The sequence below is a fragment of the Scomber japonicus genome, chromosome 15, assembly GCF_027409825.1.
Source record: "Scomber japonicus isolate fScoJap1 chromosome 15, fScoJap1.pri, whole genome shotgun sequence".
NCBI classification, from domain to species: domain Eukaryota; kingdom Metazoa; phylum Chordata; class Actinopteri; order Scombriformes; family Scombridae; genus Scomber; species Scomber japonicus.
The window spans coordinates 23,661,335-23,732,556 of NC_070592.1; the positions used below are offsets into that span (position 1 = coordinate 23,661,335).

At 41.0% G+C, this 71,222-nt stretch overlaps 5 protein-coding genes across 5 annotated transcripts; 2 read left to right on the forward strand and 3 right to left on the reverse strand.

Annotated features, from left to right (window-relative positions):
* The first annotated feature begins 15,699 nt into the window (after positions 1-15,699).
* On the forward strand, positions 15,700-18,405 carry marcksl1b (MARCKS-like 1b). Its single transcript, XM_053333753.1, has 2 exons — positions 15,700-15,982; positions 16,963-18,405. Exons 1-2 carry the CDS (start codon positions 15,896-15,898, stop codon positions 17,524-17,526), a joined length of 651 nt encoding a protein of 216 aa, XP_053189728.1. The 5' UTR covers positions 15,700-15,895; the 3' UTR covers positions 17,527-18,405.
* A 3,462-nt stretch (positions 18,406-21,867) lies between these two features.
* Positions 21,868-27,760, forward strand: hdac1 (histone deacetylase 1). Its single transcript, XM_053333751.1, has 12 exons — positions 21,868-21,950; positions 23,009-23,121; positions 23,414-23,531; positions 23,619-23,693; positions 23,934-24,072; positions 24,821-24,962; positions 25,050-25,142; positions 25,236-25,344; positions 25,877-26,257; positions 26,341-26,496; positions 26,583-26,628; positions 26,843-27,760. Exons 1-12 carry the CDS (start codon positions 21,902-21,904, stop codon positions 26,868-26,870), a joined length of 1,449 nt encoding a protein of 482 aa, XP_053189726.1. The 5' UTR covers positions 21,868-21,901; the 3' UTR covers positions 26,871-27,760.
* Positions 27,761-28,638: 878 nt separating this feature from the next.
* Positions 28,639-32,429, reverse strand: eif3i (eukaryotic translation initiation factor 3, subunit I). The gene is made up of 11 exons (XM_053333752.1): positions 32,317-32,429; positions 31,251-31,343; positions 31,078-31,165; positions 30,912-30,977; positions 30,660-30,809; positions 30,394-30,521; positions 30,021-30,131; positions 29,723-29,812; positions 29,536-29,609; positions 29,321-29,413; positions 28,639-29,206 (listed from the first exon to the last, which is right to left on the reverse strand). Exons 1-11 carry the CDS (start codon positions 32,317-32,319, stop codon positions 29,125-29,127), a joined length of 978 nt encoding a protein of 325 aa, XP_053189727.1. The 5' UTR covers positions 32,320-32,429; the 3' UTR covers positions 28,639-29,124.
* A 1,040-nt stretch (positions 32,430-33,469) lies between these two features.
* On the reverse strand, positions 33,470-40,142 carry txlna (taxilin alpha). Its single transcript, XM_053333750.1, has 11 exons — positions 40,090-40,142; positions 39,641-39,844; positions 38,130-38,390; positions 37,929-38,020; positions 37,613-37,783; positions 37,316-37,510; positions 37,078-37,197; positions 36,868-36,942; positions 36,674-36,766; positions 36,482-36,577; positions 33,470-35,806 (listed from the first exon to the last, which is right to left on the reverse strand). The coding sequence occupies exons 1-11, from the start codon at positions 40,118-40,120 to the stop codon at positions 35,429-35,431; spliced, it is 1,716 nt and encodes a 571-aa protein (XP_053189725.1). The 5' UTR covers positions 40,121-40,142; the 3' UTR covers positions 33,470-35,428.
* A 4,161-nt stretch (positions 40,143-44,303) lies between these two features.
* kpna6 (karyopherin alpha 6 (importin alpha 7)) lies at positions 44,304-55,160 on the reverse strand. Its single transcript, XM_053334191.1, has 14 exons — positions 55,060-55,160; positions 52,649-52,782; positions 52,346-52,438; positions 51,168-51,267; positions 50,984-51,078; positions 50,381-50,512; positions 50,179-50,267; positions 49,970-50,069; positions 49,323-49,486; positions 49,154-49,232; positions 48,668-48,793; positions 47,633-47,760; positions 47,116-47,300; positions 44,304-46,792 (listed from the first exon to the last, which is right to left on the reverse strand). Exons 1-14 carry the CDS (start codon positions 55,061-55,063, stop codon positions 46,605-46,607), a joined length of 1,617 nt encoding a protein of 538 aa, XP_053190166.1. The 5' UTR covers positions 55,064-55,160; the 3' UTR covers positions 44,304-46,604.
* Positions 55,161-71,222: the final 16,062 nt, after the last annotated feature.

Here is a 71,222-nt window from a genome sequence, read left to right on the forward strand (position 1 = left end):
AATGACTCAAAAAAAATCAATTTTTAAGAGTGAAGTTTTAGTCACACATCCCTCCTTTGTGTTCATTTAGAGCTATCCCTCCTGCTGGACTCATCCCAGCGTTAACCGTATTCTGCAAAAAAAACGTCCTGTGATTCCTGGAATATTTATCACTGAATCCTGTAACAGTTAGCATTGTGTGCTGTGTGATAATGTGGCAGAATGAATGCTAAGAGGCATTTGGGCTGCTGTGCTGTTTACCTTGCAGTCTAAAAAAAAAAAAAAAAAAGCAAGTCATTAACATTCTCCTCATTGTTTTGTGCTGCTTCTCAAACGCTGGGCTGCATCTCAATGGGCTTTTCATTGAGACAGTCAGGGAGTCAATTAGCTTATCTGTGTATTGGCAATATCTGCCTTGATGTTGTTGTCATTGTCCACATGCAGGGAGCAAAACTGCCCGCATGAACACACGTAGAGGAACGCTGGCTGCTGATAACACCCAAGCCATCTTAAAAGAGACCTCACATGCACACGCCCATGCACTCACACACACATGCGCTACCCTCCCTAGACATTCCCCTGGGCTGTAATTCAGAGCAGGGAGGCCCCCAACAGATAAACAAGACCTATTGATTCAGTGTAATTTGACTCAGTGGGTGCCATAATGACATTATAGGACAGGGCCAGTGTGCGTGTGTGTGTGTGTGTGTGTGTGTGTGTGTGTGTGTGTGTTTGCGTGTGTGTGCACAAGAGCCTGCTCCAGTGAATGATGACACATAACTCAGCTGTGCCAGGGGAATTTAGCTGATTGGAAAGTGATATGAAAGAGGTCGAGCGTGATAGGGAGACCGAAAGAGAAAGAAAGAAAGAAAAGTGAAAGAGATGAAGGGAGCAAAGTGGTAGCACAGATGAAGAGATAGTGTGTGTGTTTGTATGTGTGTGTGTGTGTGTGTGTGTGTGTGTGTGTTTTAGTTGAGGAGGTAGAGGCGTGAAAGGAAAAGTAAATCACGCTGCTCTTCTATGTGTTTTTCCATGGATACACAGCTATAAATACTATCTATCTGTGTAAAACTCCCAGGCGATCAATGAAAGTCATTCCATCCGAATAATGCTTTACTCGCTAATCAAAAAGAGGAAAGGCGAAAGTGAAAGAGAGAGAGAGGGAGAGACCACTCAATGTGTGTGTGTGTGTATGTGTGTGTGTGTGTGTGTGTGAGCAGATAAAGTCTCTTGCTGAATTCCAATCATTCCCCAATCATTCCAGGGTTTGACTACAGATTTGGAAATGCAAATCAGCCATCTGTTGATCATTGACAGCAGATCAAGGCCGTCCTTTCACTTCTGGCGGATGCACTTCCAAAACAGACACTCATTTGGAGAGCTAAAGTATTTGTTTGGTTTAACTTTGGCGCTTTATGATCTTTTGAATATGGAACAAAGGAAGACATTCTTAGCAGATCTTAGCAGGCCACACACATACGCAGAGACGCATGTTATTTATGACCAAGGGGTGTTAAATTGAAATTGCTTATTGTAGATGTTTTGTGCTTATATTCAGTATAATTAAATGTGGCAACTTTAATGCAGGACATTTACATTCAGCAGATTGTAATCTTGGCAGGTTGAAAGGCTTCTGCAGCATTTAGACAATGGCAGTGTAAAGTCCATCTTAACAATAGCAATAAAACACATTTATGGATGCTTATATTGGACGCAATTAAAATATATATATATACTCAAGCTGAGCATAGTGTCTATGCTCAGCTTGAGTTAAGATATTCCTATCCACAGCGATCAATAACACAATTTATGCCCAAAAAATGCATCAGATTCATGTCAGATGTCAGATATTTAGAGTTGTAATTCTTTGGATTTGGGGCGTGGTTGATTAAGCAACACCAGTGGTTACCGTGGGAATAGCAAGTGCAGATTGATGCCACGTTCCAGACAACTGGGAACTCAAAAATATCTGACCTCCTACTTGAAAAAAGTATATATGATGGAACGGCCCTCGAAGTCAGAGCCCTAACTTGGAAACTCAATTTCATGCTCCCTGCCGAGAAGCAGATGCTTGGATGTCACTCAATACGCCTGCATCCTCAGAAGTGAACATGGAGGTCAACACTGTGAATAGTAAAAGTAATCATCTTGAGGCCATATTGTGAACTCTCCTGCCTAAAAACACTGTAAATAAATAAAAAAAACTGATAATCTATAACCTCATTTCGACCAAAAGTTTCAGCTATGTTGGACCCAGAGGAACTAATCTCAGGAACTAAACTTGGAACTTTAAGTCCCTGTTGTGCAGTCCTGTTTGCGCTTTTTTTTTCACCACATCTGAGAAACCAGGTTGATCATGCAAATTAGACCCATATGGAATTAAAAAATCACAGCATTCACACATGAGGAAACAACAACATAGATTTGTCCTGTTCTTTGTATTTACTGCATGAGCTGGATAGAATGAATGAATGGAAAATGAGAAATACACAGTGTCTGTCTCCACAGTAAATCATTAGCTGAATGTTGGATGGGTATTTATTTGTGTTTTAGAACATAACCACTGTGAAACAATCAGAAAATGTTTTATTTGTCTGATTTGTTTTCTCTATCACTGCTCCCTCTCTTCATTCACTCTCTCTCTCTCTTTCTTGTTCATGCTCTCAGCAGGCTCCTCAGCTTTTCTCTATCTAAAAAATGAGTAGTGAAGCCAGCCAACAACAAAGTCTTACTTTGCTTTTAACATGATCAAACTCATTATGGTTGCTCCTTCTTATTCCTTCACTCTCTGCAATATTTAAAACTGATCCGCTGTCAAAACATGCTGAAAAAGCCTGTTGTCACATGTTGTAGATGTGTTTTCTATGCGCTGTGTCTCGGTCAGCGCTTACCTCTGTGACAGATATGTTTGTTATGAATGTTTGACAATAAAAGACACCCTTGTTGAGCTGATTGAATGTTTTTAATGTGAAGCAGCAGCAGAAAATGTTCGGTTAGAATTAGCAGTAACTTAATACAGCTCTGATACAGTGTTCGGAGAGTGAACAGTAAACAGTGAGTCTGATGAATGATGAATGAGATGAAATGACAAACAGTAGATCTGGATTAGATTCATACACCGAATCCTGTGAAGCTCTTATGCATGTGAAGGCAATGTGAAAACTACTGCAATGTGTATAAACCAACCATAAATAGCATCAAAAAGAGGGTTTGATTTAACAGTAAAATACACACACACACACACACACACACACAGAATCACGCTTGAGGTGTGTATTCAAGCAACACTGACCCCTCAGTGGAGGCTAAAGGGATGCTCGGCTGTCATTTTGACTTCCACTGGCGTTGCACTCCTCCAACTGACAGCCTGAGACTGAGGTAATTGGTGCCACATATGATTCTGTCAACTTGGAAGACAGGTAACAAGAGACAGACAGAGACAAATACAGAGTGGAGGAAAGATGGATATACAAGGGAGAGACAGTCATTTCAAGTGTTCCTATAGTGGCTCAAATGAAGGGGAGATTTGTATGTGTTTCCCTTTTATTATGGCAGGATTTAATAAAATCTCTGCCTTCAGCCATTTTGGTCTACATCTCTTGAAATTCAAGGATATTCCAGGAAATCCCCCCCAAAAACCTAAAATCTTAAATGCTCAATTTGTTCAACTAAATGCATGAATTTGTTTCCAATTTCTCCTTTTGCAGCACTGCCTCTCCTTCCCCCCTATCAACCAGATCCATACATTTTTAAGCAGTATGACAAATAAAACCCTTACTGAACATATGCATAGATTGCATATGTGTGTGGAGCCTGAACACACACACAAAGATATACACACACACACACACACACACACATAGACACACTCCTGGCTCAATCCCAGGCTCGTGCATTACAATATACAGTATAGCACCAACAATTCTGTCTAGCACACGAGCAGCCATTTGCACAGAATTAGGTCAACACTTCTCCACACAACACCCCTCCTTCTCTCTTTCTCTGTCTTTGCTGATTACCTCGTCTAGCTTCCTAGTTATCATTTTTCTTTACAGTAATTTTTATAATCAGCAGCCTGTAGCGCAAAACATTCCTAACCCCCACCCCAAGAAATGCTGTATACCATTCTGCCTAATGTAAATATCAAACATTAGATGTCTATTTGGTGCCATTTCAAAGGTGCACTATCTGCATTAAGGCTCGAAAATAGGGGGGAAAAAATCATCCACCAGGAATCATTTTGGGATTCGCCCCAATATGTGATGTGTGTTTCTTTGATATGGAATTTTCAAAAGCGCAGCCTGCCGCTGATTGCTGATGGTGAAGCTGCAGATGTTCTGATTTCAGCAAATGAATTATTCCACGTGGTGCGTCTAGTTTAACAGTCTGGCTCTTATACAGTCTTTCATTTAGCGGGAGGGGAGTGCTGAGCTGCCGTGCAGCCATCTTGCCATCCCCGGATCGTTCTCTCTCTTTTCAGTCTCATCCTTGGGCATGCAGCCTCCCTCCCCCCACACCGCTCCATGTGCCAGCCTAGAGGGTGTGCTGGGAGGGCAAAGTCGATGTGTGTGTGTGTGTGTTGCTGTCGATGATGCCAAGGACAGCCTTGCTACTGTAGCTTTTCAGGCTGGCTTGCCACTGCCCTTTTCTCACAGGTCTACATTCATTTTCCCCTCCAACGCTGCCTCCATCACCCATACTTGACCTCATTACCTCACCGTCATACAGACCACATGCTAAACAATTTCACCTCATACTGAGAATGATACAAATTCTCCACATTCCTTGGAAACGATGTGACCTGCCGGCGGTCTGCGCAGCCCCAGGCCGGGTTAGGCGGGGGACAGTGTGGTTTAATGTCTTGGGTTTACATAGTGGACTTTTATTCCCCCACCTAACCAGCTGACTGGGTTATTTTATGCAAGTAGCACTGTAGGCTGAAGCCTTACCAGCAGGGAACCTGTCTCACCTTCGTCTTCTGTTCATTCACACCAAATTGGACGATGAAATGTTCTGTGGTGCTCCTAACTACAAATACAAACAAAGACCCTGCATTCACCGAGTCCTCAGCGCTATGTCTGGCCTATTTTCTTTCTCTTTTTTTCAGAAAGGAGACGACATCCCACTAGTGTTCTTTTTTGTCATGGAAGGTCTCTAATGGTGATATTAAAGGGGCAGTGTCAAGCCACCCTGAAAGAGCCCACATCCAGGCAGCCTCCTCGCACCGACCTGTCACTAGCTTTCAGTCACATCACATCCTAATACTGCACAGTACACGTGTGTGATTCCTTTCTCTGTCATCATAGCTTTCTTTCTCCTGTGTGTGTGTGTATGTGTGTGTGTGTGTGTGTGTGTGTAAAACATCATCCCAGAGACAGCCTCCATCACTGGCAGCCCCGATGTCCTTGGAAGGTGTTGAGCTTTTTATTAGATCTGTATCTCGTGAACACACAGTCTCTCAGATTGAGTTAATTAGTCAACTATGCAGATCCCTTTTAAACAGTGGGACAAAGTCACCAGTGTGAATGATGGTTGGTTTGGTGCCTTTATAGCAATAATAACAATATACATAGATATAATAGAGATACGCATAAAAATGTGAGCGTCCCATGATTATCTAAATGTTGTAAAGAGATATATTACACAGTACCATTGAATCTTTGTAGTTTGTACCATTGGAATTATGAAGCACTGAAGTAAAGTTTCAGTGTCACCCCAAGAATTTCCATTTTGACTTAAAAAGAAATCAGCTGTGTTCTCATGCCTTCCTTAATAGGTCAGTTCAGAAGTTGTGAACCACTTCACCAGACTTGAATGTCAGTAATTGCACATGTACACTCTGGATTTTCCTCCAACATTTTGTTACATCCAGTAACAGTATGGTTATGGCAAAAAAAAAAAAAAAACCACTACGGTTAACGTATGGTTAGGTTTACAGTGGTTTCAGACCTAAACATACAAGAGTTTGAGCTAGGTTAAAGCGGCTAACTTGGACATTAATGTCTGTTGGAAATTGTTCCTCTGTTTATAATATGATTTGATCCAACAGCTCTATCTAATCATATTTACCCCCTTGGAAACAACCACACTATTCATTTTCTAACCGACCTCTTTAACATCTTCTTCCCTGCTTGAGGTTGAGGGTTTTGACTATAGTCCTGGTAAGATTGAAGTATAGATGTATAAAACTCCTCAATCGTCTCGACAGTTCATTATTACCATCATAACTTCTGGAAGACAGCAATCTCATTGGGCGCACACATTTAGGGTAAAATTCCAATTTTGTGTAACTTTTTCCCTGACTCACTGGAAATAAAGGCTCTGCTCTCTGTCAAACTTTCACTTTTGTGGTGATGAGACTCAAACTGCTCTACTTGGTTCTGGTGCATGAAAGTCACAGTACTTCCTGCACTGACAGTCTATTATCGATGTAACTCAAAGAATACTGGTCTGCTTTCTGTTTTTATCCCAATATGTATACATTTTTTCCCTCTACACATTATCTTTGAAGCTCCCCACTCACTCTCCATTCACTCACCCAGTGCAGCCAGTTGTTTCTGACTGTGTCCAGAATGGGACCCAGTGAGGCTGCAATGGATAAACCAGTTCCCTCCCTAGGTTCAGAATGAGAATGACAGGTAGGGAGTCCTCAAATCCAAAAAACAAATCAAAAGATGAAGCGGGGCACCAGTGTTGTTGGCTTGGATATAAAATATATATAAGAACATCTGGAGCCTGAACCTGTCCAAATGGAACAAGTGAGGAAACACATGAGTAGTTCAACTCAAACAGTACAATTTATATATCACTTTTTTTCTGCAGTACACACCAGTAATGGCACTCTCCTCTGCATGGAGATACAAGAAATATATTTAAAAAAACACATGACGTCTTCCCTATAACTTTTAATTTGTGTTTTTGGGCTCCAGATCAGGCCTACACTATACACACGTCACATTTTGGCTAAAGCTTGAGGCTATAAAAGGTTAAGGACCTTTCAAATGACTTGAACATCACATGAAGATCATCTTAAAACGACCTGAACTAAAGTCCCTCTCACCCACACTCAAGAAAAAAAGAATATATAAATAGGCATTACAATACAAAAATACACTTGACAGATTTAGAAAAAGCCAGCGGGGGCTAAAGTTGTGAAACCTGGTATGTCCTTCCTGTGCGGGCTTTACACTGCTTCCTCCGTTTCATGACCTTTAACAACCGACAAGTCAGTGATACAAACAGAAGTATACCAGCATGTGGTTTCTATGTGTAATTCAGCTGTACATATCCTACAGTAACAATAGAACCACACATGATGAACAACTAATCCTGGCTTACACTCCTTATAGAGTATGAGGAGAAAAGGTTATTTCCCCTCCTTTACCATGTAAGGGAGTTGTAAGTCCAGTTAAAAAGGCTTATTAATTAGTGTAGATGTATCAGAGTAAATGTGTGTTCTACCAGGCCAAGTGAAGCCACTGGCAATGCAGCTGCAACATTAGTGGGTCAGTGTGCCATCAACCCATTCATCAGCACTTCTCCCTCTCTTCCCTCAGCCTCCATCTCCCCTCTGACTCATCACCCATCCATCTATGCCTCGCTCTCCTGGCTCGTCGGGTCTACCTCGCACTCCCTCCCCTGCTCACTTAAGTTGGTGAAGTGTGCACAGTTCTCAATGAAGCCTTTCAGATTAAAGGTGCCATTTCAACCCAAATTATGATATTGCTCAAACCCAAAGCAAGTGTTTTTTTCCCCTTAAACCTAACCAGACCTTAGCCACAGCATCGTCACACCATTATTTTTCACCATTACTGCAGCGTATTTGAACCTATAGGTCATTGTGGAAATGTTCTTATGACTCGGTCTGTAGTGCAGGTACAATTAAACTATGTGGTCATTATGAGGACGTGTTGCAAATGAGATGTGTAAATGAAAGGAGCTAATTGGGTTCATGCAAGCAGTCAGTGCAAATGTTAACAGGTTCCCATCAGCAATTTGATTGATTAAGATGTGCAGGTAATGGAGTTGAGATTCTTCAATTTCATGTCACAAAACAGCTTTTTATACCTTTGAATTTATAATGTAATAGTAAGATTTATTAAGTCATAAAGATGCTCGAACGGACAGGGGACGCCAGCCTAAACGTAAGCATATTCACTCTGACTTCAACATGCAACAGTCAACATTTTATAATAATGAGATCTGATGGCTTAACCCTTCCTTCAAACATTGCTTGCCCAATCATAGCTTAGCAACTGTAACTAGCACATTTATTTGCTCTAACACAAGATGCTAACATTAGCATGCCCGTCTAACAAGCTTACTAACTACAGAAGTAACATTAATGTGGCCTTACTTCTAAAGCCAAAATAATGATATATATGCTAGTCAATATGCTAGCATACTAGCTAGCCTACTAACTACAGTAGTAACATTAATGAGGCATTACTTCTAAAACTAAACAATAATATATGCTAGCAGCTGCTGTCATTTCAGCTGGAAAAAATGAAATACTGAGCTCCCATATTGAATGCTAGGCTCATGTGCTACAGTCTCTTTAAAAAAAAGTGCAATGTCTCTTTTTATTTATATTTTCTCTTTCCTCGAAACTGCCTGTCCACCATGCATTCATGAGATATATATTCTAGTGATGAAACACAAAAAGACAAGACGAGTCCAAGACTCTAATACTGTTGGTCAAAATAGCATGCAAAAGCACAATTTTTTTCCCTCTTTCCCGGTCTTCCCATATTTCCCTACTTTCCTCTGACATTTTCTCTCTCTGTCAGGATGGATGGAGGAAAGCGAAGGAGAGAGGAGGAAGCAGAAGAGGAAAAAGGGAGGGGGTGGATGTGTTGTTCAGTTCTGCTGAATGCGCTCACATGTATGAAAGAAGAAGCATTTATTTTAGGACTCTCGCGTGGGTGTACACAGATTTGAAAGACACACACACACACACACACACACACACACACACACACACACACACACACACTGGGGAAGTGAGAGCTCACATGCCCAGAGATAGGCCTGACCTACCTTTATATCAATCTTGTTTTGAAAGCTGCTGGAAGGGTGCTTTTCCTCCCTACCTCTGAGACTTTTCCATATACCTGAATTTTCTAAATGCGTTACACATTACCCAACACAGACAAAAATACACACACATACACACAGAGAAAGAGAGTGAAAAATCAGGGCACATGAAGCAAAGGAAAAGGACATGAACCACAAGAAGCGGAAGAAACACACAAATGGAAGAATGGGGTAAATAAAAGGCGAATGGTTCACCTCTCAGCAACACATTGCACAATAAGCGTCCACGTTGTTGTGTCATATTGTGTCAGCATTGCCACAACGTTATTATCCTGTAGAAACTGTTGTCATGGTAATAAGGTCACTGGCATGCTCATATGTCAAAAGGGATTTATACTGGGCTGACACAATTTCCAGTGCTGCATGTGCCAAGCGTGTGTGTATATGTGCGTGTATGTGTGTGTGTGTGTACAGTATGTTAGACAAAGACCAACTGGGAAGCTGAGTCTGATCATTTCTTGGTGGTGAGCAACAACCGAGAAATTTCACATTTAAGACAAACTCGGTTGTATTTCCTATAAGTGTAGGCCGATTGCAAATTCAGGACTTACACCAATGACCCATGTCAAAAACTTGGAAATTATCACATTGTTTAAAACTACGTTACAACACTAAAAATGTCCTCTTTTATATCTACTATAGTCCTTACACAATGATACACATATGAACACCTACTCTGGAATCTCCACAGGGATTCCCCCTCTATGACTATAAATCAATGAGAGATGGAGAAAGAAGAAGTATAAAGAAAATGAATGAGCATGAATACCCATCGCTGTTAAAGGTTCAGTATATAAATGGAAAGTCCCTAACATTTCCCTGAAACTGTTTATTGCCTGTTTAGTCTTGTCACGGTTCCTCTGTCAACACTGAAACTTCTTTTGGTGTCAAACTTTCAATTGAAGTGTTGTGCTGTACAGTCAAAAGTGCTTCTTTGTCACTCCACACAAGATGTAAATGTGACCTACTTAGCCGGTATTTAACCACAAAACTCCACCTCCCCGCTTCCTTGTGCCATTGTTGGTTAGCCCCCAACTCTGACCCCCTTGACCTCCAAGTCACTGAGGCAGCTCAAAGCTAAAGTCATGATTATTTTTTTCCTGCTTTCTATTTGTCCAGCGTGGACATCTGTCAGCTCAAACGCTAAGCCATATGCTATTTATTGTCCCTCTGTGAGGTCCGGGAATCAGTGCTTATACGATTGAGCACTTAAGAGATATTGACCACAGCTAGGCTGGCCTTGATTAAAATTACTGATTATAATCTAGGGTAGTCACTGTAAGCTTTCCAAAAAATTTTTACCCATTCATCTTAACATGAAATTGATTGTTTGTGTATGATGGCAATGTCCAGAAATGGCACAAAGACGTATATGTTCATGAAGTATGTGCACTCTCTCTAATGATCAGCTCAGTTTCTGCTGATTTAATACCCATAATCCCTTGTCTTCACCCTTCACTGTCTCTATATCCACCCAGCGCTACCTCTTTGCAACCCCTCCAGCCAACTTGTGACGCTCATCCATAGGGTGACGATGCGCAGAACAATGGGGGCCCTTAGGAGACGGAGCTCGCTCACTCACAGCGTGAAAAACCCAACATCCAGGAATACATATAAAAAGCTTCATTGACTGCAAGCCAGACAAAAAAGAGTGAGGGGGTGGGGTTTGAGATCATACATTACTTAAAAAGAAATAGCTATGTCTTGGGCTGACATGAAAATAAATTACTGCCACGGGATAAGAGGAACGGGGCAGGTAAAAGTCACCCAAAGATGAAGTCAGCATTCCTACACCAAAAGGAATGCTAGTTATGATAGTTGTATTACGAGCCTCAGTAGACGACCTCCAGCTAGTGATCAAAAGGGAGTGGAGCGGGGGTAGCATGCCAGGTCAAAGGGCAGGGACAGCTCAGAGGCTATACCCCAAGGCCAAGCACTTTAGCTTGGTGTGACAAGGTGACAGCAAGCAATGAAGAAAGTGAAAGGGAATGATTGGCTCAATTAGACTTCCAATGAGGTAGCCAGTCCTTAATAATCATTTTCCAGCAGTTTGAGGGTGAAAAATGATTCTGACATCTGCCCTTTGATGCTTTAATGGAGTTATTGGCAGGTTTTTTTTTTTTTTTTTTTTAAATATACAGGAATGAAACAGAGGGTAATCAACTGAAGATTTACAGCAGAATACAATTTCCACCTATTAATATCTTGGAATATTGATAGTACATCAGTCTAAACTGTGTCTAACTGCTGTTAGGTGTGGGGATTTTTCAGTTTCCCCCACCTACTACTACTTCACCACCATCATGACATCACTCTTTAAAAGACAACACAAGCAGAAGTTAGGTGACTTCCTCTAAAGAAGGTGAAATACCCTTGACTCACCTCACCGCTTCAGATTTATGCCATATTGTTGTATACCTGAAAAAATCATAGCCGCCCATCGTCCATGAGCCAGGATTTTAATTTCAACCGCATCCTCAGCCTTAATTCTTCCTTTTACTCATCCTAATGCGTTCTTCCTTTCTTCCATTAACCCCCAGGGTCAGAATGATATGTTGCTTGCTCATATTGCCAGGGTGATCGCCCAGGTATGTCATCTAACTCTAATATGATGGATTTTTATGTCAGGAAATGTTCGGATAGTCATTTTTTTAAGGATCACGCTCACGTAAAATTGGCCTTGATACAATACAATTTAATCAGGTTCCAATCAAGTCATTCTTCTTAATCAGAGGCTCTTTCATTAAGCCAAGAATAATACTGAGGGTAATGTTGTTTTTCAGGGCATTAAACATATATATTTTACATTGACCATACATCATAGGCCTTCAAATCCCATGTCAGTTAAACCCCACTCTATCCTTAAATTTCTTCCTTTCAGTTTTCTTCTCTGCATCCCTCATGGAAGTGTGTGTATGTGTATGTGCGTGTCTGTTCGTGTGTGTGTGTGTGTAGTGGGGGGTTTTAACTGACACGTTTGACGACCTCTTATCACATCTCTCGACCACACCCAACGCTATCACCCGGCAATCAGCACATGATTCCTTGTCTTTCACATGGAACAGCATATCCAAACAATGCTCCCCTACCGCTGACTGTCGTCTTTCTTTTCCACCTTCCCTTTCTTTCCATCTAAGGCCTCGGCTCTATCATACAGATCAGAACAGAACAACCCCCCCTCGTTTTTCTCCTCCTCTCTGCATTCCAGCCCTCGGTGCATCTATATGAACTCTGTCACAGCTGATGCCCTCCTTGCTTGGTGTGTGTGTGTGTGCGTGCGCGAATGTGTGTGTGTGCGGGTGCATAATGTGTGTCTATGTGTGAAGGATTGCTTCTCTGTGCCTTTCACCCCCTGACGCTCACTGGTCCCATGACAATGCTTCCCTTATATGCACATAACACACGGACGCACATGTGCAAACACACACACACACGGACACACACACACACACACACACACACACACACACACACACACACACACACACACACACACACACATGTATAGCACAGAGCAAAGTGACGATGAGGAGTTGAGGAGATGTGCTTCAACACCGTCGTCATTACCATTACACATGGACGGGGGGTTTTCATAGAAGAAGAAGAAGTAGAAGAAGAAGAAGAAAGGGGCACTTGATGTAGTTCCATCTGCGAAAGTTAACCATGATGGCGTCTTTCTCTCACACTCCTTTTCATCCCCCCTTTTACCCCCCCAAGGCTGTGAGTTACCTCAGGCAGGCTGAAGAAGCCCATTCACAGGAGAAGATGGCTTGAGGAGACGGGAGGGCCTGCGTGCCAGGCATTCCACAGCACACAGTGGACACATTATTATGACATTTACAAGGCCAGTTAGATAGATACAGCGTGATACATGTGTGAGAAAAGGTTGTCCTCTCAGTGCAACTGCTATGAAATGAAAAGAGCGAAGGGCAAAACCAGAGTAACACGGAGTGAATGGAGCAAGAGAAGCCTCTGATGTATTGTAAGATGGCAGAGTTTATGCATATGTGTTGTAGCTTTATCACGTCTGATTGCATAGAAAAATCTAGACCTACAACCTAAGCACTTACAAACCCTCATAGAGAGCTGAGCTACTAATTTAGATCCTGAGAGATGTGAGATAATCAGACCTTTTGTGAATAATACATTTATTAATAATCAACCTCATCATCATCATCATCATCCCACCTGTTCAGCTGTCCCAAGAAGCCCACCTCCTGTAGGTTTTCTGACTCTTGTGTAAAAAATCTCTCACTCCTTGTGTGTGACTATTGCTTCCATTTTACAACAACTCTTCTTCATTTTTGCCTCAACATGACGAATTCGCACAAATTAAGTAACATTCAAGAAGTGTGAACAATTCCAACAGTACGTGGACACATCTTACGTAGACTTTTGTGCACTTCTGAGGCTGTTTTTCATGATTTGGGCTCCAGATGAGGAATATTTTAACACTTAAAACACCATAAAAAAAGATATCTAGCAAAGCCTTCTGATCATCATGACCCTTGCTCTAGATCACAGTGACTGCACATAACACAAAGAGATGAAAGAATGAAGAGAAACAGCAGTTTTCAAATGAGATGTTCAATAATCAAGTATGGGTGTGTCCACTGACTTGTGGCCATATAGTGTATACACATGGTTTAACTGGCCTATTGATGTGAATAATATCAGAGAAAGATTATTACCGTGAAATGGTTTTACTCATAGCATAAACCCATCAACGCAGTCACATGGATATAGCATTTGGAATTTTGTAAAATGGTATTTACCACATAAATAAGATGTTTGCTGCATAATACATAACTGTCTCAACTGCATTATGATCGCATTTTTAATACTTATATAATGTGGCTCAGCATGCAAGAGTCAGCTTTGTTCTGTCACACAGATTAAGATACGTCACCAAAGTGTGCGTGAACTTACATGCGGATCGAAGAGCTGATTTTGCATCAAGACGGGCTGCTGACATGCATTCCGGCGTTCCCGAGTCTTTACGAAATCAATTAGGCTGATTGGTCGCAGTGAAGATCAATTTGTAACGTGGAAAACACAAGGATCTTTTCCTCCCATAGCTGAGATTTGTAGCTTTATAACAGCTGTTGTGAGGAATGTGTGTGGGAGAAAATGATCAGGTGGAATGTGCATGATCATCACATTGACATATTTTGCTCCTGGTATGTTGTTGACAAGCGGAAGTGAACAACAAATCTAGTCATGGAGCCATGAGGAGACATCGTGACATGGTGTTAGGCCCCGACGCGCCAGTCAGATCAACCAAAAAAGAAGTGTCCTTATACCCACAATAAATGCACAACACTGAACAATAGTTTAGACCCTTATTCACCATTGTGTGACTAAACTTGGTCTATTTGACTATTCAGCTGCTCCTGCTACTGGTGAAAGACAAAAAGCAGAAACAGTAACAAGTAAACAAGTCACATCAAATCTTAAAATCCACTTTTTCTTTTCTCCTTTCCAACTGAACTTTTAACCTGTACATTTTGTCACAATTCTTGTCTTGTGTCATATCATCCGTCACTTTTTTTTTTCCGGAGGGACCGTAATCTCATGACCATGATAATTCACTTATATCCAATCATTGCCGTGCTAACTGGCTAGCAAGAGCTAATGAAAATTAGTCACACGGTGCCCTGTCTCTGCTGAGTTTTGTGTGGAGCAGATAAGAAAATCAACATGTTGGCATTTTCTCGATTTGCTAAGACTATGAAAGATATTTCCTGCTCTGTCAGCACTCTGTGACTCTCAATCACAGTGTGTAGGATAACTGTGCTTCTGACAACACCTGTTGCATTACATTTTACTGACACTCTGACTAAGTGCTGAATCAGACTGTAATTTAAGAGTCCTGTGCATCTAGGGGAATCTGTATTGATAATGAAACCAAAAGAGGCAAACTCCCAGGTTGCTTAAGAGACTGTAAAAATGAAACTGATGGCATGCAAATGAATTCATTCCAGTTACATGTTTTATAAATGTCTATACAACTATCTGTGTTAATATTAAAAGTGAAGTGGAGTGCAGGAGCTGACCACAATGTGACCCAGGCCTTCAGTTGTCCAAGCACTTGCATACACACTCACATGACACACACATACATGCTTTACAGACTTTATAGCCCCTTGGAGGCAAATTTATGGTCTTGGGCTGTGATTATAAAATTGATTGGACTTTACACCCTTATAATAATTACATATTAACTGGCACTCATTCTAGCCTTAACTCCAGCAAGATGTTGGATGGATTGTCTTTAAACACCTCATGAGAATTTATAGGTTAAATAAAACAGTCATACAGATAGAAAAAAAAATCAATGGGGTAGAAGTGAATCTTTTATTTCACTGCCATGTTTTAAGAGCATGAAAGTAAAACACTGAATTCAGCTGGATTGAATTGGATTCATTGCTGGGGGTCTACTGGCGGGGGCGGGGAGACTTTCACGGTGTGTGCGGTCATTGGTCAGAGGCGGGTAGACATTCCCTTGCTTCGGACGTTGATTGGTCACAAGCTCAGCAGGTCCCACCCAAAGGCGGTGCCTTGAACCTGCTGTATGTTGAAGCGTTGCGTTCAACCAGTGATGAGTTTAGAGGGTCTCTCTCAAGCGGGGTGACAAGTCCAACAAGAGGAGCAACCGAAGGGGACTAGCTGCCATTTGAAGAAAATTAAAAACACTTTTCGTCGCTTCACCGCAGGATAATAACTCACCCTGGGGTTGGATTAACTTGAACCCACTCTTTTTTAGTTTTTCTTTTTCATTTGCTTTAGAAGAACCCCCCCAACCAACTCACCGAAGACAATGGGTTCCCAGTCATCCAAAGGAGAGGTAGCCGCGGAGGCAAACGCAGCCGCAGCCGACGCTGCAGCTGTCAAAACCAACGGACAGGTAATGACAAACCACTGCTACTCTTCTTTTTTTTTCAAAGGTGGAGAAACGTAGAAAAGTTTATTTTCCCACATAAAAGCGTTAGTTAGTCGAATTTAGTCGACGCTGAATTGATGAAACTTGGATGTGAGGACGTTTTGGGCAGGTCAGGTGGGGCTTTGAGCATCCTGCCCGCCGCTAATGGGCTGAGCACGGAGCACCTCAAAAACAACAATAAAAACACACCTGCCATGTTTGTCTGTGTTTGTCTCCGTTCATGAGTTGAATTCAAGTTGAGTTTAAGTGAGAATATTTGTCAGACTGGGGGTCTATCCCAAAAAATCCGCACAGCGTGGTTGATAGTGCCAGGCTTAAAGGGGGAGGGGGGCAGATAGAGTGCACGTAGGCAGTCTACACCCCCCTGTATAAAACAGCTACAAGCCTGCTGGTGTGTGTCTGAGCACCTTTTTTTTCCTTTTTCTTTTTTACAAACTGGGGCTTTCCCAATTTTAATATGTGCAATATGAGTCACATTTAGTCATAAAATTGAAGTAATCTCCACAAACACAAGTGAAAAAAAAAATTCAAGGAAATTTGTGTGTTAATTTTGTCAATTGAGCGTTTAAAATGTAATTATTGCTGTTTGGGTTTTAAAAAAAAAGTCAATTGATGTGTTTTCATGCTCTCATGGATGAGCTCCAGTCTTGTCTTTGTTGAGCCGATGTCTGTCTGGTACTCTGAGCGGTCTGCGTGGCGCTACCGCCGCCTATAGTCTGATTAGGGTACTGCAAGGCGTCGCCTCTGAGCCGAGCGACACGGTGGTTAATTGATGAGCACGACGATGCTCTGAGAAGAAATTAGGAAAACGCGTCTAAAATCGCCCCTGCTCGTATTTTATTCATGTGCAGACATATTTTCATATACATAGACATGCTTTTCTTTGTCAGATGGTTTGTCTTTAGAAGCAGATTATTGATTTTGTCATATATGTTTTTTTCCAGGAGAATGGTCATGTGAAGACCAATGGTGACGTCTCCACAAAGCCTGATGGGGATGCTGCTGCTACCAACGGCTCTGCTGAGGCAGCCAAGGAGCCTGAAGCCAGCGCAGGAGGCGACACCATTGAGCCGGCGCCCGCTGCAGACGGAGAGGCCGCCAAACCTGAGGGCGAGGCCGCAGCTAAGGAGACCCCCAAGAAGAAGAAGAAGAAGTTCTCCCTGAAGAAGTCCTTCAACTTCAAGCTCAATCTGAAGAAGAGCAAGAAGAGTGAGGCCGTCAAAGAGGAAGCAGCCCCTGCCGCCGCCGCCGCTGCCACTGAGGAGAAGCCTGCAGAGAACGGAGCCGCTGCTCCTGCAGAGGAGAAGAAGGAGGAGGTGAAGGAGGAGGCTGCTGCTGCTCCTGCTGCTGCTCCTGCAACCGAGGCAGAGGCTCCAAAGGCAGAGGAGCCGGCTAAAGAGGAGGCCCCCAAGGAGGAGGCCAAGGAGGCAGCTGCTCCAGCCCCCGAGGCCACAAAACCAACAGAGGAGAGCAGCTCGACCCCTGCTCCCTCTGAAAAGAAAGAGTGATTGTACCTTTAACTCACAATGAACTGGGTGAACTGTTTTTCAAGAGAGAGAGAGAGAAAATTTAAGAGTATATATATATATTTATATATATATGTGTATATGTATACATATGTATATGGATATATGTATATGTAAATATATACACATGTATGTGAGAGACTCCTTCGACGTGCCACTTTTCGTCATGATAACAAGACGACAGACTAGATTCACTAGATCACTTCCCTGGTTACTGCTCGACATCTGGACCTGGACTGAGTTTTAGGCTGTGGGTTGGTCGCTGTGTGTGTGGAAAATGTGGATTTTAACGGCTAGAGCGCGAGCTAATGACACCGCGAAGTATAGATGAAGGATGGATGAAGAAGGATGGAGTCAGAGCATCTTTTTCCCTAAAAATCTACAGATCAAGATGCCTCTTTTCTGAAGGAAAATGAAGCTAGATAAGATACTAGGACACCACCACCACTTGAAATGACTGTTAAATAGAAAAAAAAAACAAAAAAAATGAAATCAGACAATTAAAGAGACTCGCCAACTTTTTACATTCCTATATTTTAACCCAAATTTGAAGTATTTTGTGGTGTATTATAGAGAACCATCTTAAAGATTCAGAGAAGCTATGTCTTGTTTGTTAAAAAAAATAGACAATGTTGATTTTTACCTTACTATGAGAAAAAAAAAGAACACTTAAGCTTGCTATGTTCACTGTTGCGGTTTGATATGAAGCAGAGTTGTTTATCTGTCGTGTGTGAGCCTGAATCTGCTTTGTCTCTGTAAATACATTGGATTGATTTCTGTTCTTTATTTTGCTAATGTTGACAGATGTTAACTGGTTTTATTGTAAAGTTGATAATGGTAAATAAATGTTGGTTACCTGCCCATTGACGTGTCTTTACACTTATTTACACTGTACATTACATTGTGTTATTACAAGGCTGTGTAGTTTATTGAGCCTATTCGTCATATGGGAAGTTTTTATCGAGTCTCGGCGCCAAATCACACCCACAGGCATTCATCTGGCAGCCGCTGAAGCAAGCACTCGGGATACATCATTTTCATCCAATTACTGAAAAGATCATGTTTATAGGCTGATTTGACAATAAATCCATGACCATTTTACACTGTGTTTTGGTGTCTGCATATTAGAAAGATTAAAGTGACACGATAAACTATTTTTAGTTGGGAGGACCTCGGCCTGTCACAATAATTACATTAACAACATACAGTACTGTATTTATCAGCATCATCATGTCTATATATCGACTTATCGCACAATAACGTAATTATCAATATGATGATGTCTACATATTGACTTGTATGATACATGGACATGACCTTGATCATTTTTTAACCTCAATAATGCCACACTTCACATTAGCAGATAAGAGGCTATTCATGTCACATTGACTAAGCAAGTAGTTACCTCCATTCCTCACTGTGTATGTCCTGAGTGGACTGTAGAAGCAAGCAGCACCGCTCATATGGAATTAAAGGTAAATAACTGTCCTGACCCATAATGACAGTCTGTGTTTTTATGACATAATTGTTCTATTATATTATCATTATATCAGTGGTATAAAATGATCACCAAATGACAACAATATCGTTTATCGCGATTATTTCTGAGACAATATATCGTTCCATAAAAGTAGCTATCGTGACAGGCCTAGTCCCAACCCATAATGGCAGCCTGTTCTTACAGATGCATAGCGCCCACTCTCCAATCCCACTCCCCTTGCATTATTACGCTATTATATTATAAATATATCAGTGGTATAAAATGATCTTCAAATGACAATAATATCATGTATCGCGATTATTTCTGAGACAATATACCATCCGACAAACGTAGTTATCGCAAAAGGCCTGTTGGGGACACCTGTCTCATTTCTGTCCAATTTTTACCTCAAAACCCACTTCAGCTAAACATGACCACATCACCTGAACACTACAAAGGGATTTATAAGGATTCACAGTGTAATATCTGATCAGCTGCACCCATAGAGCAAACTTAGATCAATAAAAGCCTTGTTCCATTCATTCAGGTGATTCTTAGCCAACGCTGGAGTATCAGATCAACCTTGAAATGAAGAACAAACATGATCGATCCATGTGTCGAAGAGGCAAAATTCCACCATCACACACACTTTGTCATTAATGCAGAGTCAACACGTCTGATTGATGATTGATAGATTAAGATGTCAGGTTGTTACATTCCCCACACGGCTTAGTCTGTGATTTTCTTAGCAACAAGAAGCACCCACAACTTTTTAACAGATCGGTTTGGAGGTAATTGAACACACTGGCGCTACAGTGTTAGCCCCCGATGACCCCTATGCCCCTTTATTAGTATGCTGGCCCTGAGATCAGCACTATTACTCCTCCCCCCCTTCTTCGCATCTCCAGTCTTCCCTCCATCTGAAGGCCTCCTGAGCATCTCGGCTAACTAAACGCAGCGGCAGTTCTGCTCTGGGTGAGCTGACCTAGTTCACATGGTGATATGATGAGTTGAGATCTGAGCTAAATTTGGAGCCAGCCTTCAAACAATTAATGAATTATTTAAACAAAGCTGCAGCTTCAGATTGATACAACTCTTTGCCCACTGAAGCAGATACATGTGTAAACCTTAGATGATAGATATTCCACATTTAACAACTGACTTGAAATTGTAAGCAGCATCATCTCAAGTCAGACCCTAAACTGTGAAAATCTCTCTTCTTCCACTATATACTGGCAGTTATTATGTGAATGATCAATGGATGCTCTAGAAAAGACCATGTAACCATATGAAAATAGATTCTGAATTATATATATTATTATTTTATCCTCATGGTAAACTATGTTCAAGATTCTGTCACCAATCAGCTCAGGTGCTGCATTTCTTGTTCAATTAGAGTCCACATAGGTTTGTACATGGTAGTTGTGAGCTGAGATCGCCACCTGGTGGAGAGCCACAAAACTGATCCTGATTGGCTCCAGTGTTTTTTAAGATGCGGGAAGGATTCTTAGGATGGAATTAATATACACAATCAGCCTCATTGTACACTACCGTATAAAACAAGGCAGTGAGATTGGAAAACACATTGTATTGTAAATATATACAAATATATTGCATTTAACTGTTCAAGTTAAATGTCAATGCATTGCTGTGTGTATATTGTGTTCCTTTTGATTTCTTAATGTACGTTTAGATGCACGTTTCAGAGAGATCAGACTAGATTGAGATAAACTAGAATTCAATTAGATCACTAAACCATAATTACATGGAGAAAAATGTGTCTGAACCCAATGTATCAACCTTTTGAAGCTGGATAATGGTGTCTTTATTTAAGGCATGCAAACAATATTGAACTGAGGTAAAATACTGACTGCACATACTCTATAAAATGTTATATTAAATAATCATTTTGAAATAGAAATTGTAAATGTTAAATAAATAAAATAATAATGGTGTTACAGGGGATGTTTGTTTTAAAGCCATGTCAGCAAGACAAAGGTTGCTCAGGTGTGAATACCCAAGCATCAGCAGCTGGAGATGATAAATTACCCAAAGCTATTTTAATCACCTCTGCATCACTGAACATAATAATAACACTTTCTGTGCCGATTGATCTGTATCAGTCTAGACCACTGGTTCCCAACCTTTCAAGTCAAAGTGGTCATGAGATGATAGGAGAGGATAGGTACAGAAAAAAAAACATTTTTCTGTGTGTACTTTTTAAGTTTTTATCTGTTTTTGGCTACTTTTCTTGTGGATTATTGTGGATTATTCTCAAGTCTTTAAAAGTACATAAAACAAAATAAGTCCTTTTCTTGGAGGCTTAATTGATTCATCGATTGGTCAATTTACAGATTATTAATCAGCAACTAGGCTATTTTGATAATTAAATAGTTTTTTTAAAGTAAAAATGGAAGCAAATAAGCTGGTTTCAGCCTCTCAAACATGATGATTGATCTCTCTTCTTTTGTGGAACATAATAAACTAAATATCTTTGGTTTTTGGGTTGTTTGTCAGACAAAAGCAGACATTTGGACGCAATCCTGGACTGTAGAGAACTTTCATTGACATTTTCCACTATTTTATGAACAAAAAACGGTTTGGCCATATATTAAAACAATAACTTGTAATTTAACTGCTGGACAATGTAACATGTGAGGGGTTCCAGGTAGACTTTGTTTTGTGATAAGGTGTCATAGATCAAAAACTCTGGTAACCACTGTATACAGTATCAGTGGCTTCAACCGCGGCGGTGTTCGGTTTGTAATCTGGGCACCTCCCAGGCGGGCGGGTGTGCCTCTGTGATTGGTCGACCAGAGCTCGGTGCGAGTTTAGTGCAAGAGCAGAACCGGTGGGCTGAGGAGTAATTGGTGTAAAATGGCGCTGTCTCATGGAACAAAGAAAAAAGTTTGCTATTACTATGACGGTAAGTATTCCTCTACTGCACACTAGTCTCTCCGGCGGTTGAAGAGGCCTCGGAAGCGCGTTGATACATGTGAAATTCGGCAGGTTCATCCTCTAAAATGTGCGCTGAACGAGCGAGCTAGCCAGGCTAACGTTAGCATCCACTATTGGTCTGCTCAGCTAGCCGTTAGCTTGTAGCGGTAGCAGCAAGCGGTATATTCGTCGCTGTTGCAAGTTATCAAATGAGCACACCATTTCCCTCAGTTTATTATCACACTTTATTAAGCTGTGTATTGTGCCTGTAAGATCATTTGTTCATTGTGGGAGTATTAGGCAGCCTGCAAGCGAGCCGGCGCTAATCACATCAGTGTTCCCATTAACTCGCTAACAACTTCCGAGAAGTCGGCACTGATGCACCGGCTGCCGGTTTGATCGTTTAGCAAAAACTGCGTGGACACAGGTGTATAAATGTTATATGTCTACTTTTTCTTCTGTGATACATGAGTTCATTTCATACAATGTCTAAAACTATAACTCTGTGTAGAAATAACTGCAGTATCTAGTCGGAAAATTTTGCTTCACTTTCTTTATGCAAGTTTTACATTTCTGTTATCCAATTCAAACAACCTGAAGCCACATTATGAAATAAATCTCTCCCCTCACTCCTGCCTTGTATGTTTGCAACGATTTTAGACAATGAAACGCATGGATTTTTATCAGCTATCATTCAACACCAATGTCCAGTCAAACTGTCACCAGCATTTAACTCCGTTGTAGTATCAGGTCATATCGGCATCAGCAGTGTATTTTACTGTAGATGATTATTTGACTTGAAGGCAAATCTGTCATAACAGCTGCCGAATTAGACCAATTCAAGACTTGTCACAAGTAATTAATAAGCATGCCGCATTTCATGCACTTAATAGCAATTGAGCAGTTGTTGATTAAAATGATACATTTCTGAATGGAGTTTGGCATAAAGTTCTGATCTCAAAGCAGAGCCAAACTAATCTGGGCTGACTTGTTTTCATTCATATTTTGTGATGTGCGTAATCTTTTTTATTTGATCTTTGATTGTAGGTGATGTGGGAAACTACTATTATGGCCAGGGCCACCCTATGAAACCTCACAGGATCCGCATGACACACAACCTCCTCCTCAACTATGGACTGTACAGGAAGATGGAGATATATGTGAGTCATATCATTCAACACTCAACTCCTACACACTGTGTCACTACGCTCCCTCACGATAAGATCAGTTGAGAAAAGTGTAAAGCGAGAAATGTTCTGAGTGAATCTGCTGGAACATAATTAGTGTGCTCAGCAACTGCTACAATAGCCACTTTATTATTGTGCACCCATATTAATCTAACATAGTGTAAATACAGGCTACATGTTTGCATGTGTGGGATATAAATCCAAAGATTGACAAATGGAGAAGTGCCCTGACCCTCTTCCTCATGACCTTACTGTGTGTTTCCAGAGACCACACAAAGCCAGCGGTGAAGAGATGACCAAATACCACAGTGACGACTACATCAAGTTCCTGAGGTCCATCCGACCGGACAACATGTCAGAGTACAGCAAACAGATGCAGAGATGTGAGTGTTAGGTTTTCTTCCAGTATACAGTAATCTTCTCATCACAAAGTTATATTAAAACTTTCTGTCATCTTCTTTTTCTCACAGTCAACGTGGGAGAGGACTGTCCTGTGTTTGATGGTCTGTTTGAGTTTTGTCAGCTCTCTACGGGTGGATCTGTAGGTACGTTTCATCAACCACACTTCATCATACAGAGTGATATACACAACTCTATGTACACAGCCAGTTTGCTAAATAGAGTACAGGCCTCAATCTGGTAAACTACTACTCCTCCTTTTGTGACAATGCAGGTGTAGGTTTGGTTAAAAGCGGATCTTCACTTCATTTTCTTCATAAATGTTATTAAAAAACAGTAAACACACTAAAGTCCATCAAACTGACTCTTTCCTCTGTCCTCTCTAGCCGGGGCTGTGAAGCTGAACAAGCAGCAGACAGACATCGCCATCAACTGGGCCGGCGGACTCCACCACGCCAAGAAGTCCGAGGCCTCTGGTTTCTGCTACGTCAATGACATCGTCCTCGCCATCCTCGAGCTGCTCAAGTAAGCCGAGCATCACTGCTGCCTTCTCTCTGTAGTTAACCACCTGTCTGTCAGGGTTTTAGTTCTTTTGGACCCCAAAAGGAATTTGGCGTTGGCAGAGCTTTCTGACAGACAAATAAAAAGTCTGAGTTCCTATCTCCATGCCTCCTGCAGCATTTAAGCCTTTTTAAAGATGACAGTAACTGCATCTCATCCCCCAGTTAATAATACACATATACATTTTTGTGTTAGAGCTGCAATGGTTAGTTGATTGGTTAGTTGATTAATCAGTTGACAACTTAATCTGCAACTATTGTGATCATAAAATGATTATTTTAGTTGTATTTTAATCACAAATATTAGTTTCATCTTCTTAAATATGATGATTTAACGCTCCTCTTTAACACAGTCTTTGTGTTTAGGGTAAAAAAGATAAAGACCTCATCTCTGATTCTGGAAAATTATGCATTTTTCACCATTTCTGATATTTTATGGACATAATGGATTAATTGAGAAAATAATTAACATGATGAAATGATTGTTAGTTGTGACCTTTGTCTGATTCACATGGACATTAATTTTATTTCAGAGGGACACGCTTTTTTAGTTAGATTAGATTTAAAAAAAAAAAAAAGCATATTAATGTAGTTGTGACAAAGCATCATATTGAGGCTGCTGTCTGTTCTATCTGCTAATTACTTTGTGCACATTTTATTTGTACATGCGTTCATCTTCAGACGTCATTAACTGAAGTGTGTGTCCTGTCCAGGTACCACCAGCGAGTGCTGTACATTGACATCGACATCCACCACGGTGACGGAGTGGAGGAAGCCTTCTACACCACAGACAGGGTCATGACCGTCTCCTTCCACAAGTACGGGGAATACTTCCCCGGCACCGGAGACCTGAGGGTAAGTTGTGTGTTCGTCTCGTGAAAATCATCCGTGTGTCTCGTGCACATGCGAGCGTGATGTTCATGATGTGTGTAATGTGTTCAGGACATCGGAGCTGGAAAGGGCAAATACTACGCTGTGAACTATCCGCTGAGAGACGGCATCGATGATGAGTCGTACGAAGCCATCTTCAAACCTGTAAGTTCCCACTGAGTGTAAAGTAATCACCATAATCAGATTCTCTCCCTGAAATACACTGTTAATATATGTGTGTCTATGTGTGTGTGTTAGATCATGGCTAAAGTCATGGAGATGTACCAGCCCAGTGCTGTGGTGCTGCAGTGTGGAGCTGATTCCCTCTCAGGAGACAGACTGGGCTGCTTCAACCTCACCATCAAAGGTATAAACACACCTTACACTCCTGATACTGTGTTTAAAAAGTGCTTTGAGGAATTTAATCCATCAATGAATCAGACTTTATTGGTATAGCACTTTTCATACATAGCAATATATCATAAAGTGCTTTACACACTCCATGCACAAATGATCTATAATGCTCTCATGAATCTGCAATGAGGAAACACCAGAGGGAGGATACAAATGTGAAAAATTGAGAATAGACAAATAAAGTAAAACATGATAAGAGATTCATAAAGTGTAATAGATGGATAATCAAATAAAGTGTGTAAAACCAGTAAGGTGGAGTATTAAAAGGAAAATGAAGATAAATATAATAAGAGAATAAAATAATAAAAGCAGACATAAGTAGGTTATGAAGAGGAAAACAGTTAAGAAAATAAGAGTAGAATAAAAAAGAATAGACCAAGTAGTAAAAGAAAGAGAAATAAATAAAATTCAATTAAAAAGGTCAGTTTTGAGTCTCCTAATGTGTGTGTGTGTGTGTGTGTGTGTGTGTGTGTTGTCTCTTCTAGGCCACGCCAAGTGTGTGGAGTACATCAAAAGCTTCAACCTCCCCCTGCTGATGCTGGGCGGCGGCGGCTACACCATCCGCAACGTGGCGCGCTGCTGGACCTACGAAACGGCCGTGGCCCTGGACTCCTCCATCCCCAACGAGCTGCCCTACAACGACTACTTTGAGTACTTCGGGCCCGACTTCAAGCTGCACATCAGCCCGTCCAACATGACCAACCAGAACACCAACGAGTACCTGGAGAAGATCAAGCAGCGCCTGTTTGAGAACCTGCGCATGCTGCCGCACGCCCCCGGAGTCCAGATGCAGGCCATCCCCGAGGACGCCCCCCACCCGGACAGCGGGGACGAGGACGAGGAGGACCCCGACAAACGCGTTTCCAGTAAGAGACGCAAATGCTTGTCTTGTACGTCACACTCATTTAAAAACAGCCAATGAGATGGTGTTTTCTTTTTTTGTTTTCAGTCCGGGCTCACGACAAAAGGATAGCCTGCGAGGAAGAGTTTTCTGACTCGGAGGACGAGGCAGAGGGACAGGGAGGGGGCCGCAGGAACGCAGCCAACCACAAGAAGGCCAAACGAGTGAAGAAGGAGGAAGAGAAGGAAGGAGAGGAGAAGAAAGGTGAGCCCCTTCATTGATACATTAATAATGTATAGTGCTGTAGATGAAGAAACACTTTATTAATCACATGTCTCTTTGCATCCTAGAAGTGAAAGAAGAAGAGAAGGAGGAAGAGAAGATGGATACAACAGGGTAAGAAGATTGTACATTTACATTTTGATGAAGTAGTAGTATAAAGGAGCATTTAACACCTGGAATCACAGTATGGAATGGATCTAAAACACTTCCACACACGTCATAATGTTATTTTGGTTGCTGTGAAACATTCATTGTCAAAAGCTGTGTTGTAGAAAAACATGAAGAGAAGTTACCTTGTTGTTTAAACCTCTTTAACTTTGTGTTTCAGACCAAAAGAAGAAGTGAAGACAACTTGAAGTCTGAAGTGAAGAAACTGACGGTTGTACTGTTGTCCTTGAAGCTCCACTGATTCCTCTCTCCTCCTCCTGCATTGATAGGACCTTTTTTTTGTATTCCTATTTTATTAACGTTCTGACGGGCAAACCTGGTTCACACTCGGTTATCAGCATTTGTTTCCTAAGCACTGTGGACAACCAGGCGGTGGGCTCAGTACACAGTTCACACAGCATCGTCAATTCAGCATGAATTTGCTCGCACTGAGTGTAAACCCCACCCACCTGGAGCTCCCCGTAGTATAAAACTAATGCCATAAATCCTCCTCAGCTCCTCCATGTGAACCAGGTGTGCCTAAACATGAAGAACAGCCAGAGCATTACTGTTTCCTATCACGGTGTTTTCACAGTAAAACACCCGCAGAGATGCAGGTAACTTCTAAAGTCCTTCCTGTTGAGTTTTTAAACATCTATTTATGATACTGTTAAGATAACCAGCATCTGGCAAACAGCTGTGTTAATTTCTTATTAAATGCATGTTTAGAATGAGCTCGCCTTCAGCATGTACATAATAATACTGTCCCTCTCTGTCCAGGCAGTCACCATTTCTGTCTCTGCTCAGTAAGTTATTTTAAATCATGAATACAGTCGATCCCTTTTAGCCCGTCTTCCTATAAATATCTGCTCGATGTTTTTTTTTCCTTCATGCGGTGTTTGTATGTGAAGTGTGAATGGCTGTGAACCCCTTCAGAGGGTGATGTTGGGAAGTGAGTGACTTTGTTTTAGATATTTTGTACCATTCTACATGAAACTGGAGCGACCGATGAATGGCTCTCTACATTTGGTTGTTTGGAGTTCTATCCTTGTGAAATGTGCATTATCATAACTTTGTTATAAAAAATAAAGAAAACTGATCTACATTTTATTTGTACTATTTTTCAAATGTATCAGCACACCTTGTGAAATAGTGTTTTCAAAGGTTTAGTGTAGTTCAGGGTTTGTCTGAGGTGGCTTAGTAATTTTAAGTGTTATACCTCTTATAGGGGGTTAAATATTTGTATGCAATTATACATTAATAGGAGGGGATAGACTATCTGCAATGTATTGTCACCATTAGAGGTGTGCTAGTATACCATTTTTACTTTACACTGTGGTGAAACATTGATGGTATTAATACTGCTAACTATTTCTGAGAACATAGAGCAGTGTTCCTTTTTTTAGTCAGCATCTGTTGTGCTAATGTTTCTAAGCAGTGACATAAAGAAGCTGTGTTTAGGGACAGTGAGCTCTACTGACCTGTAAATACCTTGTAAAACACGTATTCATCTGTTTACAGCCAGCAGATAATACCACAAGCCTTCCTACAGAGAGTTCTTGCACTTTACAAATAAGTAGATGAACGTGTGTAGAATCTAAAGGACACTAAGCTGCATTTAAAGTGATTTCCATTTGATCCTGAACTATTTCTTATTCAGAGTACAGACTAAGCTGCAATATACAGACCTCTGTTCAGTGAATAAAACCTGTGGTGATGATGTTGGGAAGTCACCTAACTATATTGTAGCACCAATAGAAGGATTTCAGGAAACTGATTACATTATACTGTTGACTGTGATGTTTGTATCTATGATAATCATGGCATCAACACCTTCAATCATAAACTCAGACCTCAGAACTGAACAAATCTTTTCATCAGAAGGGAAGGATTTATTGTAAGCTGTTGTTTTGGACTGCAGCATATATATTACTCATTGAATGATTATAAGAGTGGCATAAATCACACAAACAGGACTTGAATAAGTAACTTTATGATGACTTTAGTGGAATGGTTACACAGCAGAAAATGCATTATGAGTTCAAATCCTTTGTAGAATCAGATTAAATAGATCTGGGAATCAGGGAGTGTGGAATTAAGTCCAGTCGTGACAGCTTTTGAAGAACCACCGTACAAAAAGATTCAACTCTAGATGCTCCCGATCCCACCAAGAAAGTTTCCAAGTGATGTTAGAAAATATTCCTTTTAAAAAAAAAAACACCACAAACCCCTCTTGTCATTGAGATGCAGTCAGTGGTCTTCTGACCTCTTTAACTTTATTTGAACTGATCTGTGACATGTACACAAAGCCGACCTGAATCACTGACTTGTACCCTGACTCCAGATCAGTTCAGATGAAGGGAGAAGAGGCGAGGTGGTCGGTCAGCTGTAAACTCACACCAGTCCGTTAATCCTTCCTGACTGGACTGAGTCTGATGTTGAAGCTGGAGCTGTGGGGTCTGTTTACGCCTCCAGCTCAAAGTCAAAGTACTGTGGATCAAAGTAGTGAATCCTCGTGTATCCGTCCTCTCCTCCACTGCTGTAACTGTAGACCAGAGAACAAGAGCACTGTTAGCACCGTGGCAACACACAAAGCACTTCTGATCAGACTATTTCACATTTTTAGGGATGTGTTTTTCCATAAAAGTTGGTCTCATACCTCTTTCCATCGGGGTGGAATGCCACGCAATTGATGGGACCGAAATGACCTTTGACCCTGCCAAACTCCTCTTCATAGGCAGCGTGGAAGAACCTGAGAGCAGTGGAGAAAAGCAGGTTACTATGTGATCACAGAATTTGGCAAGCAAACCAATTAGCTTCAACATCTTTTATCACTCCTGTCTGTGTTATCAACTACAGCCTTAGTTTCCTCACCTGGCCTCAAACTTGCCGATCCTTGTGGAGGTTGTTGTGACCTCCATGGCTTCCTGTCCACCTCCCATCACCACCTGAATCACACACATACAAAATCATACATGAGTCAGTGATGAGACAATGTTTATTGTGGGAAAAAAAAACAACAACAGAGGAGTATGTCTTAGTGCTGTGAGTGTTGTCTTACATGATCCATGATGGGGGAGATGGCAGCAGAGTTGACGGGTCTCTCTGTCTTGAAGGTCTTGATGTGATCCAGAGAAGTAGAGTCGAACAGCTGAGAGGAAACACACAACACACTCAACACTCAGAAACACAGTAGTATACAGGACAGTGGATTTAGCAAAAAAATGATGACAAACATTAAATATCAAATGTTTACTCATATTGTATAAGGCAACAATCACTACAAAACAAAACTAACTAAACATCCACAGCTTGTATGTTTCTGGCTGTGTGAAAGCAGACATACAGATGAGTCTTACCTTGGCAGTGTTGTCCTTTGAGGCGGTGATCACCATGGTGAGATCCACTGATGACTGGATGTCATTGATCTGCCTGCTGTGCTCCTTTATCTTCTTCTGGACCTCTCCAGTCTGTCCACAAATACACAGTAACAACATTCATTTTAATTCAAGACACACACAGCTCTCTTCAATTCCTGCTTGAAATCTTACATTAATATACTTCCCAACCTACATCACTGAAATATGTTATTATTATTGTACAAATTTACTTGAAAACTAAGCAGATATTTCCTATTCTAGTTCATTATTATTTCAGTCTTGATAAATCAGTATGAGACTTGTTTACTTAACATAAAGCTACATGAACACAGTTGGCTCCAGTGTGACCCACCTTGGCGTTGAACTGGTTGATCTCTCCGTTCTCGTGGCCGGCGATGACAAACTCTCCCAGAGGTCCCCACACAGCACTGGTGATCTTGTGCTCGCTGCAGGGTATGGACAGGTAGGGCTGGTTGTCTTCTACAGAGACCGATGGAGAGAAATGCTCATTACAGCAACAAGACAAGACTTTATACTGTGTAGTCTGTGTATGTTAAACACTGCTACAGAGCTACAGCATCCCTTTTTATTTAACTTGTAGTAGTATGTGCTATGTACCGATTTGCTGTGGGTCCCTCAGGTCAAAGTAGTTGAGGAAGCACTGGTAACCCATCTGCTTGTCTGTGGAGAACATGATGATGTTGCCGCTGAAGTCGAAGCCGCACGTCCTGACGGCAGAGTTGGTGTTGAGCAGGGCCAGCTGTTTACCTGAGGGGTGGAGACAAGGGGGGGGGGGGGGGGTTTAGATGTATTGCACTGACAATCTGTGCATCAATCTAACACAAACACAACAACAACGCTTTTATGTACCTGTCTCGCAGTCCCATAGTCGACAGCTGTTGTCTGCTGATCCTGTCAGGACATTTTTAGTGTCCCCTGAGGCAGGACGAGTTAAGGAACACAATGTAAAACTGCAGCTTGCATTTCATTATTTCAAAATACTGTGAGTTAAATCACTTTATTTGAAAAAGGATACAGTCACAGTCGACACACCACACAGCTCCTGTGTGTCCGTTGTAGGTGCCAAGCCTCTCGCCATTGACTGAGTACCACACGTTGGCGACCTACAGCAGGAGATGAAACATAAAACACGTTAACACAGATTACTGCTGCTAACATTAACACATAACTGATTTACTATGAACTCACCGTGTCTTTAGCTACAGAGAAGAGCAGGTCTCCTTCTCTGTTGTACTTAATTTGAGTGATGGACCTCTCATGGCCCTGGAGCAGGATGGGTTTCTGTGGGGAAAAGAGCACAAATCAGCATCTGGATAGTGTTAAAGGACAAGTTTATAATCTATTAAGTGTGTCTTAAAACAACATTTTGTCATTTGTCCAAATAGTTTTTCTTGCTGTAATCTTTCCAGCTATTCACACTTATAAAAATCCTTTGTAATATACTTTCAGTACAAGTAATAGAGGCCAAAATGCACAGTCCTCTTTCTGTGCCAAAAGTGTATTTGAAGCTAATATCAAGCTTAAATCATTCAAATTACTCAAAAAAGTAGATATATTTCAATGTTATTCTTTTTAGTGGCAAAGTCCTTCTTTGTGTTATTTTACTTCCACCACTGCTCAACAGGGACACACAAAGGAGGAATCTGATGCTAAAAAGACTGTACATGTGTCAGATATCCACTTGATATGATGAACTCAGACTGCTGAAGCCTCTAAATGCATTTATGCACACACTGACTGGGTGGATTTGGCCCCCATCACCTCCATTGATAGCACATTACAAGGGTCTTGTTTAACTGTGTTTATGAACAGCAGGAATGATTACAACGAAAAACCTCTTTCACTGTAAATTTGGGCACCTGACAGTTGCTTGAAAACAGCATGGAAAGATTGGTCCTTTAACTGATAATAAAAGGCTTTTATAACATCTGTCATGTAGCTATAACGCTAGCTTTAACTTGTGTCTACAGCTGTAATATCAGAGCACTGTCATGTCTCTGTGAATACAAACGAGCGAATAATGTTATGTATATTTTATCTTACAAAGAGTACACCTGTGCAGCTGTGGCAGCTGTAAAGGAGGTGAATCATCTTGCATCACCTCCATCATGTAGCTAACAGTAGTGTTAGCCCTGACTCGCCGAAAAGCTAAGCTAACGTTAGCTAAACCCGCGCTAACGGCCACTAGAGAGAAAGCGCGCTATTGTGGAGAAGATATAACTCGAAGCGAACTGTTAAAGAAGAATATACGAACCATTTTTGTGAGCGAGGTGTTGCCAGTCGGTCCGGTATATCAACTAAAGTCTCTTTACGGAGAGAATAGATGCACACTCGTGCTTCAGGACGCCGGAGCCGCGGCGGAAGAGGAAGGTGACGTAGTTACTGTGTCATAGCAAGATAACGGGAGCGCGCCCTCTAACGTCGCTTCTGACGTACTGCAGTCATACCGGCTTCCCATTTACATTATCGTTATTATCCCAACACACTGAGAGAAGCGCAGCACACAATCGATAACACATGTGACTGTTGGAAATAATGGAGGAATACTTTAACACGTAAATTAATCATCCAATTAAACCGGAAGCTAAAGATGTAATACTATATTATGAAAACAAAAAACAGAAAATTCAGCAGATTGTCAATTTATAATTAATTTTACTGGGAATATTCCAAATTCACAAACCCACAAAAATATTTTGAGTCTGTACAACTTATAAACAATGACAAATGTACATGTACACTTTGTATGCTTTTTTTTTCTGTTACCTTATTTTTCTATTCATTTATTATTACTTTGACCCTTTGGCTCTCTTGCCATGTTGACTATCAACAAACTGAAAGGGAAGTCATGACATGATATTTTAATTTCATTATAATTGTTTCCAGTTATTGTATTATAACAAACGTGACATTTTCTATCAATAAAGTGATTGGGTTAAAATATATACCATACATTTAATTAATAAAGATAAATATAAAATATAATCATGGATTTGTGATCCTCTAAAAGGCAAGAAATTGAGCCATGTCATTATATATAATAAAAATATTAATTCTATTTAAAAAAATCATGTATGATAAATCACACTATGATTGATAAAAAGCAAGAGTGGGAGTAACCAAGGGAGTGTTTTACTCATCCCCATTAAAAATTAAAATCCCCTTTACCTGTTTTTTTTCCCACTTTCACTTCACTTCAAAGTGTGATGTACCATAACTGAGGTCTTACCTTGAAGGCCATATTTGATGTGAAATGTATAGCTGTTTGCAATGCATACTGTTGTATTTTGCCACAGTATAGATGAGTAACTTTTTTTCTGAAACCCACAAAAACATGGATCATCTTTGCACCTACATGTAATATAAGTACTATAATGTGCACAAATTGAAACTCAAAACATACAGTTACATCTTTTATTTAACAAGAAACAAAATATACAGGGCCAGATAAAAGTACTGCAAAAGACAAAAAAAAAAAAAAGGAAACATCTTTGGTTCCTTCTCATGGTCAATGAACCTCCATCACCACTGCAGGACCGGAGGTACAATGGAAGAAATAAAGTTCGCCATTTCTACTGAAGTTATCACCTTGTTACCAGTGCTACATATTAAAGTAGTACATAAGAATGAATGTGTGAAGAGAAACAACCACTCAGAAGACCCACAACACATTCGCTCTCAGTTTTCCTTCCGCGTTTCGGCTCAGATGCTGCAACTTTTAGAAGCACCGGGGGGAGGAGACGCATGGTGTTACGTTTAAATAACAGGCTTCAAACTTAAGCAGGGAAAAAAAAAAATAGAGTTCTGCTGTGAGATGTGTTGTTAGAGTACATCCATGCAGGACAGTGGATATGATGAGTATACATTCTCAGTTAAGTGCTTGTCAGTTCAGACTGCCACAGAATAAAACCAGGAGGCAAAGCGTTGCATAGAGGTCCTTGAACATTCTCTTTGTTAAAACCTGATTACTAGCTACTGCAATTACCCAGGGAGGAGTTGGGGATGAGACAATCATAGCCAAGTGAGTGACACACACACACACACATATTCACACACACTTACGAAGATGGATTTTAAAGTGGTCATCATTGCGAGGTTGTAAGCTGACTGCAGAACATGTAAGAAACAAACATGTAGCGATGAGAAAAACGGAAGTCAGAAAGGTCAGGAATGAAAACTTCACATTTAAATTATGTAAATTAATACAAAATAAACCTTTTTTATACAGTGGTGCTCTTTAAAAAGATACACAGAGATTATGCTTCAAACAATAAATACAGACCTCAATGAAAGAAGTGTAATGCAAACAAGAAAATTAAAGGAATGTTCCCCTAAAAGAGTAACAATTGAAAACGGAATGAGAGAAAAAAAAAAAAAAGACAGTGAGAAATTTCCTTCAATAATTTAACAGGATATGTAAGATGGTAATTTTTTTTTAATGTTATTAAGAATTATACTGACTAAATTATTTGACATCTCTGTTAAGACTTCACCTTTTACAATACTGCGAAGCTATGAATGGAACCCCTTTCAACCACACTGAAAAAATGCAAATGACACACACACCTACACACACACACACCTATACCAATCATTCAGCCTCTGATGACTCGCCAAGCTGTTCTGTGGTCAAAAAAAAAAAGGGGGAGGGGGGAATGTGAAGTAAAAACATCACAACATTAGAGGCGGTCAGTGCATTTACACGCACCATGATAAGTAGATTATTACTGATCGTGTAAAATGAGGTTGAAATTGAGAAAGATAACAAGCTGTGATATGTTTACACCATGAATCTGATGAGTGTCAGTGTGTAGACTGAAAGCAGCATGTCTATGTAAGCTTTTTGGGGCGTCAGCATTAATTATTTTGCAACTAATGAATGACATTGTGAATGAAGCACCGAATACAATCACTTCCTTTTCTTCTTCTATAGTGTAGTGATAAGATGTTTCCTTTAGGCTTGAGGATGTTCACCAAACTCTTATATATAAAGTTAAGAATGTGATTATTGGGGAAATGCTTTAAATCAAACTATCTTAATGTGGTTATATTTGCAGTATTTGAGTTCTAATGTGCATGTACATGTACTGACAGATGAGGCACAATCTTCCCATCGCCTTATTAAAGCCTGCCGAGTTGTACGAGCAGGACCGCAGGGCTGATTATTCTGCCTAAAACATATAAAAAAAAGGTGTATGACTGACTGATCTGCTTCTAGACCAGCAATTCTAACATCAGCTTCATCCAGCAGGAGGTGTAGTGGCTTGCAGGGCTGGTGGCTTTATTGTTTTGGTGGCTTGACGCAGGAGGAGGAGGAGGAGGAGGAGGAGGAGAGGAACCCCTGCCCTCCTCTCTCGTGAGAAGCTTCATTCCTGCGCGACGACGGGCTGAGGGCGAGCCTCTTCTAGTAGGGCGACCGCGTCCAGTTCTGGCTCACAGTGGCAGGAGTGGGAGCAGGAGGTGCTGTCGGGGGCGGGGGTGGGGGCAGGGCGGCTGCTACTGCTGGGCTCTAAGCTGCCTTCCAGCTGCAGAGAGTCTGTGGGGGGAGGAGGGGAGGGGGAGTCGGTTCCAGGGTCGGAGATGGGGGCTTCTGCCGCACCACCGCCGCCGCTGCCGTTCTGACCGCTGAGGTTCTGCACCTTCTTGTTGAGCTCGTTGCGTTCCACTTTGAGCGCCCTCCGCAGCTTCTCCAGCCGCTGGACTTTACCCTGCAGCGCCTCGAAGTCACGATCCCGCACTGCTTTCTGTACAATAACACACAAAGATACAAATATATGTTTACTCAAATCTATGATTCTGTTAGTTATCAATACTAAACTGATGTACATATTGTAACATTAGTACCGCTAACTTGTGGAAAAGTCCATTGTAGTTACCAAAACATTTTATTAACAATAGAGCCTGACTGATACATCGATCAGCTGATATTATTGGCCTATCACAAATTTATCGATATCAGTGCTGTCCAATATTGGCCTTTTTTTTAAAGGCAGCATTTTATGTACATTTGATCCTTTTTCTTAAACTTTAATATATATATGCATTTATGTTTTTTTTAATATATTGAAGTTTACCGTTTCAGTGCACTGATGTCATTTTAAACAATAGAGTTTATGGTTAAACTGTAAAATTTCATGCATCCATTACATATCTTTGTAAAACATGTTTAATAACTACATTTGAGGAAAAAAATTCATGTTCATGTATATATTTTCTATATGTAAGATTATCGGCTAATATATATTGGAATTCTTTACTCCCTGATATCAATATCATCGGCCAAAAAAATCCAGTATCAGTCGAGCTCTAATTAACAAATAGAAATTGGTACTTATATTAATAATTTCATTAACAGTCAGTATATGTGCATTTACAGTAGTAATGCACATAAAAACATGAAACACCAAAAGCTTCGTTACCTCCTCTGCCATCTCCAGCAGAGCCTTATTGCTGCTCTCCCATCTGGAGCGATACATGGCCGTCTCCTTCTCCAGCTTTTTGATCTTTTTAGTCATCTGTGAGCATTAAAAAGGAAACAAGACTGTCACACCAGCTGATCAACACAGGAAAAAGTGCGTGCACACCCCCCTCAAACCACAGTGACATCTCACCTTCTCCATCTCCTGTTTGAATGTGGTGAAGACTTCGTTGCTCTTGGACAGAGTGGTCTGGAACTCTTCGAACTTCTCCGTGTACAGTGACAGCTGAGGGAAACAACACAGGGTTTATCGTATGAAGAGGAGATGTCACTGAGTTATTTCACTGTCAAACTATAGAAGGTGAAGAGCAAAGACTCATGGGAAACCTGCTGTTTGAGGTGAACTTCCTGTTGCTTCATCAGCTCGCACATCCTCTGAGACTCCACGGCTTCTTTCAGCAACTGGAGGAGAGAGAATAAGATGAGGGAAGAGAATAAATACATGTGACATTTATGTTATAGCAGCTGATTATATTGTGTGTCTGTGTGTGTGTGTGTGTGTGTGTGTGTGTGTGTGTGTGGAAAGTGTATAATTACAAAGTCTTTCTCTCTGTCGTGGCGATCCTCTGACTCCTTCAGCAGTTCCTGAGCCTGGTGAAGCTTGGTGTCCACCAGCTGTTGCTGCAGGTCCTTGTGCTTTACCACTTTATCTATGTGCTGTTAGAAGTCACACAAGTTCAGAGTTAAAAAACCATCTTACTGATCCTGTATTAATGTAGTCAATTCACATAGGTGTATAGTGCTACAGTTAAACAATAACAAAGAGCTGACTCACCTCTTCCCTCAGCTTGTACTGTTCATAGAGCTTCTTGAGCTTTTCGGCCAGCTCTGTGTTCTCCTGTCTCAAGCTGGCGTTCCTCTCGTTGTGCTGCTCCATCTGAGCCTGGATGTCATTCAGCGTCACCTGAAAATGAGATGTCACCTCCTTCCTTTTCTCCTCCTCCAGACGAGTTCTCTGCATCCCTTCATCCTACAGAGATAAAGCATATGTTATCGCATTAATATATACGTTTAAAACAAATGAACATGTATTATAATGAGCTGTCACAGGATCACTGTGCCTGTGGTGTACCTTGAGTGTGCGGTTGTGTCTCTGCAGCTCCCTGCAGAGGCTCTCCAGCTTGCTGCGCGCCAGGATGGCCTTGCTGTGTTCGTTCCTCAGGTTGTCTTTCTCCTGGACCAGCTGGTTCTGCTTCTTCTGCAGCACTCGCATCTGCTTCTGGGTGTTACGGTGCTCCTCCAACTGTAGCAAAATGACAACGTGAGGTGAACATATGTAGGAGTAATCCCTGAGAGCTTCAGACCAAAAAAAATGTTATGTTAATTAAAATGGATCAAGCGTAACATCATAAAAAGTTTTGAGAATTATAAAAATGAAGTCCTCTCACCAGTTCTGCATACTTCTTACAGAGACCTGCCAGCTTTTCCTCTGGGGTGCTCAGTGTGTTCAGAGTCTGCATGAGGAGGGTGATCTCTTTACCTGCATTCACAAGCCAGAATTAAACATCTATGCAGCTACACACAGTCTAAGAAAATATACACAGCCTCTCTCAGGTGAGCAGTGCAATAGATTCATAGCTTCTCCTCACCCAGTCCCTTCACTTTCTTCTTCTCCTGAGTTTTCTTCTGCTCCTTCTCCACTCTGCTGTCGCCCCCGTTGACTTTGCCCCCCTCCGGCTTGTAGTCCCTCTCGTTAGTGAGGCCGTTGAGCTCCAGGCTGTGCGATTGGCCGTTGGGCAGCGTGCCGGCGTCGTCTGAAATGGCTTCCCGACAGTAAGTGCTGAGGATGTCTTCCAGCTGCCTGCTCAGCTCTTCAGCCTTGTCGCACTGAGATAACGCTGCCTCTGCAACTGGACACAGCAGAGAGAACAAAACACAATTAAAAAGAAAACAGTTTGTCACTTCTTGATTCTAAAAAACTCAAACCTGGGATTTGAGATGGCTTCTGGGCATTGCATCCAGCATTTTTGGCTCCTAGGCTTCATTTGTTATTTGATTTGTTTTATAGAAGAGGAGATTTCACCTCTTAAAATTAGATCTCACCAAATCACAGAGTAATGGTCCCTCTCAAGCTTTTAGATTGTTATTCTTCACACAATCTACACTCATAACCCACAGCTGAATGCTGAAACTGCAGACACACTCTCTGTGGGTTGTCAATATGAATTTCTGGGATTCAATTTAAAATGTGTTGGACTCTTTCTAAAAAGCTGTCAGACATCTGCAGCATCAAAATTGACAAGTGACTGATGAAAAAACACTACTTTAACAAACTCTCCACATCAATTTTGAAAGCAGTAGACTAAACATGATAGACCAGTGTCTTTGCTGAGTCATACACATCTATAACAAGTAGCTCAATCCAATTTTTGAGGAGGAAATATTTTTGAAACCATGTCCTGCTTTGTACATCATCAACTAGGGATGGGAATTGAGAACTGGTACCATTTCAGAACCAGTTTCAAATTGTCCGAATCATGAAGCACACAAGCCACATGCCACATAAAGGCAGCATCCCTGGTTCGACTCCTGCAAGGGATCTTTGTTGCAGGTCTAAGTTTCATATATTGATCAGCATGCAAGGTCATTAACAAGACAGTGGATATGATGTCACTGAAAACCTGTGCAGGCCAACTTTATTCCATAAATTGATCAGTAATCAATAAGAGAATCTGATAAAGAATTGGACCAATAAGCAGAATCGATAATGGCATTCTATCAATAAAACCTGATCAATTCTCATCCCTATCATCAACACTATACAGCATGCTCTCTTTACTATTTGGCTTTTTGCAGTCTGTGTGAGGATCTTCAGTGATGTTCCACACAGGTGAACAGAGCTGTTGTTAAGCACCATGTTAAAATAGCAGATTTTTTAAATGGGATTTGGTGTGCAGTTTTCTTTCATGTATAGTAGTACAAGACACAGAGACAATGATAGCAGTCATTGTTGTTTTAAGATTATCATTATAATTATAATCATTAGTATTAATATGACATATTTTCTCCCTGCTAACAATGTCAAACACAAGCTTCCCATGAGCTTGACACTGTTAAGCAAACAACAAACAATTTACATTAAAAATAAGCTAAATCTCACCCTCGCTTCCTGCGTCGTCACTCTGCGGTGGTGTGTCTGTCTGTGGCGTCTGTGGTTCAGACTCTTTGGGGCTGCTGCTGCTGTCCTCGCTGTCTTTCGCAGCTGCAGGTGACTCGGCTCCCTCCGCTCCATCTGTAGGTGGAGCATCCTCACTGGCCTGGCTGGCAGACTCTTCTGTGTCTTGTTTTTTCATCTCTGATATTTCTATTACAAGAACAAAATGCACATGATGACATTCTCAGTGTTTTTGCTACTGTGTCTTACTGAGTGTGTGTGTGTCTGTGTGTGTGTGTGTGTGTATACCCCACACCCCTACTATGGTGAAACCAGCCCTCCTGCACAATTTGTTATGACAATAAATTGCATTGAAAAACACCTGTGATATTTGGATTAAAGGCAATGACACTGACTTATTTGATAACATGAGCCAGCTATTTAAATAGGCCTACCTGTGAATGACTCAGTGGAAAAATTAAACATCACTCACGTTCTTCTTCTCAAGGCCCAAAACAGGCTCAACTGACAGGAGACAATGTCGCATAAAACACAAACTTAAACCACCTACTGCTTACTGCCATCCTGTCGTCTCGTGTTATGTAAAGCTGATGCAGTTTTAACATCATTGAAATAAAACTGAAGGCTGCTTTGTTTGGTTGGTGAAAGCTGAACTGACACTTTTCAACTGCCACTACTGCAGCTAACGTCTCATATATATGATTCAGTCATGCGATGTTAGGTTAGTTAAATAGCCTGTTAACACAACGTCGTTACAAAGGTAGCACTTGTAGTTTAAACCTGGCGAGTGAACTTTAAAACCACCCGTTCAGTTTCAGTTTCAGCGAGCTTTTACATGTCGTTAGCTCGCCCAAGCTAACGCTCGCTAGCCGACAGTTAGAGCTAAATTGGCCTTTCGCAGCTACGACTTAGCTTTCTGTTAGCTCGCATTTACTTCACGTACAGGTTTAAAACGTACACACACGCTACTAATGGCCTTGTTGTAATGGGACACTGTTTACCTTTAGACTCAAGGAGGAACTAGCTGATGCGTCTGTGAACTGCAGGTTTCCTCAACAGCGTGAGCCAGAAAAAAAAACACTTCCGGTCATAACTTTGGCTTCTTCTTCGTTGTAGTATTTCACGGTAGTTTCCATCAGCTCGATCGTTTGGCGCCATCTACTGGACTGTGTAAATTAGCACAGGTGCCTTTCAAGGAAATCTTTAAAAGTCTAGATTCGTGGTTGAGTCTGTGCTATGATAAAATTCATTTTTATAAACAGCATAAACCATTGCTTTAGAACAAATAAATATCACACTCTTAAGTAAATAATAAATAAGTAAATAATTAACTCTTTCACAGACTTATTCTGGCTGGCTTTATAAAAAGGATTTAGAATGCTAGATAAGCAAACGTTCCACATTTTTTCCCCTCACTTCCTCACACTTTTTAGGCTTATTTAAATCAAGGACGACACATACTACTGAACTGAGCTAAATGAGGTTAAAATAAATCAATTAGCTCAAACAAGACACTGAGAAAAGACACACATTTACAGATTGCTTTCATTAATGGACTACAGTGTTTGGTCATGCACCAAAGGCCCAGTGTGCAGTTTCCAATTGTCTGTAATATGGGAAATCGTTCTCCCGTGAAATGAGAGTAAAATTTAATGGACCAAATAAAACATCCAAACCGCAAATTGTGGCATGCTGCAATTCCGAGTTTTTAAAAGTCGAAAAATACTTTAGAGTTTCTAAGTAATGTAAAACTGGTCAAAATATTTAACATTTGTTTTTGACATTTTAATTAAAATTAATTAGCTTAATTCTTCCAATTTATACACAAAAACATATCACTTTAGCCATGTAGGAGCCACCTGAAAGTAGAGTACAGTAACATTTCTTCACAATGCATGCCTGTGACAAAACACCAAACATATGCATTTAAAGGGTTGCAACATAACTTTATTTGTTTTGTACAGTATTTCCACTGAACAACTTTAATTTTAATATATTTTCTTTACATTTTTTTTTAATATTGTTGCTGTTTCCTATATGTATTTTTTTTCCCATGTTCATGTTTGTGTGTCATGTTCAGTTGAAGTGTATTAGTTTCTCGTCACTCATTCATACCGTCGGTAAAGTCAAGTCAAGTCACAGTATTTAAGATGGGTAAATTTTGAGCAAATGAAAAAAAAACAAAAACAAACAAAAAAAGAAAACAAGAAGAGAAAATAAATACATGTAAAAGAAATGAGAAGACCAGAGCAGAGAATACATCGGCGCTGGTCAGTGATGGCATATGAAAAGTATTTTACAAACATGTAGCATTGTAAACATTTGTAGCGTAGACAACATTACTTGACCAAGCCAAGCATGGCTTTAGATTTTGATATAGACATGAACACCTTCTAGGACGGAAGACAAGTCAGATTTTGGGATATTTAGTGACGTCTATTCAATCCCCAATAGATAACAAGGTTCCTGATCATGCAAGCCTGACTATAGGACAAACTTTTATTCTAAACACAATTATCCAAAAATATAGCCCAAAATATCCTGATCAGGAAAAAGATCAAGAAAAGCAGAAAAAAAGGCTTGTATCCTCACCTCCTATTTCAATTCATTTTTTTTTCTGTGACGTGTTCTAATGAGGCTTTTTCATCCACTTCTCAGAAGTGATTAGAATTGCATCTGAATCCCTGTCAATGTATCATAACATACATATAGTTTAACTTATAATACTTTTTAATGTAAATAACTGCACAATTTCTGAATCCCAGATTTTTATCTTAGAAAAGTGTCAAGTAGTTGCCTCCGTTAGCTCCACCCCAGTGGAAGGAGCATCACCTTTGAGAGCAGTTTAAACAGGTGGATCTTTGCCTCCAGGGTGCCTGATTTTGGACAATATATTATTGCAGTCTTCTGGATTGTTTCGTAAGTTTTTCGAACTCTCCAAACAGTACTTGGAACTCAAAGAGAGAAGAAAAACTGAGAGGAGAGGGACTGAGCTATTGCGGCTTCTAATGAAAAGAAGCGAGTTTCGATGGACTGAAGCGAGCTCTCATTCGTACGGAACTGGGTCGACACAAGCCAAATTACAAACTACTGAAAAAACAAAACATCAACTCAATCAGTTCAATCAGCCTCCAAGATGACGGAACTTTGGTAAACTAACTTTGACAGTAAGGTTAGTACGTGAAATTGTCTGCTATGATAGTCGCTTCTGTTTCTGCGATTTGCATCATGTGCCACGTTTAAGTACTACAACATTTCTATCAGCGCAGGTTTTGGGGTTTTTTGCTCGGAGAGGGGCTGGCTACAGGCCAACACCTTGAGAAAATGCTTAATATTATATTCTGTTTCCACAGCACGAAATCAATTCTTTGATTCCGAAATGTTTGCAGCTTAGCTATGCACAGTGAAAACCATTAAAGTTTAGAAGACTGTAAGAGTAGTGACCGTCACACCAATGGACAACGAGTCGCTGGAAAGACCAGTTTTATGCAGTCAATCAAGTCCTAACCCCCTCCAGACAATTACACTTCCTTAATTCAATTCCTTATGTAGGTGCCCACAGTAAAGAATGCCACTTTTCCAAAGAAACAATGGCAAATAATGTAACTTTTAAAGATAAGGAAAATAGAGCAGCAATGTTTTGCACAATATGTGTGCACATTCAAGTAAATAAAAGATATAAAGAAAAAAAAAACAAATCTACAAGTCAAAGACAGATACATAAGAACCTCCAGTCTTTGTTGGTCGGATTGGCACTTTTGTGAATAGGAGTGCATTTTTCATTTTTCAGAAATATAAATATGTTTTCCTGGTTGATGCACTGATTTTTTTTTTCTTTTTTCTTTTCTTCAAACATTGCAATTCTGGCATTATTTTGTAGGCCAAGCGCAGAATTGGCCGTGAAATTCAAGACTTCGGTTATAAATGCTCCTCTACACATCTTGTCATGTAGAGGTATGTTCTTGATGCTCAATTATACATGATTTGACCTCTTTTAACGTCTACGAGGAGCACACATGTTCTGTGGATAACATTAACTCAGCCTCTCTAACATACTGTATGTTAATTAATGCTTTAACGGATGCACATAACTGTGGCAACTTGCACCACAATATTCCACACTGACACAGGAAGTTCAATGTAAAAAATATAAAAGTGAAACCAAACTAGCAGAAAAAGTATGTATATCCAAATCAAAGAAAACATGTTCCAAGTGAAAAACACAATTAAAGTAATTGTGGCCACAGTTGTGATTTAATGTGAGGTCTAGTTATAGTAATCCACAGAACAGGGGCTCCCAGACTCTGATAGGGACATAGTCATAGAGTCAATCAACCTCTTCCTCACACAGTGCCTGTCAGTCAAACATCACACGACCACAGTTCTGCTCATCCACAACACCCGAACGCTGACCCCAGATCAGCTTCTGATCTAAGGTCAGCGTTTACAGGGCTAATTTAAACCATCGTAAGTCATGTGGCTAGAAACAACACAAAAAAGAAAAGAAAAAAAAGGTTCAATGAGACCTTCGTGTGCGCCGAATCGCTTTTGAAATTCAAGAAAAAAAAAAGTATCTTTTTCATTTTCTCAATTAAAACAGAAAACAGTCTCAATTAAAACACAACCAAGGGCAGCGTTTTTTTTCATAAATAAAGAAAATATACTAAGTGCATTGAAACAAACAAACCTAAAATAAAAAAAAGCCAAATTGGCAATTTTCAAACTTCGGAGAAAAATCTAAACTTTAAAACAAACCAAAAAAAGAAAAAGAAAAAAAAAAACTATGGAAATTATTTTCTTTGCCACTAGCCACTCATCTGTGTGAGGTGTGTGTTCAGTGTCTGCTGGTGTTGTATGCAAGTGTGCATGAAGTGTGCGCAAATATATATATATATAAATGCAGATATATAAAAATTCAAGTATTCGTATACTTGAACTTCAGTTGCAGTTAGGCTTGTCACGTATCTGAGATTTATCCCTAGCCAAACTCTGGTTGTTGTTAGACCTACATGGGGGAGAAAGAAGCGGCATTAGACTCTCCCAGCAGCCGGGCAGAGGATCGGCTATATACATCAATACCTAGAATATCACAACGGACCCATGCAAAAAAATCATCCAAGTTGTCATTCCCGTTCCTCATTGTGATAATGAATGCCATTAAAGTTCTATATCGACTCTAGCACTATACAAAAACACCAGCACCGTCACTACACTATCACTGCTAACACCATCAAACCAATACGCCCAGTGTGACCCAAATCCAGCTTGTTACAGCCAAGTCTCGCAGCGTCTTCACACCGTTCTCTGTGCCGGCTGTGTGTCTGGCCAGGGATACTCAGTGACAGTAGGCAGGGTAATATAACACCATGCAAAAAAACCCCACCGCATATAACTGGGGAGAGAGAGAGAGGGGGGAGTGCAGGGCCTTCGCTAAAACAGCACAGCAGCAACAGGTTTACACAGGGCATTGATAGTATCAGGAAATTAAAACTAGAATTCATTATGTCCTCATTGTATCTGTACCACAAGTGACTTGATTTCGCCCCCATTTTAAACATCTATGATCTCTATAGTTAAGTTATATATTTATATATAAAAATAAATTTGCTTTGCTGCTGCTGCTGTCGGCTCTTCGTCCTCCCCTCTTTCCCCAGCTACACCTTGTTTAATAGTTAGATCACTTCATAATTCAAATGTATTATTATTAATAACACAGCACACGACGAACATTGGATCTCTAACTATACCACCCTCAAAAACCTGGAATTTTTCCTTTTTTTTCTGTTTTCTTTTTTTTTTTTTGAGATCTTTTATAATATCCTCTAAAAAACCCCAATCCTTTTTTTTCCCAATATCCCATCCGGAGCCCTTTCCTAAATCCAGATTATTCTGTTTTCTCTGTTTTTACACTTCCCAACCTCGAACCCCCACCCTCCCAATTTTTTTTTTCCTGCTTTAAAAAAAAGAAGAGAAAAAAAAAGAATCACACTTCTTTGCTTCAGCGTCAGAATTGGGGCCATCAGAAAGCCCTTGACAGCGAGCGGGCATGTCGCCTCTGAAGCCGCTGTACAGAGGTTTTTTTTGTGTTTTTTCAGCAGATATGCAGAGACCAGCCCTAAGACCAGCCCTAAGCCAGATCAGAGAGAATCTTGATTGCAAACGAAGTGCTTTCCATGGCAGGAAAAACCCCCCACAAGTACTTAAAAAAAGGGAGCAGATAAATAAAGGGTTTTGGGAGGAAATAAAACAAAACAAAAAAGGGAAAATGTTACAAGTCATTTTGTTAAATTGCACTAAGTCAGACTGACATCAAGAGCTAGGCATATTTCACCTCATGCACCCCGGGGTCTGTGGCCTTTTTGCATTGGGGAACAGGGGAGGGGTTGCGTGGGGTAATCCTGAAAATGTCCCATTGGGGGAAAAAAAAATCAAAGTATATATTTTTTTAAAGATAATAACCAACAAACCATCGTTACTGCCAATGAGACATAACAGCTCTCGGATGGCAGGAAGATGTCTGTGTGTGCGTTTTAAAGCCATGGCAGACTCGCACTTTTGGCTACTGGAGGTGATTACGGCCTCTTTTAAGTGTGATGAGTTTGTGTGCCGCTCCCCTGTTTCGCCAGATGACACATGAAGTCTGCCCTGCGAAGAAGTCAGTCCACTGGTTTGAGAGGGGGGAAACAGGGGTGTTTTATTTTGGAGAGCGGGACATAGTTTTAGTTTTCCTCCAAAGGACGGGGGTGGGGGACAGGGGGTTTGTTTGTGGCGGGACAGTGGCAGATAATCAATAAAGGGAAGAGGGCGTGGAGGTATGACACAAGCATCTAAGTGGGGCCCTCTATGAGATGGAGAGGTATGGAGAGGGGTTCTATGGGTGTATTTTTTTTAATTTTTTTTTTTTTAGAGGAGAGACAGGTGGTGGTGGGGTGGGAGGGGGGTTGCTGCCTTATAGCTGGAAGCCCTCCATAGGGGCTTCTTGCTGGGGGAAAAGGAACTGCTGGTTGGCCTGGTCCACCTGAGGGGCTAGACTGTTGTCCTCATCCTCCACCCCGAAGTAGTGCTCGATCAGGTCGAAGGCCTTCTGGTAGATCTCCTGGTTGTCGTGACTCTGGAGGAACTCTATCTTGTCCAGACCTGGGCGGGAAAACAAAATTACACTTTTAATATAAAAATATAATCGCATAGATAAAAGGTATTATCACTCATTTTGTTTTAATTCATATTTTTTGTTTCAGTGGACGCTTTTAGCTCCTACCATTCATAGTAAGATTGAATATCGAGTATGTAAAAAGCACATTTATTATCCAATTTTGCCTCTCTAAATCCTCATATATCATATATGCTTTATTGCCTGTGTACAGGTGTGTGTGTGTGTGTGTGTGTGTGTGTGTGTGTGTGTGTGTGTGTGTGTGTGTGTGTGTGTGTGTGTGTGTGTGTGTGTATTTGCTGTACACTACCATAGGCTTCTTCGATGAGGCTGCAGTATGGGTTGACTCCAGTACCGTTGTTCTCCTGCTTAGCTTCCTGCTCGCCCAGCCTCAAGATGTTCTCGAGCCCGTTGAGAGCCACCTGAACTATCTTAGAGTCCATCACTGTCAGCAGGTCGCACAAGGGCTTAATGCAGCCCAGGTTCACCAGATACCTACACAGAAAAAACACACACAGACCTGTAAAGACTTTATGGGTGTAACAACACATTTTCAGATCTGATCATCCATTTTCATTGCAGTGTTGCAACTCTTTAATTTATCTAATTCATTCACTTAATTTTGACTAATTTCAGACAATTCCTCATGGCTCATTCTCATTATCAGCACAATGGCACCCAAATGTGCATTATATTGCCCTATTTTTTACTTTTTAATCACCAACTTTCTCTGTGGGGAGATTAATTTTTCAAAAAGATTTAGCCTGAGTCATTCTTATCCTAATCAATCATTCTGAATACAGCAGTTTCTTTACTGTGAGTCTGACCTGATCTGTTCTGGTGTTCCTCCGGATGTGGCGTTGGTGATGGCCCAGGCCGCCTCTTTCCTGGTCCTGAACTCTGCTTTCTGCAGGATGTCGATCAGCACTGGGAAGATGTTGGCATCAATGACCGTCTGTGGAGCAGGATAAGATAGAAAGATCAGGGGAGTGTCTCATGAATCAGCTGCAATAGTCATTGCATATTTACTCCAGCAAGCTTCACAAAACCTAACCCTAAAAACCTATCTAAAAATTAAACATGTTCTTAATAGTCTTTATTAAAGATACTATAGGTATTTGGAATAATCCAATCTATATTTTATATTAAGTACAATTACATTCATAAACAAGCTGTTGGTCAGCTGGTCATAACTGAAACTATTAGCCAATTTTACTGCAGCATTTTCAAACATGATGTAAACTGATTAAAACAACTCCTTAATGGTATTAGAAAACATTCATGATTTAAATATATTTGTATTAAGTGCTCTAGCCCTTGTATTTAAAAAGGTTTCAATTACATTTGACCATTATAACATTTAGCATATGTATTCAGTCACCACATGCAGCACAGAATCATTCTAGAGGATTTAAAATAAGATGACAGCACATAAACACAAGAGCAACATATCTATTTTTTCCAAATCATTCAGATGGAAAAGGATACAGAAAAAACATATAAATCACTGCTAATATTTGTGCTCTTAAGTGTGTAAAAGCAAACTTTTACATTGATGCTGTTACTACGATACAACACATTAAAGTGAGTTTCTGCTGCTGAGGTTGGAGAGGATTACTGATGCACTTTAAATGTAAACAGTAATGAATCAGTGTTAACATTTCCTAGGTAAGATCATGCTCAAAAAACATGTGTATCTTCTCTGCTACAATGAATTGTCATTAACAAAGTGATGCTGCTCTGTGAAAAGCTCTTTTTATACAGAACACTGAAAAACATTGTATTGTATTTAACTCAATTGCTTGCAACCCAAATCAATGTATTAATTACCCATGAGGTTGTTGCATCTGTGTGTGTCTCACCTGTATCTGTGCTCGGTTTCCTGCTGTGATGTTCGAGATGGTCCAGCAGGCCTCTTTGCGGATAGACTCTTTAGCGCTGCTGAGAAGGTGCAGCAGACAGGGCAGGGCCGAGCAGTTCAACACCACCTACACAACGGCAACGCAGTGGATCAGAACCCTAAAGAGTATGCTATGTCCAACAATGATTTAATCACACCAATAAATATCACTGTGCAGCCACAGCTCAATATAACACAGCAAAGGGACACATTGCCCAATAGATGAAATATTCCTTTATTGTGATCAACATAGTGACTGTTGATAAGCTTGTCAAGCTACTTTTATGACACTGTAAATCAAGATGGAGAGTTTCTTGAGAATTAACATCCTCGCCATGTGGATTGCAATAAAATACACCCTTAATGCAGCAGTGTTTGATGTGTTTTTAAATATTTTTGTTGTGGCTCTCTCCCCATGAAAAGAGATTGAAGTTTAATATCCTCTCACCTGTGTCTGGATGTCATCTCCAGTGACAATGTTTCCTACAGCTCTCAAAGCAGGAGAGGCCACTTTATAGTCTGTGTGCCTGCAGACGGGGAGGGGAGAGAATAGTAAAAGGACTTAACAAGTCAAATTTACCGTGACGGAGACGACAGAGACTAAAGCGTGGCCTTACATGAGTAGTTCTACGAGGCGCCTGCAGACGCCGGAGTCGATGACAGCCTGGATCTTGTCGTTGGGGCCGTCTGAGAGGTAGGACAGGGCCCAGCAGGCGTCTGCCAGCAAGTCTGGGTCGCTGCTAAATAAAAGCCTGGAGAGTACTGGCAGACAGGGTGACACCTAGACAACGCAGATGCAACACAAACATATGATGAGAGCCGTTTGAACTGAGTCGTGTTGAAACGTCAAGTCGAAAACTGTTGGGTAGTTTAGCCGCTGTGGGGGACTAACATGTCACGCTAAGCAAAGCACAGGTGTGTATAATAAAATCTATGATGGCAGTCTCCTGTTTAGCTGCTTCAGTGTCAGAGTGCTGCAATGCTGGCTTACTGTCACACTGTCATGACTTACAGGGACGCTTAAATAGAACAAACCCATCGTTAATGTTATTAATAACACCTGAACTTTTCCTACAATGACCAGTCAAAATGTCTGCAGTGAATCAAAAAGGTTTTACGTGACACTTTTTATGTAAGTCAGGTGGAACTCTGTGGTTTAGGATCAATATTTACTGAACTTCAGCTATAGATCAAGTTTTTATAGGAATTTCAATGTTCGTTAATCCATCACTTCTCAAATTAGAATTTTCCATGTTGACAGCACCTTATCAAAAGCAGGTGGAGGGTTTTTTCCTCTACAGAGATTAGACAGAGCCCACACTGCATTCCTAGTCATGGTCAGTCTAGTGGATTTGGTCAGAAGCCTGAAATGAAAGAGAGGGAGAGAAAAAAAAAAAAACCTCATTGCATAAGACCTATCACACATTTGTCATAGGTGTAACAGCTAGAGGTTTGAATAGAGAGTGGATTTACATTAATAGTGGTGGAAGGATGTTGCAGTTCAGCACATAGTCCCTGCACACTGCGCTATCCCCCGCAATGTTACCCAAGGCCCACACCGCCTGCAGAGGGAAAAACAAATGAAATGAGTGGAACAATACAATACAAACACTAATTGTTACACTGATCAAAGTGTAAGTGTGTGTGTGTGTGTGTGTGTGTGTGTGTGTGTTACCTGTTCTTGGACGTCCTCAAAGTCCGAGTTAAGTAATTCTATAAAGATTGGCACAGCTCCAGCCTCAATCACCGTCTTTGTCTGCATGGATGTGCCTGATGCTATGTTGGTCAGTGCCCAAGCTGCTTCAAACTGCAGGAGCACAGAAAAAAAAAAGTGGCATTTAAAACTTTTTCTACCATGGACCCATAATGTGAAGAAACATACATTTCAATTCAATTTACATTCGTCAGCAACTGAAATGTTGATGACAACGGACACCTGACCGCTTTGTGCAGAGCAGCAAAACGACAGCCAATCAAAAATCTGTTTAATGCAAAGCTATGTATTGCTTTGACTTGCTAACCATCAGATAGCGTGTATCTGATGGCCTGAGTAAACAAAATCTCAGGCGGTATGCTGTCTGTAACTGAATGGAATGCATCTGATCATGTTTAAAGGAGGTTAGCTGCAGTCAGGATATCAGGTGACATGTGGTGACATTCATCAGTGAGGCACAAATTTTATCAGCGTTTGTCACTAGATGTATATTAAATTTTGATGTGTCGTGCAGAGAGGAGGTTTGAACTGTGAGTGTTTTGTTTTGTTTTTTTACAGACTGACCTGTAGTGTGCAGTTGACACTTTTCTTCAGGAACTCTACAAACCTCTCCACGACTCCAGGCGTGTTTATAACTTCATCGATTGGTGGGTTAGGCTCTGAAAGGAACAGGTGTAATACAGCAATGTAAGTATTGTTGTTTGGTCAGTGGCTGTTGTGTGGAGTCATGATGAGGACACATACGCACCTTTGGAAAGTAGTTTTCTGAATTTTTGTGTTGTGGTGAGCTGAAGCTCTGGGTCCTCGGAAAAGAGCATCTCCACCATGTCTCTGGTGATCACTCCTTCCTGCAACAAACGAATGCACAAGCACTCTGAACACTTCCATCCACTAAACATGAACTCCAGAGATCTCAACCGACAGACTGTGGATCTCTACCAGATGTGTCTCCCTTACAGTCGAGATGGTGACGAAGATAACACACAGGAATTTACTCATCTCGTGCATAACTTGAGAGGATCATGACATATTGGGTATGGAATTCATCTGCAGACGCTCTGGTTCAAACTTTTCTATAGATGTCAGTTTTTGAGCCGCAAAATGTAGCCTGCAACAGACTAATTAATCTGTTTTTAGCCTCGCTCACTGCCATTAATAACTTGTTTCGATTGCCTGCCTATTGTGTATATGTGTGCGTGTAACCCTTTTTAGTGTTTTTATGCCTCTCAAGCAGCCCCAGGGTTCAGCTGCTCCTTCCACAGGTTAGAGTTAGGCAGTGAGGTTTTATTTTCATTTAGTTTCTTTTAAATATAGAAATGTAGTTGTAGCTTTTGTTTTAAAGAGCCAACTTTTGGTTACTAATTTGAACAGCACTCAGAGGCTCTTAACTTTGCAATTTTCCTTTTGCATTTTTGTATTAAACATAATTATTCTGATGATAATTTATCTAATTTCCTGGTTAATAAATAACTTTTTTTGGTGCTTTCCTTTCCCTTAAAGCTTTGGGTCCTAACATACTTTTCTTTAAGTCATAACACATATCATAAGATGGTGAGGACTGCTGAAAAGATGAAAGTCTAAGCTTTATGATGGGCTCATGAGGAATGGCATTATAAAATAGGTTTTTTCAAAAATTGAGAAATCACCGCAACCACGAGAGTCTTTGAGCTCAAGTCATAAATGTGCACAAAAAAATATTCGGCTGATGGGTCCAGTAGTGTGTGAGATAAGCTGCAGACAGATACACACACACACACACACACACACACACACACACACACACACACACACACACACACACCAAACGCATGATCTCCTCCAGGCTTACGGCCGGCAGAGATAACAAAACGGAAACACGATGTAAAATAAACCTCCGGTGGGTCCTGTGTAATCCCCTCTTTGTCTACGCTGTGCGAGTGCACTCACTGTTACTGGAGAGTTGAGGTGGGAGTCCACCAGTGGACTCTCGAACATGGCTTCCTCTTCATTGAGAACGTCCACATTCCTCCTCTTGAAAAGCTGCGATCACAGAATCATCAGAGTCAACAGAGACAAGGTTGAGCCAGACTGTTTCCACCACACACACACACACACACACACACACACACACACACACACACACACACACACACACACACACACACACACACACTACAAAAACTGATAAACTCAAACTGGGAGATAAAAGGATTGTGATGAGAAAGATTTGTCAAGGTTTTGCTGCGTTACCTGTTGTTCTCGTTTCTGTTTCCTGAGTTGGATGCCCTCCTCCTCTCTCCTGCGCCTCATCTCTTCTGGGTTCAGTGCTTTGTTCTTGTAGCGGTTCATCCTGTAGTTATCCTTGGCCGGACTGGCTGACGGCTCTGATGGGCCATATACAAACAGGTAAACATCACAATAAATCAATAAAGTAGGAAACTGTCGAAGTTGAACCTAATGAGAGCTCCATGCGTTAAGACAAAGTTTGTATTTGTTCCCCTTGCATCTCTAATAATAGGCCTGTGATGATGAAACAGCGTGTGCACAGGTCTATATATAAAAAAGGCCTTTGAATAAACAGGCTCATAGAGACTGGACAACGCAGCCCAAAAATACACACAGACATGCAAACACACACTGCAAAGCTATTCATCAACTAGTCAGCTGGCGGCTAGAACAAATGTAATTATTCAGTGCGGTTAAATCGCAGAGTTAGCATAAACCGGTGCCCACACAGGACAAACTGCCCATTCTCAGCATTTGTGCAGTCATGCCACCAGCACAGGGCACCGAGCAGATCCCTGAGTCACCCGGGGCAACGAGAGAGACAGAGAGAAAAAGAGATAGAGAGAGCGAGAGAGGTAGGGACAACATTGAAACCTGCCACCGGCGCAGAATGGTGCCAACCTTCTGTGCCAAAAACGCCCCGTCGTAACAGCGGAGAGGGGGGTTTCCGAGGTTAAATATCGGAACGGGTGGCGCAAACTGAGGTCACGCTTTCATTTAAGGGCATCAACACAACACAAGCAGGCTCGTTGAAAAGCTTATGCATGTGTGTGTAATGTGTCCAGACGGTAAAGCCGCAGGCGCAGGGGGCGGCACACGGGCACACGTTGCGACTGGATGCTCTCGTTTTTCTGTAGCATGTTTGTTACATTAGCCGGCGTGTGTGAACGGTTTGGGCTTCATGGCACAGAAATAGCCCAGCTGAGAGGAGGTCTACGGCAACTTTACACTGGAGGAAACAAAGCAGAATGTTGAGGAGGAGATCAAGCATTTATTAACTAACAGATGCTGTTTTAGATGCTGATGTTTTGGATGAGCTACTACTGAGATTTCTGCAACCGCCTTAAAACAACAGGGATGCAAATCCTCTGTTATTTAGAGGGTAAAGTCTCAGTAGAATATACTTAAACCTCTACAAACCATCTGCAGGCCTACACAGTATCAGTTGCTGTAGGATTTTTGGCAACTAACCCAACCAATTCAAGGACGCTTTTCCAATACTGATAAAAAAGGAAACCTGAGAGAGGGTCAGGATTACTAAAATATAATGACTAAAAGATTGTGATCCAGCTTGATTTCTTTGTATAATGGAAAAACTGTCCCTCTTTCTTTGTCCTTTTTAAACATATAATTTACCAGTAGTGATCCTGTCAATTACAAATGCTGAGAGAGGAAAAAGGGCTTGATTATGTGCGGGAATAGTCTGGAAAAACTTGGGGACCTCTAGTGTCACATGTGCGAAGCAATACGTCAATACATTTCTCACTGGTCTTAGCAATCGAGCAAAAATGTTCCATGTGATCTCCCAGCTCACCGATTCCCACTTTCATCCTCCCACTACTCTTAATAAGAACAATGAATTCAATATAACTTAATCGTATTAAGACCAGCGTGTAATCCGGCGCGTTTGAAGAGGCTGACTGACATAAGCTAACGCGGCTAAAACCGACGCTAGCACCCAAATGAGTGCCTAAAAATATGACTATTAACGTCTGTCAGCTCACAGGCGACGACGTAAAGCCTTTTATTAGTTGTTGAGAGTCTCTTATCGAGTTGTTATCGTCGCACAAACGAAATAGTACCGAGCAAACAGCTACATGACGTGTGAAATTTCTAGATAGCGGTAACATTACCGCTATCCACATTGCTAGAGGTAAATTGACAACAGTAGCCAGAGTGACAGGCGAATATAATGGTACAATTGCTGATAAGAAAACCTATATTTTGATATAATAGATAGTAACTTTAAACCTGAGCTATACGTGTATGTGTGTGTCTGTGCGTGTCCCCACCTATTATAAGAAAAGACGGCACGGTGCGGTGCTAACCTAGTTAGCCATTAGCCTAACGTTAGTTTCTTTAAGTTTGCTAACAGATGCCACTGGTTGTTTTTTCTAATCAGAATTATGTTAGTTCACCTTGTATGACACATGGTAGTATATGAAACGTTGTCATAACACTCTATAGTTTTATACGTAGCAAGTGTACTTACTGGCGTTGCTAAAGCTACGCAGCAAAGTTAAGTAGCAGCTAAAGAGCTAACAGGCTAAATAACAGTGACAGGGTTTCATAACCATCACTCCCGACGACACACAGCGCAACATTTAACCACCTGAATGTAACATCTGTGATCCTGATTTATCGATCAAGCTTACCCATTGTGTCCTATGTGGTTTGAGTGTATCACGTCGTGTAGATATGAGTCAATTTTAAATCCTTTCTCTCTTCTAGCTTTCCAGAATTTGCTCTTGTAAGCAATATGTCTGCCGGGAGACGGAAACGTCAAAATATAACACCGACTTCCTGCCACCAGAGGACGCTCCAGCTTCACTAAACACTTCATACATTTAGACACACACAGTAGAAGATAATACCAACTATATGCGTTAATGATCAATTTAGGGTTGGATTTATTTAATTAAAAAAAAAGATGCACAAGTCAGTCATGTTATCCTCCTACTAGGCACTCACAAGCCTGAAAAATAATGTACTCCAATAAGGTTAGTGTTCTTCAACCCTGATCACAGTCATAACCCTGGTCTCGATTAAAAGGTAAAATCTTTACATTTCTCAACCCAAAAAATCTGAATGAATATAAGTGATCGTGAAAATAATGCCACCAAGGTTTAAGTGTCTTACAGGTGAGGCAGTATCATTTAGCAGGTAAAGCTGAACTGTCCCAGTTCATTCATAAAGACAGTATCATACCAGTCCTTAGGGGAGGACAAGTGGACACATGACTTAATGTTAACATGTTGTAGTCTTCCAAAAGCCACTGTTTCTCTCCACTGTCTCCATTTTGCATACCCTCTGGCATGGTTCTCTCTGTCTTGGATCTTCCTCTGTTCCCCTGGCTTTGAAATGGTGTGAGAGAGAGACAGAGAGGATGTGTGTGTGAACCGTCAAGGCACCCCAGTGTTTTCTCAAATTGAATGTGACACAATAATACAGGTGAGGGGCATCCATGGTCAATTTGCTGGGAGCAGGTAGTAGTAAATTACTGCACTATATTGCAATGCAGTATTGTCCTCTGACACAGCCCCCCCCGAGGAGGCATGAAGAGACACACCAGAAAAATACTTTAGGGGGCAATGTTGTACAAATAAAATGGTAGCAATGGGTCACACACTGCTGTCAGGCTTCCCCTATTAGAAAGGATGTGGGAGGTCAAGTCAACTCGAGCACGACTGAGATACTTTCCCATGATTACAATTTCTTAGCAGACAAGAACAAATATTGTTCATAGATTCAGCCTCTTTCAGAGTAGACGCGGGTTCTGGGTTGAGCTTCATTCAACCGAGACATGAGGGCTGACAATTCACATCCTTTAGCAGGTGTGCTGGCACAGAGATGAATCAAAAGACACTGCTTACCGGAGAGCAGCTCTCCAGTGGCATCAAATAACACAAACACACAGGACCAATTTGTGCTATGGTGGCAGCATTCAAATGCTCTCATATCCAGTCGGCAGGGCTGTAGCTGGGGCTCATCGAATCCGATTTCACAGGGCCTCCTTTGTGAGGTCTTCTACCTTTCTCATTTCTAGGCCTGCTGAAGCACATCATACAGCAGCCTACACTTTGCAGAGAAGCAAAGGCTATCCATTAGTTAATGCCATAGTGTAAAAACTGCCTGTGTAATGGAATCATGAGAGCAAAGCAAGGCCTATAACCGAACTGAAGCACATAGACAACGATCCAGTCTGCTGTAGTCTCCCACTCACCATCAGCTCATAATGACGATATAATAAACACTACAATCAATACCCATTTTTCCCATCCACAATCAAACTGCTGTAAATTAAAGAGAAAAAAGATCTAAATTAACGAAGAGGAAGACCTCTCCTGCCGACCTCATTAGTGGCCATTGCTCATCCAGGCTAAGTCAGCAATATTGAAAAACCGCACTGCATTTCCAACAAGCAAATTAACACCGCTGCCACAGCACAATGAGAGCTACAACTAGGTCTTGATTAAGTGCAATTTCATCAAAATGAGTTTTTGGTTTTGTCTGAGTGGAAGATACAGTATTTGTTAATTGTATTTCTGCTGCAGGGCCCTTCTCTGTGACCAGATTTTGAAGGAATTAGAAGAGCTTTGTCTAGAGATCTGCACATCTATGTACATGTTTGCTGAATGATTGAATGACTGATGACATACATGCTTTTCACGTGTGTAGAGAGGTTTCATAGGCAAATGTCTGCCCTGTTTTTCATCATGCTTCTGGCTGCCTATTCATGATGAAACATCACACAGGTCTCTCATCTCTGCAGGTGCAAACCACAGCAACAAAAAAAAATCTTTTACCCGGACAAAACTGATATGTCCCACATAAGGGGGCTAATAACATCAAAGAGCATGTTTGCAGTGTAAAAACCCAATTATGAAGCGTCAAAAGCTGTTTAGTTTTGATTGTGCTTATTTGATTGCGTAAATATACCCGCTTTAAATGGCTCCTTAATTCAATTATACTCAATATGATAATAAGGCTAGTTTGCTGAAATGTGAGAATGTGGTTGGGCCGCCTGTGGGAGAGAGAACATCTGCAAGGCTCTGTGCTGAACGCTTTGTGTGAGAGTAATAAAGGGTGAGAGAGATAACGCCATAGGGAGGATAGTGTGTGGAGAGAGCAGTGTGACAGTGCATGTGGGGCGTGAATGGAAGAGAGGATATACTGTATGTCTTCATAATATAGTGTTGAAAATCCATTCAGCACTGTCCATTCCTTACTTTTTTTATCTGAGGACTGGGGCCCCCCTCTCTCTAGCTCTCTCTTGCTCTCTCTTGCTCTCTCTCGCTCCCCATCTCTCTGTCTCCCTCTCGCTTTCCGACATCTACCAGGTGCTGGAGCAGATAAGTAAGATGCTGAGTAGGTAATTTTAGAATATTCTTGTGGATCATTCGATCATTCTTCGCATGTGAGGGAGAGATTTGTGGGAACCATTTGAATACTAATGTGTAATTTTCACCTCACAGGATAAAACACTCGGAGAAACAAATCTGTAGCTCGGTACTGAAAGCACTGACTAAAAATGACATTGAGCATATTGACATATTGAGCAAATATGACAACCACTTTTCAGTTTAGTCGGAAAGAGCAGTACAGATCTCAATTTATCTCCAACTGCTAGTCTGGGTTGTCCTGTGATGATCCATCTCAGGCCATTTTATGGTTGTTATCTAAAGCACTGGTTCTTCTAATTTCCAGAGGTTGCCAGATGTTTGTGGAGAAAAAACATAAAATAACATATTTTAGACTGAGGAATGGCTTTTACATTACATCTCCTGTACCAGTGATATAATTTTTCTTGGACACCCAAAAAAGAAAAACTTCAGATTAATTTATTATTATTTCACAAAATATAGTTTGTAATCTCTTCATGCTACTCACAAAAACAGAAATTATATAAATGGATTAATAAATAATAAGTTAATTAATTGTTAAAATAAAACTTTTTTATGTTGGAGTGTGGAGGAAGAACTGAGGAGTCTCACAGCCTGAGAACAAGAAACTGCTCTGTAGTCTGGTGGTGGAACAGTGGATACTTCGGTATCTCTTGCCAGACAGCAGTCGGGTGAACAAGCTGTGGTTGGGGTGGATGTTGTTTTTCACTATCCTTTGAGCTCTGTGCAGGCACCTCACCTCACCTCACTTCACCTCACCTATATATCACTGATGCTCAGTAGATGGGTACCAATGATGTTCTGTGGGGTTTTAATGACCTGCTGCAGAGTCTTCCTGCCTTGGGCCTTGTGTATCACATACCAATTTGTGATGTTTCCAGTCAGGATTCTTGCTCCTCTGTAAAATTTAACAAGAACGTGGAATGCAAAAAAAAAAATACAGTAATTCCTGAGCTTGGGTGGAGATTTGTTATGTCCAAGACAGATTCTTTGTGATGCTGATTCACAGGAACCTAAAACTGCTCACCTGCTCCACATCAGCTCCTTGATGTCGTTGCAGTAGGTTGTTCTCTGTGCAACCCAATATAGACTCTCATCGTTTGAAATCTGGCCGATGATGGTGGTGTTGTCCTCGAACTTGAGTTCTCTCGATGTTGGGGGTTGCGGTCATGGATGTACAGCATGAATAGAAGGGGGCTGAACACACTACCATGGGGCACTCCTGTGATGCAGAATGTGATGCTCAAGCCCAAATGTTTCAATCAGTTTGAAGGGGGAAATAGTATTAAATGCTGAGCTGAAATCAACTAACAGCATTCTGATATAGGTGTTGTTATTTTCAAGTGGAGGACATTGGAGATGGCATTCTCTGTGGATCTGCATGCAAACTGGGGATGGGATGTTGTCTTTGATGTGCTTGAGAACCAGTTTTTTAAAGCACTTCATCAGAATGGGGGTGAGTGCCACAGGGTGGTAGTCATTTAAACTAGTTACTAAGACTTTTTAGGTAAAGGGGTGATGGCTTAAAGCAGGTGGGAACCCTCTCCAATGACATTGAGATGTTAAAAATGTCAGTAATAACATGCTGGTTGACATGTTTTTAGTACACAGCCAGGGATGTTATCCAGGCCCAGCAGCTTTATTCATGTTCACTCTCAGCAGGATTCTTCTCACATCCGCTGTGGATACTGATAATGGCAGGTCCTCTGGAGGCGGAGTAGACTTTACAGCTGACTCTTTGTTGAGGATATCAAAGCGTGCATATAATGAGTTCAGCTCATCTGGCAACGTGGCCTCACATATTATAGGGGTGCTCTTTCTTTTGAAGCCTGTGATGTTCTGGATCGCCTGCCACATATCTTCGGTGTTGGTGTTGAGGTCTCTTTCCAGTCTCCACTTTACCTTCTTGATGCCAGCTTTCAGTCTTGCTATGGTGGTGTTGCATGCTTCCTTGTTACCTAACTGGAAGGCAGCTTTTTTGGATCTGGAAAGGGCCTTTACCACTCCATTATTCCAGACTTTCTGGTAGGGGAATGATTTTACTGTCTTTGTGATCACCACATCATCAACACAATGGCTGAGTTTTGCTACCTATCACATGGAACAACTATAGCGCGATTGCTTCTAAGAAAAAGTATTCCAGCTCAAGACTCCAGGCCCACAGGAGGTGTCTTAAGATGGGTCAACTGAAAGTCCAACAGCAGCACCATCAACTGAGAAACAAAGTGAGATCTGATCATGTGGTTAGTGGAGACACATTCTAATGCTAGGTACTTAGAGGTGTCCACTTGTGATCGGATTCTCCAAGTTGTATGTTAATGTCAGGTGTGAACAGGTTGAGTGTATAACCTTTCCTATATTTTTAGGCTTATGTTTGGTTACTGTTTGTATACCATGTATTCCTCATGTTGTGAGGACATTGATCTGTTTACAATCATGTGGGGACTCGCCTTCCTTTTGGGAACAAAAAACTATTACACTAATAGTGTAAATCGTAAATTTTAGGGTGAAGAATTTATTTACTTTAGGCTTCGTTGGTTAGGGGTAGGTTTAAGCAGGCAGCGGTTATGATTTGGGAAATTATCTGGAAAATAAATGCAGGTCATTGTAATGTCCTCTGAAGTGAAGGAAACACAACAGAACACAAAGTGAGCTGACTGCTGGACTATTTGTGTTTATTCGCTCCGAACAGTCAAAACACCAGCTTTATGTTACCTGTAAATTTGCTAGCAATGTGTTCAGTTCAACCTCTGAACTTAGACCTCATGAGAAACTGGTTAATTCTGTCATTAACCCCAATCGCCTTAATTTTCCTCTTTTCTCTGTATGTTTATGAAACCTATCTTAAACCTCTAAATTACCTGGAAATTTTTCACTCAAGTTAAAACATTGTACGATCAAATCTGCATGTACTAGCGTCTTTCCATTGACTTTATGTGTAATCACACCACATTTAAATTAAAAATGTGCAGATTGGTGTATCATTAAAAACTGCAACCCGTCATGACTGAATGAATGTACTGATTATAATGTCATCGACAAAGAAACCATATAACATAACATAACAGGTCACGCCATGGCTGACTCCTGAGCCATAAAACAAAGTGAGCGTTTTGGATTGGTGCATGCCTAATATTGACCCCAACCTATATTCTTTGGGGACCCAACATGATCTTTCATCCTGTGCATCCCCGCCTTCATGCAGAGCTTGTTAGCTGGATGGCTCATCAACCGAGTCAAATTATCCTGTGAAATAGCGCAGCGATGTCACAGCGTGGGCTGAGGTGGCAGCATGTAATGCAACAGTCTGATGCCAAAGAGTAAGAGAGAGGTCGACACAGACAGAGAGAGAGAGTTAGGGGTGGGGGGGGGCAGTCTTGCATCAGAGAGCACTTAGGGATGCCAGCAAAGTAGATGAAGCAAAGAGATCAATATGGCACAATTATTGTACACACTGTAATTGATGAACACGTGGCTTGGGAAGACTTCCTCTCCACTCTCTAAACCTTACAAGCCAATTTCAGCCCAATCGAACCGGCTCAATAAGGCCTATTAACTCCAAGTGCTTTTATTTACCTGCGATGCAGCTTGCCATCGACTATCAGGGGAGATTCCTTTTCTTTTTACAATGCAGCACATTCAGTTCTTTCAGATTAACATTATATTCAGCTGCCATGTATAATACCTGAAATACCAGCTCTCTCAACTCAACTTCTTGCCATGCCTCCTGGGCAGAAAATGTAACACAGAAATAAAAATAGTCCTCAAATTATTCAGCTTTGAATCCAGCTGAGATACTTTAATTAAAGCACTTTGATAGTTACTCTCCAGCATTTCCAGTCCCACTATGGCTTGCTCTGATGTAAGAATAGGACAGGAGTGACCATAAAAGTGATGTGTATGGCTGTGGATGTGCTGGAGCACCTAACTACCTCACTACGGGGCTTTCACAGCCTCCCTGCGGTGGCTATAAATCCACCCTGTGATTGGAGAGTGGAGGTAATGAGGGGGCCTGGTGCACTATGCAGGCACACACACACACACTCACACACATTTCTCTGTAAATAACACCACCACTGACCCTGACAGCAGTCTGATCATCTTGGTCTGCCACAATCACCTTCCTCCAGTAAATCTATCTAATTAACTCCACAGCTGAAACCAAAGAGTCTCTCCTCCAGTCAGTCAGAGGTTGCTGCGCCGTAATAGTTCCTGACAAGACACAAAATTAACGGAATGAAATTAAAATGCTTTTTTCCTTGGTAGACTTGCTTTTCTCGACAGTATTAATTGTTGTTTTCAAAAGTGTTGGACGTGTTGAATTAACGGTCACAGGAAACAATTTCAGTCGAGGCGGACGAACGGCTTTTAAGTTAACTTCAAAAAACAAGGCTGGAATTTTCTCTGACAGCATGTCACGTATCTGGATGTATTCCTGTACTGTGCTTAATGCTGCGCCACCGCCGCTTGTTTTTCAAACGGTCTATTATTGATGTAACAGACAGATTGAGTGGAAAATGGGGGAAACAGCACGGCGTCATGATAAGTGGATTAACAAATTGCCTCCCTGCCCTTTCGCTGGCTTGCAAAGTGCCTTTCTTGTTCTTTACTTTTGACTGCTACCAAACCAAGCCCAACCTCTACTGACCTTTCACATGTAGCATCTGAGTAATTGAATGAGAACCTGGATAAAGTTAATTGGCTGTTTCCATATACTCTGAAAGCTGCTGATAATTAATCAGAGAGAACAAAAGCCACTACATCACCGCCTAATTACGGGTGAGCACTTGGCAGGCTCAACACACTGGATCCTCGTCGGTGTGTCTCTTCTTTTATCTGCAGAATGTTTGTGTATGAGTCTCTTTGTGTGTGTGTGTGTGTGTGTGTCTATCACGCACAAGCATTTGTTACCTGCAGTTCTGCCTCATTACGTTCTTAACAATAGGTTTTGATTACCACAAGCAAAACATTCTTGTAACATATTTCTGATATTTGGAATCATTTCTCAAAATCTAATTAGCAAATATTATGGAGTGTCAGCGAAATATGTGAGTGGGTTTTTCAAAGATGAGAAACTCCAGCCTTGACTTTTGTGTATCAGTTATTGAGAAATGTAGATTAGTTAAAGGGAACGATTTATCTCTTCACACATGCAGGTCTGTTTTGTACCAGAGTTTTGTTCTAGTTTTTTTAACACTGCAAATAGAATATTCATGGCCAAGTATTATACTCATGTTTAGCTAAGGTTAATGCACAACCCACACAACCTAGCCTTTAAATTTCAGAGTAAACATACAAAAAAAGACTAAGAGTCTACATCCATGGCTAGCATCTATGCAGATTATTTCTCAACATGACAGAGAGAACTAACTGGATTAAAATGTGATGTTAATATGATATGTGAGTCATTGAATAGCCTATTGATTTGTTTTTGACTGATCGATCATTGATCATTTCAGTCTGGCTTTTTAAAAAAAATCTTTAAATGCAAAAAAAAGATTACTACTTGCTCTAAAACTTGCAATAATTAAGGCCAGCTTTATTTAATTTAAAAGATGATTGAATTCATTATCTCATCTCGTCAGTCCCTGTTATGATTCTGAATATGAAAACCATCTTTTAGTCACCCACTGGTGGGATAAATAACAGCATCCCTTTTTACCAGACACTTAGTTTTATCTATGCACCGGTTTGTTCCATAATCAATTAATTAATCGTTATGCCATCAGAGACTTCAGTTCGATGTCTGATGTTGTCACCGGCTTTTATTAAATCATTTCATCAGGCAGGTCTTCTCTATCTTCCACATGATTGCATCGCCATCTGAAAAGTGAAGAATGTTTTCTCGTCCCCTTCTGTGTTTCCTCACTTTCCATTTTTCTGCCCAATTCTCTGTGCCTGTGGCATCAGCCTTTTATTAAGGGATGTAATATCCACCATACCATAGGGCCAGTATTCCTCAGGGCTTCTCTCCCTCTCTCTTCCCCCCTTCTCTGTCTACATTATTTGCACACACACCCACATAACCACACACGCTCGGCATGGCAGGAGCTCCATCTTAAAGAAATGAGGGGAGCAGGGGAGCAATTAGATTCAGATGGAGACTTTTTAATGTGAATTCCTCTCCAATGCTGTGCTGCTTCCCTCTGGAGAATTCTCAAAGTCAAATATAGGATCTTTGATCATTTACAGCCATATGGCATGGCGAGGCATGAACCAACATGATGTGTGTATACACATCTGACTGTCTGCAAGGTCACACAATGCAAAATTGATTCAAATGGCATACCTCGTCCCTAGTTACAGATTCAAAAGTCAGAGATGAGGTGTTACTCCCAAGTTTGTTTCCGAAAATATCTGCAAAATGAACTTGGTTGGAAATTAGTGGAGTTATTTCACTGAGGAGTTCCAATGCTGATGTGACCTTTGAGATGAGGAAATTGGTTAGCAGTAAGTTTTATTGGACCACACAAACTTTGCCTCCTTGTCAAGAATGCCTATTTATGATCAACGCCTGAAGAGGTTCAGGAAGGTCGATGTAATTTCCTGAATTAACCTAATTACGATGGGCAGTTAAAGGAAAGAAGCAGAGATTGTGTTCGGGTTGGGGAGAAGGTGGGAGAAAGAAAGCAGCAGAGAAGCAAAAGTGTAGACATGGTTGGCATCCCCTGATGCTGGAATTAACCACAGCCTGTTTGGTTACTGGTCGACAACTTAGGTTATCTGCAGACACAGATGTGGATGGGAACAATACCTTTTATTTGTACCTCACTTTTGATTCATAGTGAAATTCAAAATGTTACAGTCTTAATATAAGACACACAGTGTAAAGAAAATAGTAATATGAGTGAAGATGAAACAGCCTTCTTAAATAGACAGGTTTTAGGCCTTTTTCTAAAAGAGTCTAGGGTCTATGCTACCTTAATGGTTAGAAAGGCTTCATCCCCCATGGTGCAGAGCTTAGTACTCGTATCCCAGAGGTACAAGCTACCAGCAGATCTGAGGGTAGAGGTTTGTGTTATGATCAGTTCCTGTAGGTAGGGAGGTACATGTCTAATGATGGATATTTTTAGTAGCAGGACTTTGTAATCAATCCTGAAGTTTCTATGTATCTCACAGGGTTAGAGATGGTTGTTTAGGGGGTTTAGAGATGGTAGGTTGGGCTAAGAGACTGTGAGGACAAGAGGTTGTAGGGGTGCAGGGACATAGGTGATGAAATATAACTACTGGAGACCAAATTCATTTTGAATGATATAACATTTTTTGGCATTTGTGTTGATATTTCATGTGCCAAGTTATCCAGCACAAGTACTGTACAACTTTAATTTGCCTTACATATTTTTAGATGCTTATTATTGTAGGACTTTATAAAATTGAAAGGTCAGTCAGGAAGACTATCCTTATTTTCACTCTGTCTACACTTTTCCTCTCCCACCTCTAACTCAAACAACTGACTTTCGCTTCCAGTCAGATTCAGCCACAACCTCTGAGCCAACATTCTTGTTGCTGTCAAACTTTAAATTGTTGCCTGCTCATTGTCTGAAAGATAATCAGTAATGGTTGCGACTATTTTTTCCCCTATCACACTGTCTGGTCTTCAGCATCTTGTCATTGCCACAGTCCTCCTCTGTCATCTGCTCATTGTGTCATTTCTGTTCCCGCAGTTTCCTTCAGAGCAAGTGTGAAATTTAGTTCTAAAGAACAAGGGAAAAATGACACTTAAATAATCCAGATGAGCGATATGCTAAAAGTAACAGATGAACCGGTATTTTATCAGGCTATAAAGGCTTGCTTTTGTCGATGAACACTGAGATAAATGTGTTCAACTGGCCACTGAAGCGATGCAGGTCATCACAACTGTTGAAAAAACACAAGTAATTCATTCAATATGATGTTTCAAGCTGAACATTAAAGTCTTAACCTTTGAATTTGATCATCATTTGCTGTTAAATATTGCTACAGCTAAGACATTATGATAGGTAGCCCATTGTCTAACAGCATGTACCCACCGCTGCAGTATGTTCTCTGGACAATGAAAAAGCAATGAAACTGTGGGATCAATTGTCTTTTCTCTCTTTGGAACTCATTGGAGAGAAATGAAAAAAGGCTTTGTATCTGTCTTAAAAACTGTTGCTCGGTTCTATGTTAACATGATTAGTAAGGCCGACTTTGCCTTATTTACTTCTGCGTCAAGAACTTCAAACAACACAAAATAAGGCAAAGAAAATTAGATCTGATTCGTGAAGATCTGAAGTCAGTTGAATTATTTCTGCCAATGATACTAGCCAGATGTATCACCACTGTAAAAAAATGTAAAAAAAAAAGTTGAGGCGTAGGTGAATATGAAAGTGAGTCTTGACAGGCAATATAAAGAAACGTTAATAACACAACAAGAAAACAACAAGTTGAAAATAATAGCAGAGAACTATTTGAACCGTTCTTTAGAAATAACGTCCAACCATGTCTTTGAAAAGGACTCCTCAATCTCTCTGTCAAAACAGTCAGATAACAACTCTCTCAACAGATGTTGACTTCGTATTGTATATTTTTTTATGACAACGCCTTGCTGAGATGAGATTGAAATAAAAATATATTTATTTTCATCTTTTGTGTTGAAACCACAAAATGTTCACGTGTTTTATTGTCAGCAAAGATGGAGCAATTACTGTCATTCTTAGCCAGGGTTGTTTTCGTTCAGGCTACTTTTTCAGCATTTTGAAACATTTTTACTTTTGTTTGAAGGGGTCCTCCAACAATTTAGTACCATTCTTCCATTAAATTGAGAAACCTACAACAGATGGATTAACAAAACCAGTGTATAGTAATGTCAGAGGGTACTATGTTCAACTGTGCTTTGAGTAAAATGCTAACTTTAGCATGCGTTTAGCTAATATGTTGCAGTTGTTTTTTTTTACTCTTTTCACTATCTGAATGTAGTATGTTAGCGTGCTAATAGTCGATAATAAGGACTGAATACAAACTACAGCTCAAGCTTATGGGAATGTCTTTAAATTACACTCAAACAACGAATGTCAACCTTATGAAAGTGCTAGGGGAAATGTCAATTGGATTCATCATCCAGGGAACATTTCACCTCAGCAATCCATGCAATTGTTGATGAAATATTTCAGTCTCGACCAAAGTAGTGGCGCGGCAGGCCAACATTGTGATCCCTAAAGCCATACCGCTAGTAGTCCCTAGAATGGGTAAAGCTAGCTAGCAAGATCATACACTACCCATAATGTAACCAATAACATTTTAAAATTCACGTCCCATGCCTAGTCCATGTTTTTATTTGTAGTCTCCAAGCCCAAATCGAGAAAACCCTCACGTCGTCTGAGTTATTTTCTAAAACATGGCAAAGCCCCTCCAGACCCCCAGAAGACATTATACAACTTTTCAAAGTCTGGATCGTACTCCTTCTGAAGAGCAAGCTGACTTTGATGTTTTACTTTTTAACTCAAATACTTTGCAAAATTTTGAAATGCAGCCATTATAAAATTAGATAATGAAATCATCTGTGGAGAAACTACACAAACTGTATACTAGTAAGTCCATTCACAATGGTGCAATTTCTGGGATGGTTATCCTCTTTGTTGTCATACAAGTTCGCTAGCTTTGATGCATGAAACATCAATGCTGGGCCATGAATCAGTAAAAAGAATAAATGTATGAAGTTATAAACTCTGACCCATTCTGTTTGAATACCACTGAAAATACCATCTTTTACAATGTGTTCTCTTTAAACCATCTGAACTCTAAAGCTCCCAGTTCTCCCCTTCAAATTTTCCCTGTGTCTTCAAAGCTAGATAAAACTTTTCTCACTTTTTACTACCATATTACAGTCTGAAGTCTTATATACTTTAATGGTATCCCCATTAAATTCACATTGTAAATTTTGCTTATCGTGGGCCTAATTTTAAATCAATAGTCAGTGAATTCAGCATTTGCAGTGTAAGAAGAATTTAAATTAAGTTTCTGTGGGTTTAACAAATCTTAGCTGAATAACATATTCTTAATGTGGCGTCCATCAAATGTTCTGTGAGATCCGGCCGTTAGGAACTTTACGTGTGTACATTTAAAATCAGGCACATTTGTAAAAGAAAAAAAAATCCCCATGAAATTCAGTAGAGGCACAGTTTTCAGATTTCTTTTCAGATGTTGCCTTAAAATACTCAAGGTCTGTGTTTATCTCTCAAAGCTGAACTGTTCTTTTTCCGGGAAAGCGTCGTCAAGGCTTGCCCTAGTGCATTTATAAAATTGCTGACTTGGTATGTTTTAGAGCACAGCGAAAGGTAGCAAGGTATTAGAAAAATACTCTGTCTCTTCACTCCACAGAGACTTAAACCAAATTTACTATCTGCAGTGCCTGCCTCACAGCTACACTGTTCTCCCCTCTGAGCGGAGAAGAAGGGAAAGAAAGAGAAAAGAGGGATGAGAGACAGAACCATCCTAATCCCTAACAAGTGAAGTTGAGATAAACTTACCTTGTGTGAGTGTATGTGAGTGTGTATGTGTGTGTGTGTATTCCCCAGCAGTGATGTGGCAGTATTAGTGAGATTGTCAGACCCAGACTGCAAAGCTCTGGCCTGGATAAACCAACACAGGAAGAGGTCTCACCTCTAGTTAGTCTCAGCAGGACAAAGTGTACCAGGTAGGTGACAGAGAACAACTGCTACTGCTGCTTTCCAGTCAGTGCAAAAGGATACAATTGCTTGGTGTGTTGGTGTTTGGTTCTGTGTTTCTAATCTGTGCACACATATATCAGGGAGCACACACACACACACACACGCACACACACATCAGACTCCATCAGATAGACAAAAACCAGTACAGGCCTGAATGACCCCTACACTGAGGACATCTGATTGCTCTGTTACGCTGTGGGGGGGGCATTTTGCTGGCATGGTTTGGGTCTACTTGTCACAATAGATAGAAGGGTCCCTGCAAATGAATACAAAGTGGTTCTGATTGAAACAGTTGTATCCTGATGGGAGTGGTATCCTCCAGGATGACAATGCCTCCATCCATAGAGCACGAGGGGTCAGTGAATGGTTTGATGAGTATGAAAACTATGTGAATCATATGTTATGACTTTCACAGTCACCAGATCTCAACCCTATTGAACACCTGTGAGAGATTTTGGACCGATGTGTTAGACAGGGCTCTTCACCAACACCAAATGTAGGAATATCTTTGGAAAGAATAGTGTTCATCCTTCCAGTAGAGTTCAGAGACTTGTCAAATCAATTCCAAGAAGCATTGAAGCTCTTACACATAGTGGCCCAACACCTTTGGTTTTTTTCTGTAATTTGTCACTCTTCTGTACATGTACCTGTAGAAAGTGTTAGGTAGTAATGCTTTACTTAGTCTATCAGTTGTTTGGACAAGCCATTCTATACAAGTGAGTTTTCAGACAAGATTTAAAAGCAGCAGACCTAATGCTCAATGTAAGGCTGTTCCAGAGCTGAGGAGCCGGTACTGCAAAGGCTCGATTGCCCTTTGTTTTTAACCTGGTCTCTTAGAAGGTCCAGACTGGCAGATGTGTGGCGCCTGTTAAGACAGTCAGGTGTAAGAAGCTCAGTTGGCACCAGATCATTCAGAGCCTTGTATTTTCTGTTTTGTTAAAAGACTATGTATCATAACGGTGTGAAGCACCTTTGAGAAAGTTCATCTGAGTAACCCAAATCATGATTAATGTGACTAATTACTTTTACTGTTGGTTAATTAGTGAAGAAATATAATGACTTCTTCAATTAGTAATATTTAATCAACAATGTGTCAAATAACCCTGCCCGACCCTGCCTGTAGAGCTTTGTACACTCACTCACACACATACAGCAGCAGAGTGTCTTAACAGCAGGGCAAAGTACACTGCTGGGAGACACACAAAGAAGTCAAAACACGGGGCAGCTAGCCTCAAGAAACCCTGCCTGCTGAAGAGCAGTGAGACAAAAGCGAAAAAAATAACCCGAAGCCAAACCCTGAACCTCCACTGTTATTATCCCAGCGTCTTTACGGAAATAGACGGGGCCATTTCTGCAGGGGGAGAACTATGCGGGAGGGATGAAGGAGCAGAGTAGAAACCTCACTTTAAAAGCCTAAAAAGGCCCATAGAGTAAATCAGATGATGTCTGCAGAGGCCATACCCTCCTACTGTCACACACACACACACACACACACACACACACAGTGACACGCACACAGATAGACTGCCAGCCAAAGCTTCCTTGCATGAATGCGGGCGAGCACACACAATTCCTCTCTCACCTCTTACAGTAAAAGAATGCCGGCTATCTCCCAGAGGGAAATAATCAGCTTTCTGGCTTTTATCGCACCAACAGAGCTTATCCTTTTTTACAGATGGCTTCGATACACCAACCGTTTCTCACACTAAGATAAAGACACATGCTCAGATTAGTCTATGGCATGATATGAATTTATTGACTTACTAGGCCAATTACTGTGCATATGGATTACTGAGCGTTACCTTTCCTCCCTTGGCTTTCACCCTTCGCCATTTCTCCATCGCTCCCACTGTATCATTTTTATCAATCCTCCGCACAACTCCCTCCCTCCTCCCCTTTTTAGTCTTTTCTGCCTGGAAACCACCCTCACCCCTTCCGATGCCTCCTTTCCCTCCGCTTTGTAATTCGCGCTGTCCGACCCCCGCGCCTCTCTCGCTCAGTCTTTCTCTCCTTTCCCCCGCGACCCCTGACGACCCCCTTCTGTATCTTTCCGCTTTCCTCCGGCGCGATCCTCATCTCATTTCCCTAAATCTCTTCCCATCCCTTCATGTCGGCGTGTGTCCCCGCTGTGATCCGGGTGACATTTCGACAGTCACGCCTGTCACGTTACACAGGAGGGGTGCAGCACCCTCCGTGCACAGCCAGGCAGCAGAGGTCCCCATTAATGTGTGAGCGTAATGCTCGTACAAACGAAGGGGCGGGGGCGTTCTCATTAATGTACAGCCTTTTATTTGAAAATACAGCTTTGTAAGGCGTGTGTGTGTATGTGTGTTTCATTGAATATGCAAGAGCAGAAGAAGAAGAAGAAGGAAAAAAAGATGAGACAGAGGGAAACGAGAATGAAAGAGCATCTAATTACATGACAGACTTAGCCTCTGGATCTCCATGATTGAATAGGGCACCCTTTCTTGATATTACTCCACAAAGCTTTCATAATATCCTCCCTCTATCTTTCATGCCCGTCATATTCTCCTCCGCGCATTGTGAAGCTGTGTGTGTGGATATGTGTGTGTGTTCAGCCACTTTGGCCCCACTGGGACTGCCAATTCTGGGACACGCTTCTCGCCCCGGTCCCCAGCCTTCCCTAGGCTGTCTGCCTGGGTTAAATTAGCCCCCCGATATATTGACCCAGCGAATGAGATGAAGCTCGAGTAGTGTGTTATGTGT

What these genes read in the sequence shown, in the direction of transcription:
- marcksl1b (XM_053333753.1), top strand. Translation starts at nt 15,896, where the DNA reads ATGGGTTCCCAGTCATCCAAAGGAGAGGTAGCCGCGGAGGCAAACGCA. An exon ending in CTGTCAAAACCAACGGACAG is followed by an intron (nt 15,983 to 16,962) that starts GTAATGACAAAC and finishes GTTTTTTTCCAG; the next exon opens with GAGAATGGTCATGTGAAGAC.
- hdac1 (XM_053333751.1), top strand. Translation starts at nt 21,902, where the DNA reads ATGGCGCTGTCTCATGGAACAAAGAAAAAAGTTTGCTATTACTATGAC. An exon ending in CAGCAAACAGATGCAGAGAT is followed by an intron (nt 23,532 to 23,618) that starts GTGAGTGTTAGG and finishes TTTTTCTCACAG; the next exon opens with TCAACGTGGGAGAGGACTGT. An exon ending in CCGGCACCGGAGACCTGAGG is followed by an intron (nt 24,963 to 25,049) that starts GTAAGTTGTGTG and finishes TAATGTGTTCAG; the next exon opens with GACATCGGAGCTGGAAAGGG.
- eif3i (XM_053333752.1), bottom strand. An exon ending in GTGGTGTGTCGACTGTGACT is followed by an intron (nt 30,978 to 31,077) that starts GTATCCTTTTTC and finishes GTCCTGCCTCAG; the next exon opens with GGGACACTAAAAATGTCCTG. An exon ending in ACTATGGGACTGCGAGACAG is followed by an intron (nt 30,810 to 30,911) that starts GTACATAAAAGC and finishes TCCACCCCTCAG; the next exon opens with GTAAACAGCTGGCCCTGCTC.
- txlna (XM_053333750.1), bottom strand. Translation starts at nt 40,120, where the DNA reads ATGTTTAATTTTTCCACTGAGTCATTCACAG. An exon ending in GTAAGAAGTATGCAGAACTG is followed by an intron (nt 37,784 to 37,928) that starts GTGAGAGGACTT and finishes ATTTTGCTACAG; the next exon opens with TTGGAGGAGCACCGTAACAC. An exon ending in AAGTTCACCTCAAACAGCAG is followed by an intron (nt 36,767 to 36,867) that starts GTTTCCCATGAG and finishes TGTTTCCCTCAG; the next exon opens with CTGTCACTGTACACGGAGAA.
- kpna6 (XM_053334191.1), bottom strand. An exon ending in AACAGAAACGAGAACAACAG is followed by an intron (nt 52,439 to 52,648) that starts GTAACGCAGCAA and finishes CTGTGATCGCAG; the next exon opens with CTTTTCAAGAGGAGGAATGT. An exon ending in GTGTCAACTGCACACTACAG is followed by an intron (nt 50,513 to 50,983) that starts GTCAGTCTGTAA and finishes GTGCTCCTGCAG; the next exon opens with TTTGAAGCAGCTTGGGCACT.